Source organism: Callithrix jacchus, chromosome 3, assembly GCF_049354715.1.
Source record: "Callithrix jacchus isolate 240 chromosome 3, calJac240_pri, whole genome shotgun sequence".
NCBI lineage: Eukaryota > Metazoa > Chordata > Mammalia > Primates > Cebidae > Callithrix > Callithrix jacchus.
In genome coordinates this window covers 139,545,059-139,606,006 of record NC_133504.1, presented here as the reverse complement: position 1 = coordinate 139,606,006, position 60,948 = coordinate 139,545,059, and the positions used below count along the sequence as shown (strand labels likewise).

General features: G+C 41.5%; 3 long non-coding RNA genes across 5 annotated transcripts; 2 read left to right on the top strand and 1 right to left on the bottom strand.

Moving 5' to 3' along the window:
• Positions 1-5,350: 5,350 nt before the first annotated feature.
• On the bottom strand, positions 5,351-17,114 carry LOC144581958 (uncharacterized). Of its 2 annotated transcripts, XR_013533469.1 has the most exons (3): positions 16,803-17,114; positions 15,538-15,644; positions 5,351-6,107 (listed from the first exon to the last, which is right to left on the bottom strand). It is a non-coding gene; the product is annotated as an uncharacterized LOC144581958 (long non-coding RNA). The 2 variants fall into 2 exon arrangements; XR_013533468.1 differs by having other exon boundaries at positions 15,538-17,114.
• A 312-nt stretch (positions 17,115-17,426) lies between these two features.
• LOC118152093 (uncharacterized) lies at positions 17,427-34,223 on the top strand. 2 transcript variants are annotated; one of them, XR_004740442.3, is made up of 4 exons: positions 17,427-19,944; positions 23,448-26,878; positions 29,627-29,670; positions 30,719-34,223. It is a non-coding gene; the product is annotated as an uncharacterized LOC118152093 (long non-coding RNA). The 2 variants fall into 2 exon arrangements; XR_008480210.2 differs by lacking the exon at positions 29,627-29,670.
• A 20,496-nt stretch (positions 34,224-54,719) lies between these two features.
• LOC144581880 (uncharacterized) lies at positions 54,720-56,465 on the top strand. Its single transcript, XR_013533297.1, has 3 exons — positions 54,720-55,011; positions 55,246-55,308; positions 55,841-56,465. It is a non-coding gene; the product is annotated as an uncharacterized LOC144581880 (long non-coding RNA).
• The last annotated feature ends 4,483 nt before the right edge of the window (positions 56,466-60,948 follow it).

The following is a 60,948-nucleotide window of genomic DNA, read 5'->3' as shown; positions in this document are numbered from 1 at the left end:
CAGGATCACACAATTCAGTTGGGCAGATTTTTTCTGATTCTGACCATCACATTCAGCAGGGCAAGGGTTTGTTCCCAAAGCTTCAAGGTCTGGAGCCGGACCTCCACTGGTACATGAAACACACTGCGTTTGGGCATCCTAGAAGACATAGGGTGGTCCTATCAGTGGGTCAGCTTATTTACCAGGGCCTGCTTGCTCCCTGTGGGGTGAGAACTACTAGGGCTTTTATGGAGGCATGATGTCTTCATTCATTCAGCAAATATTACTGAGTGTGTACCTTGTGCCAGATACCACACTAGATATCAGAGATACAGAGACAGATAGGGCCCAGTCCCTACTTTTTAGATGCTTATAATCCAGGTGGAGACCGACAAATCAAGACACAGAGCAGTAAGAGTGATGAGAATGGAAATGCATTCCTCTTCTTCTTGACCCAGACTTGGAGGGTTAGAAAAGCCTTGTTGGAAGGTGGATGATCCAGCTGAGACCCAGAGAATGTATAAGAGTTATAAGGTGAATGCAAGAGGATGGCAAACTGTACAAGTCCCAAGGTGTGGGACAGCATGCAGATCTGAAACTACAGATATTTCAAGAGTGGCTGCTCGGAGAGTGCAGATGGTATGCTGAGAAATGAGACAGGAGAGGTGAACTTCCCTGATTACATTGCCCCTTACTTATTCTTCTCTGCATTCCTTCCCCAAACCAGGTATGGCAGGTACATTTGTTTGTACGTGTGTGTGTGTGCATTTAAAAATAACAACTCCAGTAAACGTTTCAATTTAAATATTTAGTTTGCTTGGTTGAAAACTATTTACTCCAGGTACTTGCTCTAGGTCAGGTTGGGGAAAACATCACATGTGAGGTTAGTTATCACAGAGGCTGTGACTTGGTCTCTGTCAAGCTTCCAAATGTTCAGAAGTTTTAGTTTTTAAGAAAGCAAGCTACCAGGGACTCTCAGTATAGAAACAGAAGAGATTGTGCCAGAGGGATGCTAGGAGAAACCCTCATAGTTCGGCTCATATGAATGTAAGAACTCTGAATGAATAGCTGTGTAACCTATGGGACCTACAGAGGCAGAAATTGTGGTCCTGTGAGTAAGATGGTGATTGCTATGTGACAACATGGCTTGTTAAATCAAGCTGGCAGATGTAATTAACAATAATCACAGTATAAAGTCTTGGCATGGCAGTTTACATAGTCATAGAATGTTGCAATAGTTAGAATATTGGTTAGATACTACAACAACTAAAGTAATAGTGGATTTAATAAAATAAGAGGATTATTTCTTCTCCCATAGAGGTCTGAGCTGGTAGGTTGTCCGAGGGTGGTAGGTGGTAGGCAGCTCTGCTTTATGAGTTTGTACAGAACCCAGATACCTTCCATCTTCTTCGTCTACCATCTGGAGTCAAAGATGACTCACTACCACCATGTCCAACTTCCAATTTGATGGAAAGTGGAAAGGGGAAAGTTGAACCAACGGTACCCTTACAAAGGCATGGCCTGAAAACTGATGATGATCACTTCTCTTTGCATCACACTGGCAGATAATTGACTACTTGGCCACATCTAGCTGCAGTAAAGCCTGGGAACTGCAGTCTAGTTCGGCAAGATGTGTTTAGCTAGAGTTTGGGGCGTTATTGCCAGGGGAAGGAAGGGGAGAATGGATAATGGTGAATAGTCAGTCAACTGTCATAGATGTTTACCTCTATCATTTGATCCTCTCTATAACCTTGTGAGAGGCAGGCACAAATTATTCACCATCCTCAGTTTTGCAGATAAGAAAATTGAGGTGGAAAGATTAAGGGACTCTGTCACTGTGATACAATGAAGCCACATGGCATAGTGGGACAGCTGCAAAAAGCGTGGTCAGGAGGTGCCCTGGTTGAGCACAGTATTAACCACTGAGTTTTCTAAAACTTATTCCTCGGCCTAGGAACAGAAGTTCCCAGTGCTTCTAGCTTCTTTCAAGAAAAGCCTTCTGGTAATCATTGGTTAGAGGTCTGAGGAGCACAGATCCAAGGACATTTTGAACATGTCCCCATAACCATCTCTTTGCCTCTTCCAGTCCAAGTACAGACAATGAGCAGAGAGGAGGACAATGTGGATTAATGGAAAGAACATTGGATTGGGGTCAGGAGACTGGGTTCTGGTCTTGTTCTGTGACCAATGGAGTGATCTTTTGCTCACATCAATCACAGGCCTGTGAAGTGATGTCCACCGAGCTTGACACTGCATGTCTTCTAATTTACTCTCAGAACAACATTGTGACGTAGATGTTACTCTGTGTATTTTACAGAAGACAAAACTGAGGCCGAAAGAGCTGAGTGGCCCAAAGTTATATAGCTTGTGAGAGGTAAGGCCGGAATTCTAACCCAAGCACTTCTACAAAGTCATACTGTTCTATATGCCAAGTAACTGCTGGGTGAGCTGGAACTAAATGGGATGTGTCACCGGTCACACGGATGGTCCGTAACGCAGCTATCTGGGGCCCAGGTATTTAAGTAATGTACTTCGTGACTCTTTTTTTTGTGTGTGTGAAGGAAAACTCTATATCAGAGATTGGACACCATAATCTGTCCTTACCTATACATTCTGCTTGATCGGCCTTCTCTGGGTTTTGCTTTCTCCTTTTTAAATTTTCTTCTCTTTTCAAAGTTACTGAAGGAATGCATGCTCATAAAATTCAAACAACATAGAAGAGTCAGCAATAAATTAGGATCCTTCCCTAGCCCCTTTAACTCCTTTCCAGGCCCTTTCCAGAGGAGACCATTTCCAGCAGTCTGGTGAGTACCTTCAGATGTCTCTTGTCTATGCATTTATTTTTGTCTAGATTTTTTAAAAGTAAAACTGGGAATGTGTATGCTGTTTTGCAACTCATTCTTTCCACTTCACGATACCTTGGATGTATCTTTCTATACCAGCATATTAAAACTGATCTCATTCTTGCTGGTGGATGATGTGTGTTGCGCTAGATATACATCTGACTTCAGGTCCTGCTCACAGTTTGTTATTTTATGATGTGCTGTTAATGGTGTGGACTTTGGACCCATTCAACCTCTGCCCTGAATCCTGGATCCATCACTTACTAGCTGCATGATCCCGGGAAACTGACTTAATGGCTCTGTGCCTCAGTTTTTTCACCTGTAAAATAGGGTTAATATTGGTAATCTGCCTCCTAGGACGCTAGGAGGACTAAATGAATTAACCCATGTAACACATTTACAACAGAGCCTGCAACAATGCTATATGAGTGCTAGATGAGGTTTAACTAGTCTTTTCACACCTGGACACTATTTCATGATATATCTAGTCTATTACTCGACATAAAAGTTCTTTATTTTTTTTTTTTTTGCTAAAACAAACACTGTTGTGATAATATACATTTACATATACCTTTGTGCACATGTGGGAGTGTTTCTATAGAATTAAATTATGGAAGTAGCATTAACGGGTATGAAGGTGTGGGGATTTTCAGTGGTAGTATCAGTTGGTGGACTCTGCTTGACCATGCTTTTCTTGGTTCACTCACATCAGCTCATCCAGTAGCAGCTGTTGGGTATCCCGCCATGTCCTATATCTGTCACATGACCAGTGCTTGGCAGAGCTATATGGCAGTAAGCATTCTGCTTTGTCTTCCCAGGGCCTGGCCCCTCATCAGCGTTCATTAGACTGGGTGGCTTGGCTTCCCGGTGATCCTGATTGAGATTCTGAATTGCTACTTTATGTAAAGCATGGTGCCCAGAGGACAGATGCCCTGGGCCAAGCATCTTGATCAGACCCACATGCCCAGTGTAAGGCTGAGGATGAGATTGAGGGACTTCTCTTCCCGGGTCCGTGAGAGGCCGGGTTTCAAAGGCAGGAATTTCCCGGCTCCACGGCTCCATCAGGAACCAGAGGGATTTCAAATGTAAAGTTCTTTGGGTTTCCTCGTGCGTGCGGGCTAGGTAGGGAAAGCCAGGTGAAGCTCCTTTGCCCCAAAAAACCCTTTGAAAGCTCTGGGAGGAGGGGGCTCTGTAACTCAGAGTTGTGAACCAAGTAGCCAATCCAGTATCAGAGTCAAAGATCAATCACTCCAGAGAACGTTTGAAAGAACTCCTCTCATTGGATGAGAACATGAACGGGGAGGGAATAACTCAAGGGTTTTAAAACTCCAGCTGCTCCTTACCTATACGGATTCCTTCTCTGGGTCCCCTCCCACAACAGCATGGGAGCTCTCTCTCTCTCTCCTCTCTCTCTCTCCTCTCCCTCTCTCTCTCTCTCCTCTCTCTCTCTCCTCCCTCCCTCCCTCCCTCCCTCCCTCCCTCCCTCCCTCTCTCTCTCTCTCTCTCTCTCTCTCACATAAATCACTTTTCAGCAAAACTCTTTGGGTCCAACTGATATTTATTCCAATGGCAAACTCACTACCCCTCCTGGGCCCCTTTCCCCATTCTTCGGGGTTATTGAGACTAAGAACCTCTTCCGAACTGGGGGTTGGATAAGCTTCCCCGTTACAAGATGGCACAGGTGGTCAAGAGACTCAACATGGTTTCACCCTTGAATCAGTCTAGGTTCACTATGGGCTCCATGACATGGCACTTTTTAACTTGGTGATCATGTCTTTGCTAAGTGATATGGGGTAGGCGTGGATGTGATGAGTCACACCATGCAGGGATCCAGCGCACCTCGGAAAAGCAGGAAGTGAAATAAAGCAGCACCTTGTATTGCTGCTGTGACATTTCTCTCTATCTTATTAACACAGGAGGGGCTAAGCTATAAATGTGCTAATCTCACTTGGGGAATTTGGGGTTGGTTATTTATCCAAGCCGTGAACATTTATTGAGCAGTTATTTTGTGTCAGACACGGTTATTGATGCTGGAGGGTATGAAACTATGGACTAAGATGTAATTTTAACCTTTGAAAACTCCACAGAATCCTTAAGAACCCTTGAAGAGACTTAATTTTTCAAGGACAATGGGAGTGAAGATATAATACCACAGGTGGCGCCTGAGCTCCACCCTGGATGAATCTGGGGGATAGGTATGCATGGGATTATTGGGGTCCCTTCACACAGAAATGCTCACTGGAGAGGCTTTCCTGTACAAATATTAGACATTTTAAATTAAATGTTAATTTCTTTTTCTGTGCTTAGAAAAGGTGCAGGATATATTATTTAGAAAAATGTAAAGGAAAATTAAAGATCACCTGTAACTCTCTCATCCCAAGCCAACCATTGTGGAATGTAAGTGTATTTACTTCTTTATCGTATTTATATGTAGGCACGTTTTAAAAGCAAAATTAGGAATCACACTTCACATTCTGCTTTGTGACTTGCTTTGTCACTCAAATTGCATTAGGAGCATTCCACAAATCTTTGAATATATTTGAATATTCCTTTATTACATGATATGTAATGGATGATGGTGTTCTGTTATATACTATAATTGAGTTAGTCAATTAATGATTTACAAGGGCACACTGGCTAATTGCTGTTGTCATTTCTCCTACACCTCCTGGTTTTGGCTTTTATTATTTTGTATAGATGCAGAAGAAATGTTGAGTTCTGAGTGTTTATCCCCACCCTTTGTGAACATTATTCTCAGGCAAACAAAACAACACGGGCCAGGAGTGGTGGCACACACCTGTAGTCCCAGCTACTCAGGAGGCTGAGGCAAGAGAATCGCTTGAGCCCTGGAGGCAAAGGTTGCAGTGAGCTGAGATCGTGCCACTGCCCTCCAGCCTGGGCGACAAGAGCAAGACTTCATCTCAAAAAAACCCCCCAAAACAAAAAACACCCCCCCGAAAACCCAGAAACCCCCCACGACATGATTCTCCTTTCTATGCTCATTTTAGAATCCCGCACTTGATCACCATGCAAAACTTCCTCTGGATAACTTCATTTGGGTCTTCTGTCGGGTGGAGCTGGAAGACTGTGTTCCAAACTCCACTCCTTTTCCGTGTGCGTTGTCCACTCACTGAGAGCCCCTTCTCTTTCTTTTTTAGGCTGCAGCTGACTCCAGAAACATTTTTCCTCTTTAAGTCTCAGCTCCACAGATTGCCTCTTCTTCTCATCATTTCTCATTTCTCACCATGAAAATCTCTCCTTTCTCTCTTTATGGCTTCTTGAAACCTGAAAATAGAGGTAATTTAATTTGGTAATTATGATGACAACAAAACAACTTTTGTGAAATGCAGAGTTTAAAATGCCAGAGTTTCCTACTGTTGAGATCTCTCTGCCTTCATTCTGTGGATACTGCTGCAGGAGCTTATCTGCGTCTGCCCCAGATCAGGAGGCCAAGCATTGGGCGATGAGAAACAGCTTCTGCACAGAGGCGGTGACTTCTAGCTCTTGGGGGATGAGGGGTGGTCAGCCAGAGTTACCATGTTCAGGTTCAGCCCCTTCAGAACTTCCCAACCTGCAGGTAGAATCTTTGCTTTCCCACCTTCTGGACCCTGCATGGGGAGGGTCTCAGGCTGCAGCCACGTGGTAGCCTTAGACAGCTGGAATCACAGAATGGGAATTTCGGGGTGGTGTTTCTTCTCTGTCAGTGACTAGGTGAGTCACCTTCTGCGGGCTGCTCATGGCAGCCTCTTCCTCCATCCTTGAAGCAGGGTCTTCTGAAGACTTCACTTGCTCCGTTACAAAGGGCTTTGAGTTCTGCAAGAGGCAGCCGTGAGTGTATTAGCATCCTGCTTTCTGTATGAACATCCTGCTTTCTGGCACACGTCTAGGCCACCGCTTAAACAACCAGCGCCAATTCACAGTGAAAAAAGATCTGCTCAAAGATGGTTTTAGAAGCAGGATGCGGGAGGCGTATAATATCGAGCCTGTCTCCCGACGGTGCCATCTGTTCTCATTAAGGCAGCCACAGCGCCGAAAGAGGGGCCTCCAGGTGCACACAAGGAAGCCTGCTCGCCTGTTATCCTCTTGCAGACTTTGCCTTTTGTTTTGTTTAGTTTTGTTTTTGTCTGGCAGGCTCAAAAAGACACTGTCCTACTTTCCGCAGAAACAATCACTCTCACATTTTAAGAAATTAAGTCTCTGGGAAAAAAAATTTCATTTGAGAGGGCTTGTAATGGCTCCTTGACCACATGCTGGGCCTGCCAATTTATAACAGAGAAATATTATAGAAGTTGGGAACCAAAGTTGGTGTGCACAGTCATTGCTTAAAGAGGGATGGATGCTTCCTGGGGACAATGATCTTCCCCCGGGCCCCCCAGCATTTATTCAATCTGGAGAGAATTTGTCTGCCAGGCATCCACTCCTACATCCCGGGAAGAGCTGGGCACATTCATCGTCTTGTGTATTCGGAAAGTGATGATAATTCCTCTGAGAGCCAGCCTGGCTTGGAAAAGTGTGATCAAACTTCTGCTGGCAATCAGACTGCCTTTGGGGGAGGGAGTCTCCATTTTGCAGGTATGTCTCTGCTGCCAGTCTGCCGGGAAGCCTACCCAGTCAACAATATGCTACCATGAAAATCTCCTTTTGGAGTCATCTTATATCACATTACAGGGAAAGGCAGAGGAAATAACAAAAGCATTTGGCCTCCAATTTAAAAGGATCTTTTCTTAGATTTTTATAGACTTTGTTTTACAAGATTGGTCTGAGGCCTACAGCATGTCTTCAGGCCCCTTACATACTTGCAATATCCTCCTCTCTTGGGGTTTCCTTCCTGCCTGCCCTCAGCATCCCTTACTGAGCTCCTATTCTGTCTCCCCTCACATGCATGGATTGTATGTTACGCCCTGTCAGTCAATTTCTACTAAAATGTGAGCTGATGTTAGGGTATTCTTGTGGGAAGATATTTGCATTTTAATAGGTGCCATTGAATATATAAAAGTTTCATCCTAAAGTTGCAAAGCCTCACTGGGGAAAAACAGACAATTTTGGATACAGTGAGGGATGAGGGGCTGAGAAGGGGAATGTATTTTGAGGTCAGAGACATTCTCAAATCTGTGTGCAACCGTGGAACTTGCCTTTCTTTTCTCTCTCTTTTTTTCTTTGTCCCCAGATCTTAGAGTAAATGGCACCTCACACACTCTTGTGGGTCAGAAAGAAAGTCTTTCATAGGCAGATAGGAAATAAGACAGCAGTTTTTCCAAGAGTACTGAAATGCAACAAGTCAACTGGTCTGTTGAGTTAAAGAAAATGGTCAGTTTGGTTGTTCTTGTTCGTCTAGTTCAGCTGGTCAGTTGGGTAGAAGCGATGGAGGACTGTACTACCGTACAGTGGAAGTGTTGGTTCACAGCAGCGATCCCTAAACTTTTTGGCACCAGGGACTGGTTTCGTGGAAGACAATTTTCCACAGAAGGGGCTGGGGATGGTTTTGGGATGAAACCGTTCCACCTTAGATCATCAGGCATTAGGGATTAGATTCTCATAAGGAGCACACAACCTAAATCTCTCGCATGTGCAATTCACAATAGCAGCTGCTGATCCGACAGGAGGCGGAGCTCAGGCGGTAATGCCGCTCACTTCCTGCTGTGTGCCCTGTTTCTAACCCATACTGGTCTGTGGACCAGGGGTTGGGGACCCCTGACTGACAGCACTAAGTTACCAGTTTCCATGTTGTTGGGATTAGTGGAAATTTTTCAAGCTCTGTGTGATGGAGCAGCACAGGGTAGAAGGAGTACCCCTGGGGAAAGCCTGGCTGCACCTGCCCCCTTGATAAGGGTGACAGTGGATGCTAATTTATTTTTAAACGCAAAATGAAATTTGGCTTTGAAATTTGAGGAGGAGATGCACTAACGTAGCCTCTGAGAAGGAGTTAAAGACCAATAAAAGGTGGTTTTTTCTGTTTCCAAATCTGGAAGCAAATCAGGGCTGCAGCGGGAGCACAGAGCCACAGGGACCTTGCTGCAGCACTGTCAGATTTAGCAAGAAGAAATGCAGGGTGCCCAGGGAAGTTCAACTCCTGATGAAAACGGAAAACCTTTTTAGTATGTCTCATGTGATTTTTGGATCATATTTATAGAAAAAATTATTTATCTGAATTCAAACTGGGTGTCCTATAATTTGTCGGGCAATCCGGTACCATACTGCCTCTTTGTAATTCCTTGTATATGTTGTTAAATAATAATTTTTTAAAAGGTAAACTTATAACTCTTGTAAGAATATAATATGAACATGTGTCAAAGATTTTTTTAGTTCACCGATTAATGAGCGAATCAGTAAGATGTCACAACTGGTTAGAAGAGTTCAGAACACACACACACACACACACACACACACACACACCCCTACCCCAATCAGGAAATGCTGAACTGAATTTGTTAATAGTTGCAAAACTAGCCATATTCCCAGGGCAATAATCAATTGCATGTCACTGGGCAAAATTAATTTGCGTTTCTAAGGACGAGAATCATGTGTATTACTCTCAGTTTTCTATGACTTGCAGTAGTTGCAAAATAGGCCAAAGACAATGAACGCTGCAGAATAAACAGGAAGGATTTGTTAGTACATCCAGGATTCATGTTTGCCTATTTCAAAGGCTTTCACAATGGAAACACTTGACAGAGTCATGCTCTTTCCTGTCTCCTGGACTTTGCACTCGATGGTTCCTCCACTTTTTTAGTTGTCTTGTACTTATCCTTGATACTGAAAGAGACCAGAATATGCCACCCTGGAATATGCCTTTTGGCCTGAGGATTGGTGAGCTGATGGCAAATAAGAAGAAACACATGCAGGAAACCTCCCTGCCCTTTCCCTATTTGCCCAAAATCAGGACATAAATTTATGAAGACAAAAGACATCCCACCTCCTCTTGTTCCCTGGGCAAACAGAGGTTAACCACCTAAGACAACTTTGGATCCTTACATGTCGGAGAAAGCAGCAGAGGAACATACACTAACAAGCTTCACTAACTAGCCTTTGTCTGCCAATTATTTGCCTTTCCACAAGTTGCTACCCCTAAAGACTCAAAATTCTTTTTCTTTGTGTCAGAAATCTAAAAATGTACTGTCACTTGTTGAAGATGCTATATAAATTGGTATTCAAAGCCACCTCTTGGAAAGTTTCTTATTCTCTGGGTTTCTCCCATGTATGTATGAAATATACATTCATCAAACAAACATCTGTTTTTCTCTTGTCACCTTTTTTTTTTTGCTTATTTGTTACAAAGGATTGTTCTAAGAACTTATAAGCATTAAGGAAAAAAAATTATCTTCAAACATCATTACCTCTGGAAAGCTCTTCCTGACCCACAAACTAGGTTGGGTTCATGTGCTATAAGCTCTCACAGGACCATGTTTCTTTCATTAGGGCATTTTTGTGAGTTTATAATTCATCCTCCTTACTGAGGTCTCTAAGTCCTTGCATGATCACACCCCTGTACCCATCAGCTTCCCTTTCAATAACTGCGTTCTCCTCTCTCCCTTCTGTTTCTTGACCATAACATGTTCTTCCCAGCCTTAAGGACTTTGCACCTGCTATTCCTTGTGCCTGGAATATTTTTTCTCTTGGCTCTTGCAAGGCATGTTTCTTTTCATCTGTCAGGTCTCAGTGTGAATGTCAGAGAAGGCTCTCCTGATGATCTTACCTAAAGACGCTCCCTTCTCCACCCTCACTTTCTATTCTAGTGGTTCCTCAGCCTTACCACAGATCAGAATCACCTGGCAGGCTTGTTAAAACACAGGTTGCTGGGGCCCATGGCCAGAGTTTTTGATTTACCAGGTTCAGAAGCGGCATGAAGGTCTGTGTTTTAACAAGTTCTCAGGTGACGCTGATGCTGCCAGGATGGGCATCACTCTTGGAGAAACACAGCTCTGAGTGTTTTCTTTCAACACCTGACATTGTTTGTTTTCCCTTTTTGCTGATTTGCTTTCTGTCTCCCATGTAACTGAAAGTTCCACACGAGCAGAGAGAGTGATGCTCCTATTCTCTGATTCATCTACAGTACTAAGGACAGTACCTTATATAAAATAAGTTTAATGAATATTTGATTAATGAATGAGCCATTTTCTAATTTTTTGTTCTGTATTGTCACAAAGAGTTTGCTTATCAAATTACTGTTGAACTCAGGTGCTTGAAGCAAGTTATACAGTTTGGCTTTCATCACTAAGATATGTTTGTGGAAGGGGAGTTGTCTTAATAAACCACATCAATATCTGACCAGTAACTTGAATAAAGACCAGTCCCTACTGCGGCCTGCATTTTCCATTAGCACACCCTCTAACTTAGGGCCAATGCCATTAACTAACAGTTGGTTAGATGACACTGGGGCTTTAGGTGCTATCGGCAGGTCCCAGGCAGACATGAGTTTTGCCAAGACTTGCAGTTACGATGAGTATTCAGAAGACCTAGATGGCTGGTGGGGTGGGGGAAGGGCTTGTGCTTTGGCTTCATGTGTGCCTCTTGGATGAAGAGCTTGGGTAAAGGAAGAGAAAGAGAGGAAGCAGGGAGGATCCCTCCTCCGTGCTAGGTTATAGACAGTGCTCTCACATCTGTGGTCTTGGCAGGTCCTAACTCCAGGGCCTCCCGATGCCTGTATTCTGTTCCAAAAACTCCAGTCCAAGCTCTAGGGCACACCCTCAGGCTCTCCTACCCATTCACCCTCTAGATTCTGTTTCTTCCCCACTTCTACTCTCTTCTGTGCCATTCCTCTAGGTTTCTACCTTGTGTTGGAAACAGATGCTCGGTGCCACAAAGAAAAATTAGCACTGAGACAAAGGATCTTTCAGCAAGGCAATTTTTACTTCCTGTAGGAAGGGTACCTTTGCCAGCCATCTTGCCATGAGCGTGAAACAAATAAAAGTAGAGCATATTTATCCCTTAGGCATTTGGGGTTATCCTTACTGCTATGTCTGATCTCTGTTGGTTGGAGCCAGACCTCACAATCTAAACTAAAACCCAATTGGCTAATAATGTAAAACTTTTCTAAACAGGTAAAAGCAATGAAGAAATCCAAACAAGGAAGGGTCATAGGCTGCGAGCTGGGACATGCCTGTGAGCACATTTAGCCAAGATATCTTGGTTAAAGTATATGAACATAGAATGTACTATGTACCTATAAGCATGTCTAACAGCTACATAGGATAGGGCTTAACAAAGAATTATTAGCAAAAAGCAAGAAGGCTTTGATGAAAGTCTTTAAAACAAACGATTATTTCTAACACTTATGAAACTTTGAAGAGGACGTTTTTTACTTTCCATGCCTTGCCAGGTGACAGGCTTAAGTGGTAAACTAATTTGTCCTAATGACAGACACACACACACACACACACACACACACACACACACACACAGTGATATAAGGCTGAGTGCTGTGGCTCATGCCTATAATCCCAGCACTTTGTGAGGCCAAAGTGGGTGGATTGCTTGAGCTCAGGAGGGTGGATTGCTTCACCAGTCAGGGCAACATGGTAAAACCCCATCTCTTCAAAAAGTACAAAAATTTGAGGCAACTGGATTGCTTGAGTCCAGGAGGTTGAGGCTGTAATGAGCCATGTTTGTGGCCTTGCATTCCAGCCTGGGTAACAAAGTGAGACCCTGTCTCAAAAAAAAAATCTATATATCTGTGTATATATATATATATATCTCCTTGGGGTGTGTGTGTGTGTGTGTGTGTGTGTGTGTGTGTATAGTGAGAGACAATATGGCATAGTGCCTAAAAGCACATACTCTGAAGCCAATCCTAGGTTTGAATCCTTTTTTCTGCTAAATACTGTGTGTCCTTGAGAAAGTTGCTTACCCATTCTGTTCTTCACATTATGGGGTTAACAATAGCACTAAATCATAGGGTTGTTGTAGCTACAAAAGAGATACTAACTGTGAAGAGTTTAGTTCCTGGTGCCTTGTAGCTACCAGGATAACAGTCCTAGTAGACAGCCCCGTATGGAAACAGCTTTCCACTTTAACAAGGGATTTTGGTAGACACATGCGCTGAGTACAACACTCTTGGCAGATCAGATATTTGGGGACATTCAGATGACAGCATGTGAGCAGATGCCTATTCTGTCTGGGTGTTATGGGACAGAGCACTAGCTATCTTGGCCACTGTCTCTAGTATTAAAAAAGCAAGTCCTGCTCAGACCCTGGCAATTGAGGCTAAGACAACAATAGCAATGTTGTATTCAGGAGCGTTGCTTTAAATAATCCTTCTCCCTAATAGCTTTGCCCCTGGCGTGTGACAGGTGTTTACATTATTAAGTAAAAGCATTTAAACAGCGACCTCCTTGGTATAAGGGTGAAGGAGATTAAAATCCAAGCAGTGCTCCAGCTATTTAAATCAATGAGACTTGTCAGATCTGTAATACATGAGCTACTTACAGGGCGCAGGCACCTATTGTTTCTGAGCTTCTACTAATACCTCAATATGCTCCTTCCCTCAAAGTCTGGCCAGGCCCTGGGATGCTCATTAAAGGCAGGTCTGACCACGGCCTCTTTCCCTGTGGAAGCAGCATTAATTAATAGTTGGCTAGATGCATGCCAAATAGTTATGCTATTAGGGAGGATCAGAGCTTGAGTTGATTCCTGCTTAGAGAAATGACCTTTCACAGAATTCCAGTGGTTAAGTTCCTTAGTTAAGCAGAAGCAGGTACCATAAACATTGCCTTCCTCTTCCACTAGTGGACGCTAAACCAGGTTGCTTGGCTTTGCCCACAGCCATCCTTTCTTGAGTTCCCTTTTCCTAGTCTTTAGCCATGACATTGACAACTTGAGGTCCACCAGCAGTATTGAGGAACCAAGTTTCTGAAACTTAAGTCTCTCTCTTTTTTAAAGCTTCGTGCTCTCATCATGAACAAGAAACATCTCTCTTCCTTAATAAGCAAACTTAGATCCTTCCTTTTTGTCAACGGAAGGGAAGTCTCCATGTAAGAAGAGCAACTGGACCATAAAGATGAAAAATGTGGCACATATACACCATGGAATACTATGCAGCCATAAGAAGGATGAGTTCATGTCCTTTGCAGGGACATGGATGAACCTGGAAACCATCGTTCTCAGCAAACTGACACAAGAACAGAAAACTGAACACTGCAAGTTCTCACTCATAGGCGGATGTTGGACAATGAGAACACATGGACACAGGGAGGGGAACCACACACTGAGGTCTGCTGGGGGGCTAGGGGAGGGACATTGGGGGGTGGGGAGGGATAACATTGGGAGAAATGCCTGATGTAGGTGACGAGGGGATGGATACAGCAAACCACCATGGCATGTGTGTACCTATGCAACAATCCTGCAGGATCTGCACATGTACCCCAGAACTTAAAGTACAATAAAAAAAGAAAAAAAAAATTCAACTCGTATTCCTCAAGATTTATCTTCCCTTTGGAATCTCTAATTTCTGCAGGTCCCACAAAGCTGGCTTCAGGGGGTACTGATTCATTATTAATTCTCCAGTTCTAAGTTGGGGGACACTTGAACCTTCTTTTAATTCCTTAGATTCACAGCTGAGCCAGGCTGGCCACAAAAGGAACTACGTGCAGGTAGAGTTACAAGGCAAAGTTTACGTTTCTTCAATTTATGGCCCCATATGTCGGCTTGTCTGACTCATGGAATGTTGCCAGGTGGAGGGTTCCTGATGCCAGGAGACCGCTTAAGCCTCATCTGTGGAAGTGCTGGTTCAGCAGTGGGTGAGGCACTTTCTTCCTGGGTGGTCTCAAGATCTCTTTCCCTGGTGATTGACTTAGGAAAGTTCTTCATGTCACAGGAAAGCCCTACTTCTACCCATAGCAGTGGGGTGAGGCCACAGCTTCTAGTCTCTACAGGACTTCTTTGTCAAAATGCAACGTCAAAGGGTTCACAAGGAAAAGAGATCCATGTAAATAATTCCTGGCTGCTCACAGTGTCAGGACCAGCAGCACAGGTGTCACCTGGGAGCCTATTAGAAATGCAGAATCTCAGGCCCCCAGTCCTGCTGAAACAGAATCTACATTTCAACCAGCTGCCCAGATAGTTTGTGTGCATGCTGCAGCTTGAGAAGTAGTGATAGAGCAGAGAGACAGCCTTTTGTAGACATTGTCTCTCTCCACAAGAAGAAACTGCATTACAGCTGGTTCAAGGAAAAGTCCTGTGATATCCCTGTCCTTTGGAGCTGAGGAATTAACCTGGGCTCTGTGGGGTTTTTCTGGAGGATGGCAGCATTGTTGGAGATGCTTGAATTTCTGAAAATGTTTGAAGGGAGAAGGAATGTAACAAACCCTCTGCTCAGAGCAAAGTGATGAGACCACATCGGGGGTTGGAGGCCACTGCATAAGTTACTTTGCTTACTTCTGTAATTGTGGTCAGTCCTCTGCCATCCTCCTACAGCAGTGTGCAGGCCTCTAGGAGGCCTGGAGTAAGATCAGCACCCAGGCAGAGACCTCTTAGAAGAAAAAAACCCCATCAAACTGCAGGGGACTCTCAGACAATGCAACAGTCATTCAGGCCAATCAATTCTGTCAAAAGTTCATTCAATAAAAATAGTACCAAGTGGGTATTTGACTGCTTTGTCAGTTTAGTCTCCACAGCAACTCTGAAGCCACAGGTAAATACAGTCTCAGGTGTGGAAGAAAATTACGTTATTTATTCACAGAGGCGGTAGATATCCTTCTGTGACCCAAGGCAAGTTACTTACCTTCCCCAACCAGTAGCTTCTCCATTTTAGAATGGGTTATCAGAAGGTACTGATCTTCTGGGTGTGTTGTAAATACTAAGCTTAATATTCACTCTCATCTGAAGGCTCTAGAAGAAAAAAAGAATGTTCATCCTAGCTGGGGCATGGTAGCTAATGCCTGTAATCCCAGCACTTTGGGAGGCCCAGGCAAGGGGATTGCTTGAGCCCAGGAGTTTGAGACCAGCCTAGGCAACATAGTGAGACCCAGTCCCGGCAAAAAATAAAAACAAAATTAGCTGAGTGTGGTGGTGCATGGTTGTAGTTAGGAGTGTGTAGGTGCATGGTTGTAGCTACTTAGGAGGATGAAGTGGGAGGATCACTTGAGCCCAGGAGGTCAAGGCTGCAGTGAGCCATGATGGTGCCATTACACTCCAGCCTGGGTGACAGAGCAAGGCTGTGTTTCAAAAAAAACCAAAACAGCACTCTGTAATGCTATTACTCACATTTAAAGTCTTCTCTATAGTCTCTGTAGTAGATAAGAATGATATTTCAGGAGTGTAAGGAATCTTGATGTCACCTTGTCACCTTATGGAAAGGGGATGAGAAAGAAGATGAAAAAGGCTTGTTTTCATTTTGCCAGAGTCATGGATTCCAATTCCAGGTCTGTTCTTGTGTCACCATAGTCCCAAACAACTGTAACTTCCATAGCCCAGGAGGAATTCTGGATGAAATATCAGCCAGGAGAAGGACTGTGACTGCTGTAGATCGCTGGGGACATAAAGTTAGTTAATGGGGAAGACAGATGAATGAGTGTATGGTGGCAACATAGCAGAAGGTCTGAGGCATAAATAGTGTTGGAAAATAATAAGATGGTTGGTTTTTGAGGATCAACATTGCAGGGAAAGAGAAATGTGCAGCAAATGACCAAGTCGTGTTTTTGAAATGTGGCGGTGGCGGCGGGTATGCACACGCACTCTGCCCCTCTCCCCTTCAAAGCCACCCTCCACATCCTGTGACCTGGTGGGATGCCCGTGTGCATGAGATCCCATCACAGAGAGGATTTTCAAGAGTCACTAACAAGCTTGTAAGGAGCAGGCACTTTCTAAGGAATCTTCACTTTTGCAGCGGCATTCCTGGGGCTTAAATAGCACACTGTTTTCCACTGACAAATGATTTCGGGTAGGGAGATCTTGTGAACTTGTACGAATGGCAGACACATTTGAATTTTTTAAAAAAAATTCTGAAAGCTAACCGCTGAAAGCAAATGTGAAAAAAAATTTACCTACCTCTGTTTTATCTCTGGGTGAAGATAAAAATACGGGGTGTCTTAATTTGGCAGTGATCTGGGCACCTTCCCCTGGCCTGTTTTCCTTTTGTGAAGAGCTCCCACTTTCGGGACTGCCTTTCCTTTGATCTTATATTCTCTCTGTGTTCAGGTATCCCTTTGTGCCTACCTGAATCGCGTGAAACAAATCATCTTAATTACTTCAGGTCTCGCTTCCTCCTCCAGTTCTCATTTTCTGAAATTCCTGCGATGGTTACCAAATTAATCAGTGTGGGGCTCCAGCCCGTGGAAACAGCACGGAGGCGCCAGCAGCAGCCAGAGGAATTTCAAAGTTAGTTAAAAGGCACAGGAGGAGTGGGGGAATTGAATGAGAACCCCCCACCCCCATCCCGTTTTTCAGCCTGGAGAGTAAATGCTGACTGTACTCCAATTCCATGTGCTTTGCAGGGCGCAGCCCTCACACCTTTTCTCGCAGAGGAGAGAATAATTAATGCCATGACTCCTTGGCGTGGTAGCCAGAGCCCTGCTGTCATCAGCAGAGCCCAAAACGCGGTAGGAGCACACACCGTATTTCAAAGCCCAGGCAGCAGAGAAGGAGGAAGGAAGTGGTGGCGTGCTTTGACCTGTGGGAGCTCCCAGGCGCTGCCCGTAGGAGGCCGAAGCGAGGCGGAGGGAGGGTCGTGGGGAAGCGGGCCGCTGCCGGGACTCGTCACCAGGTTGGATCTGGCCCGTTTGAGTGGCTCCAGTTCCAGGAAGGCCGGGTGGCGTGGGGCTGTCTTTTTTTGGGGGGGGACTGAGTCTCCTTCTGTTGCCAGGCTGGAGTGGGCGAGATCTCGGCTCACTGCAACCTCCGTCTCCCCGATTCAAGCGATTCTCTTGCCTCGGTCTCCCGCGTAGCTGGGACTACGGGAGCATGCCACCACACCCGGCTAAGTTTTTGTATTTTAGTAGAGACGGGGTTTCACTGTTAGCCAGGATGGTCTCGATCACCTGACCTCGTGATCCGCCCGCCTCGGCCTCTCAAAGTGCTGGGATTGCAGGCATGAGCCACCGCGCCCGGCCCGGGACTGTGCAAGCGGCGGCTTGGAAGAAGCACCTCGGGCGGAGAGGCGCGGGGGCAGGCCGGGCATTCGGGCGGCCTGAGGGGAGGCCAGTAGGGACCCGAAGCTGACACCGCGCTAAAGAAACCGTCAGCCGCGCAGCCGCATCAGCACCGGCCGGACCGCGGCGTCTGTTAGTCCGCGGCGTCCCCTCCTAAGGGGAGCTCCGAAAGACCCATTCCGGAGGCCTTTGCCCGGGCCCGTCATGCCCGGGCGAGTGAGCTGCTGAGACGTGCAGGGCTCCTTCTGTCTGGGAGGCCGATTGCCGGGACGTCCCCGGCTGCTCTGCGCGCCGCGACGCTGGGAGGTCCAGTTAGAAGCGCCCTGGGCGGGATCCGTCCACCCGGCCGCGGCGCGGAGTGGGAGAGGTTTCGGCCTCTGCCAAGGGAAGGTGCTGAATGCACCGCCGGTGAACATCACGCAGCACGTCCTACAGTCCCTCAGTTGCTGCGGGGGCCTGTTGGGTCCCATTGAAATTTCAAAATCAAAATTATCACCATCTTCGTTGGGTGATGGTTTGTAGAATGTTTGAGGAAGTCTTGTTTGAAATGGACAGACTCAGTCATCTGATACACTCTTGGAGAACATGGGGATAAAATAGGTTGGGTCTAACTAGAAGGTGTCACTCCTCCACCCCTCTCCCAAGAGGGCTTCCAGGGACACCCAAGTGACCAGGTTGTGGGTTCTCCTGTGATAGCCATCTGAGAATGTAGTTCTCTGTTTTTTACTTGGTTCTAGTCAGAAAACGTGGTCTGTGTTAGACGCCCTAGGGGACAAAGTGAATTAGACCCGGCCCTGACTCCAGGCTGCCCCCTCTTCTCTGTTATTCCTCCCATTGCAGCTTACAGGTGTCTCGGTCAGAATCTTAGGAAGTGGGGTCTGCCTATGAGAATAAAAAAAAACTCCCCAGGTGTTTCTAACGTATAGCTGTTTTTTGTTGGGAATCACTACATTAAATTACCTCAAAGATTCTTGCCATTTCAGATATTTTTTGGTTTCCTGTTTTTCTAAAATTTTAATTTTTTTGTAGAGGTGAGGCCTCCCTATGTTGCCCAGGCTAGTCTCAAACTCTTGGGCTCAAGCTATCCTCCCACCTCCCAAAGTGGGGAGCCTTGCTAGCCTCCCAAAGTGTTAGGATTACAGGCCTGAGCCACGGTGCCTAGCTTCCCCTAATTCTTGAGCTCTTCTAGATCCACTAGATTCTCTTTCACCAACCTGAAGTAGGATCATTTTAGTTAGGGTCAGATTATTGTCTTCAATCCCAAGTGACGCTGTTCTTTTGTGACCACTAAACCCCACAAAGATTTTTTTTTTCTGATTTCAAGACTTCCCCTCCTAACTCATTCTGCAAATTTTATTGAACTTCTACTATATGCCAGAGGCCCGATTCTAGGCACTGGGGAGAAATACAATGGTGCAGACAAGGAGCCTTTTCTCATGGAGCTTACATTCTAGAGTCGGATCCAGATCAGTATGAATTTCCTACTTATTTTGTTTGAATCTCTTTCCTAAACTGTCAACTGTATTCTTCTGGTTACTCATTCCTACTTCATCCTAGGGCAGAAACATAAATTAAGTCCATTTTTATACTTGGTGTTATGCACTGGATGTTTTTGTCCCTCTCAAATTTATATGTTGAAATGTAATCCCTAATGTGGTGGATTGGAGGTGAGGCCTTTGGGAGGTAAGTAGGTGATGAGGAAAGAACCCTCATGAATGGAACTAGTGCCTTATACAAAGAGGCAGGAGACCTAGCTCCTCTGCTTGCCACCTTGGGAGGATACAACACAAAATTGGCAGTTTGCGACCTGGAAGAGAGTCTTTGCCAGCACCTCACCATGCTGGCGCCCTGATCTCTGACTTTCAGCCTCCAGAATGGTGGGAAATTTCTGTTGTTTGTAAGCCACCCAGTCTACATTACTTTGTTATAGCAGCTGGCTAAGACACTTGTTTATCTTACCTCTGTAGGAAAATGATAAATCAGATAATGGCAACCACTGTGAATTGCAGTATCTCAAGGATATTATGGGATCTCCATGGCAGGTGAGAGAAATATCTTTTCATAACTAAAAATGTTGAGCATGCTAACCATTTGGATGCATATGTTTTACTCTGTGTATTTAAAAGGTAAGGCTCATTTTCTACTTGTAGTTGACATCTGTTATTATCATTTACTGTTCTGTTACAGGCTGGGAGGAGACATTCCCTATTCTTCTGTTTTTCTATGGATGGACTTTTTCAGAATAACACTCCTAGCTCCTTGGTTCCCTGTATCCCCCTTTTCCTTTCCCTCAAAGGAAGAAGAGTGAGCTAGCTGATGAGTGAGTTTGGGTACAGTGGCTGAGCATGTGATTCTCAGCCCCTTTCTATTTTCTCTTAGTCACCTACCAGTGTGCAGACAGCTTTCTATGCTCCTCAATGCCGTACATGACAGGAGCAGGCCCCCCATGGGAGGCTGCATATCTGTGATCAGGCAGGTCCATCTAATTTGGGAATTAGCAAGCTCATTTGGTTAGCAGACCTAAAGCCATCAGTAAGGCTGACATTTTAATGCTTCTCTACTTGGCTCCTGGATCTTTCTCTCAACTGGTTCCAAACTAGAATGGGACATTGAGCCTCCTCAAACCCCAACAGTATCCTTATCTCAATTCCCTCTAGAGAACTGAGATAAGTCATAGTCAACTCATAGTCAGTCAGATCTAATGAATCACAATGATGTTTTTCTCATTGAGGAACTCTTAATTTTATCTGCAGGACCTAAAGGAGGGTGTAGGTATTAGAACCATTGCAGCCATCCCATTATGACACAAAGCCAAGAGATGTAGAAAAATGGTCCTGATGACATTGGTTGAACTCAGGATTCAGCCACATCTGAAAGTTATTCTACCCCTGGACTTTTCATCTTCTGTGAAACAATAAGTTCCCTTTGGGCTTAAGCTTGTTTGGGTCAGTTTCCTACTGCTTGCAATGGTAAATGGGTCATTCTTTATATTATTTTCACATTGTTAGTTTTAATAGATTTTAGACCACACAGATCACCTCAATAACTCACTTTAGATCCCAGGAGCTAGAGATGATTTTAGAAAGTATTAATTCATCTCAGGAGGATACTTAGGTTTTGATGTTGAGATGTTAATTATTGCAGGCACCTTTTATTACCTATTTACTTTGTCTATTTATTTGTTAATTTTTGGCAAACAAATCTGATGGGATACTTAAGTAAGTGTTTAATCAAACTTTAAAAATGCAGTCAGTTTATTTTTTCCTTTTGATTAACTGCAGAAGAGCAACTCTTGTTCTTTAACGTCATGATGATCATTAAAAATATCCTCAAGGAAACAACAAACTCTTGAGGAAAGTTATTTTAGCTCCGCCCCAACATAAAAGACTGGAAATTTTTTACTGGGAATTCTGGTAGAGGTGAATAACCAGGCTGGTAATGAGATGTGGATGGGCAATGAGAAGAGAGAAGGGCCTTCTGGGAATGGGGAAGAAAATCAGTGGAGGCAAGAGTGAGGCACGTTCATAGCTGCTTAGGTGGAATTGGCTAGTTTTCCCCAAAAAAAAAAAAAAAAAAAAAAAATGTGAGTTCTCCCTTTTGTTTTCTACAGAATTGCTTCTGGGAGGGCTGCTCATTTAGTGATTATATTTTTCAACACTCTGCATCTAGATATGGTCATGTGACTTGTTCTCACCAATGAAATGTGAGTGAAAGTAATGTATGTTACTTCTATGCCAAGCGTTTTAAAAATTAGCGCACTTTCCTGGTACCTTTCCCACTTTCATCCCTATATCCTCCTCCTAGTGGTTAGTAGGGGGATAATCTCAAGGAAGCTTGGGTTCCTGAATCACCGATTGAGAGAAAACTTGCTTTGATTTTTTTTTTTTTTTTAAGAGACAGAATCTTGCTCTGTCATCCAGGGTTGGAATGCAGTGGAGTGACTATAGCTTACTGCAACCTCGTACTCCTGGGCTCAAGTGATCCTTCTGACTAGGCTTCCCAACGGTGCTAGGATTACAGTGAGCCATCATGCCCAGACTGGACTATTTCATGAAAGGGAAATAAACTTCTATTGTGTTTGGCCACTGTATTAGGCTGTTTTTGCATTGCCCTAAAGAAATACCCGAGACTGGGTAATTTTTAAGAAAAGAGATTGAATTGGCTCATGGTTCTGTAGGCTGTACAGGAAGCATAACACTGGCATCTGCTTCTGCGGAGGCCTCAGGAAGATTTTACTTATGGCAAAAGGTGAAGCAGGAGTAGGCACTTCACATAGAGAAAGCAGGAGCAAGCCAGAAAGAAAGAGAGATTGGCAGGGGGAGATGCCACACACTTTGACACAACCAGATCTCTTGAGAACTCACTCACTATTGAGTGGACAGCACTAAGCCGTGACGGTTCCACCCCCATGGCCGGACCTCCCACCAGGCCCGACCGCTAGCACTGGGGATTACAATTCAACATGAGATTTGGGCAAGGACAGATATCCAAACAATATCAGTCAGTGTGCATTTACAGATATATTTGATATAAAAAGATCTCAGTGATTCTCTTAAGTGTGGTTTCCAGACCAGGAACATCAGCCTCACTGGAGACTTATTAGACATGTAAATTCTCAGGCCCCACTCTTGACGTACTGAATCGGAATCTCAGATTCAGAGATCTGTGTTTCCGACAAGCCCTCCAGGTGGTCCTAATGCACACTCAGGTTTGAGGACCGCTGCCTTTTGCCTTCCCTACCAGCTTCCTCGCTGCTCTAACTGATCAGTAGACATGGGTTGTTTCTCTCCTCAGCTTTGCCTTTTCTTGGTTAAACTCTCAAAGTGTCTTAAGTTTCTGAGCTTCATTAGCAATGGTGCTGATGATTACGGATAATGTTGAAAAATCTTGTGCATGTGGGAAGACATTTGGTGAATTCGAAATTCTGAATTTTGAGAAACAAAAACATCTTGAAAGCTTCAGATAGCTTAAAAACAACTTTTGTTCAGTTCTAAATATAAGCACTTTATATCCCACCTAGAACAGAGGTCACAACCCAGATGCCACCCAGGTAATCTAATCCAATGAATTGGGCCGAGTGGAGGGCAGCGACCAGTATGAAGCAACAGCTGCTTATGAAGAATGTGGGCCCAGAGACTTCAGGTCTAAACATTATTAAAGAGAACTGCAAATCTGCATTTTCATTTTAGATCTTCTGCTTTGTAAATGTTAACTCACATTAAAAAAAATCCAATAAACAAAACCAAAAATTTTGTGTGGGTCGAACATGCCTGAGTGTTTAATTTGGCCCCTGGGCTGTCAGTTTTACAACCTTTGTCTGGAAGTACCAGGGAAGCAGTCAGGCTGCCTAATGTCTCCTCTTACTCATTAGGAAGCAAAATAACTTTTATACAAATGATGAGCTTTAAAAGAGATACGAATAAGAGCTGTACAAAGTAGTTGCCAAGGTAACATCTTGCTGATCAGAAAGGGGCGACAATTGGGTTTTATGTAGACGCAGTGGGAGAATGAAACATAATCTTTCTCTGTCTTCTTTCTGTTTAAGATCAGTGTGGAAATGGATGTGGACGCAGTGCTGCTGCCTGAGATTAGCAGGAAGCAATTCTTTTCCCATTTGGAGAGACCCCAGTGAGACCTGATCAACTAGCAACATGCGGAAGTCACACCATTAAATCTTCCAATTTGCTAGCAGCAAATCAATGAACTCTGATAGCTGCTGCCCTAAGCTAGCATCCAGGGAACTGTGGACAAGCTATCTGATACCTGAATTTTAGTGAAGGAACGTTAATTTTTTTTCTTAAGGCAGGGAAGGAGTGGGGTTGTGTGGGAAGATTATATTAAGCAGTGAGAGAAGACAGTTGGAGTTTTGTAAAAAGAGAGCTGGTCGTTTCAAATTGTATCTTTACTTAAAATTATTGAAGAGTTGTTGGTAATTAGTGTTTTGTTGTTATGTGTTTATAGCAACCAATTAATAAGAAAGGCTTTTGTTTTTATTTCATTAATTGGAGCTGAGCTTTATTTTTTATTATAAATACAAGGCATTATTCTAGGGCCTGGCAAACATAGGCAGCCCCCCTTTTTTCTGAGCAAGATTATATCTTGGTATGTTTTCACCACCATGAGATGAAAATTTGAGAATACCAAGAGACAGATACTTGCCTGAGGAGTTTTATTTTCCCTTTAATCCTTATCATATCCAGATATTAGCTATATTGCCTCGACCTGCTGTCTGAAGGTGGGTTTCTTCGATTGTTTGAAGAGTTCTGGGCACTGGAGGTGCTTACTTTGTGATGAGAGCAAATAACAGGATGTTGCCCATGACACGGTCAAGCCTCTTCTTCAGCTAACCACCTGTCCTGGACATCTTTTCATAGAGATATACCTCATCCCTTTTAATAACTGCAGAATCTTGGACATTTAGAGATCTCCAATACTGGTTGTCATTTATGGTGTATTTTTTTATTATGATAATGTTGCAATAAATATCCTAGCAACCTATTTTTGCTTACATGTAGCATATTTTTGAAGGATAAATTCCTTCATGTGAAATTGAAGGGTCAAAGTATAAATGGATTAAAATTTCAATATTAGTTAATTGTCCTACAGTGGAATTACAACAATTTATACTTCCACCAAGAATTCATGAAAGTCTGCCTTACTATGTAACATTTCTAATCTTTCTCAATCTGATATGGAGAAACATGTTTTATTGTTCTAATTTTTTTTTCATTAAAAGAGAGACTTTGAATACCCCTTATCTCTTTATATGTTTCAAAAACACTTGTAGGCCAGGTGTGGTGGCTCACTCTTGTAATTCTAGCACTTTGGGAAGCGAGACGATTGCTGGAAACTAGAAGTTTGAGACCAACCTAGGTAATATAGGGAGACTCTAACTCTACAAAAAAATAAAAAAATTAAGCGGGCATGGTGGTGTGTGCCTGTGGTGCTAGCTGCTCAGGAGGCTGATGATGGAAGGACTGCTTGAGCCTGGGAAATGGAGGTTGTAGTGAGCTGTGATGTCACCCTTGCACTCCAGCTTGGGCAACAGAGTGAGACCCCATCTCAAAACAAAACAAAACTTTTTTTTTTTTCAGTGAATGTCTCTTTATAGATTTCACTTTCTAAAAATTGTTGGCATTTTATTTGATTGACTGTAAAGCTCATTATATGTTAAGCAATTTAGACTTTTTTTTTTTTGAGATGGAGTCTCTGTCACTTACGCTGGAGTGCAGTGGAGTGATCTTGGCTCACTGCAACCTCCACCTCCCAGGTTCAAGCAATTCTCGCACCTCAGCCTCCCTAGTAGCTGGGATTAAAGGCACCTCACGTCATGCCCAGCTAATTTTTGTATTTTTGTAGAGGCGGGTTTCACCATGTTGCCCAGGCTGGTCTTGAATTCCTGACCTCAGGTGATCCACCTTTCTCAGCCTCCCAAAGTGCTGGGATTACAGATGTGAGCCACTGCTCCTGACCAAATTTAGACTTTTAAAACCAAATTTTGAAGGTTGGTTTAAAAAAAAAAGTAAATGACTGGATCATGTTCTAAGTACTCATGGTCTCAGCCTAACCCGGTTGCAAAAGGCCTAGCCAAAGGCTCTCTGCTCAGTGAAAGTTCCATGAATCTCAGGATTGGAGGATAGTCTGGGAACACCTAACCTGCACATGCAAATCTGTGAAGAAAGACGAAGTGTTAGGCTTATGTGGAGCTAAATAGTTGCATGTTTAATGCAATGGCACGGGTACAGGTAATGGTGATTGGAGTTGGAGGGGTGATTGTGTGGTGGGTGAGGAAGTCAGGGCTGAGTCTTAGGTGGAATCAATGAGTGTTGTGTATTTAGGCATCTGAGGGATAGAACGCTTATGACAGGGTTTATTTTCATTCTCTTTCAAGGACAGCCATGCTGCCTTGCTGCTTCTTGCTGGTGTACACAGAACACTTGGAGTCCTACGAATCCCTTTTGATGCTGGTGCCTTTCAAGGCCAGGGCTTTGCTTCTGCTCAGAGGATGCTTGCCCAGGCCCTACCAGACTCTCTTGGGGTGAGAGGCAAATTTTCTTTCCAATGCTCTGTGTGGGCCCCACAAGGCATTTTCTTTCATTTTGGATTCTGTCCTAGCTCCCCATGAAAGCTAATGGCTATTGGAATTAACCCAAATTTTCTCCTTTGGTATTTATAAAAAGAAACACTGAAAAACCTTGAAATTAACTAACAATTTTTTTAAAAAAAACATGGATAGGTTAATTCTTTCCTGGAGATGATTCTTTCTTCTCAAATAGGCCGCTTTACAGACTGGAAATCACCCCAGTCTTCAAAGCCTAATATTTTTCACATATGATTCCAGCAAATGGCTGTTTGCATGATACCTTGGTGGGGACTCACTTAAGAGCTAGATTTGTTAGTGTATTTACTGACATTTTCACATGATGTTTTGAGCTGCCTGAATAATTGTAATATTTATCAGAGAAAGATCAAAGTGATGAAAGGTACCTACAATTATTCATATCTCAACATTACAAGCCTTAATTTCCTGCCTGAAGTGTGGTGAATTACTCATTTTTAAAGTCATCTATAGCCACTGAGAGTTTATGGTGAAGTATATAGATGTTTTGTAGATTCCAAAAAAAATCAATGACTATGAATATCACAGACTGTCAAAAGAGCTGATGTGATTATAAAATAATGAGATCAACTAAATACAGCAGCTCTCAGACATCCAAATTGTAAGAGGAAAATGAAGACGAGAGAGGGGGAAGTGAATTGCTTAATATCTTGTGGGTACCAAATAATAGTCTGTATCTGCCTCTGCCACGCCAAAGATTTTGCACTGTTACCTACACACCCATCCATTCCCCTTTTTGCAGGCTTTGTCAGGCCAGGAGATGGTTTTGCAGCAGCAGCAGATTATAAACCAGGCTTTGGGAGACAGGCTCTCTGGTTTGTTCTGGCTATCCACACTCTGAAAGACAACTGTGACAGGTATTGGCATGCTTGGTGGCTGTTTCTAGGATAGCCAACCTATGGCAGACTGGGAAGCCTTTATAATGTGAATAAACGGAAAAAAAGTTTACTTGATCAGAAAAGATTCTTTCTCTGGTGGAAACTGCAATTATTAAAAAAACTCTTTAAGTGCCCATTAAAGTAAGGACACATTTTAACAGGTTAAGTACTCTTCTAACTGGGATGAATAGTGCATTGACAGGAAAATCAACACACAAACTCTTATATCCTCCTTCCCTTATATCTGGTCACATGAACTCATGTGAATTTTTTATGCCTCTAAGTGCTGATATTATGGAAAAACCTTTTAAGACTGGATAAATATCATTTTCCAAGGTTTAGATCAAATATCACATCTTTCTCTGATTTTCTTGATCCTTCCTGCCAAAAAGAAATAGCACCATATATCATTAGTAAATCCACTTGTAATTAACATAAAAATTCTCATTCTACAGAGAATTTGAGTATCCTACCAATATACCTGCAAAAGAATGACAGAGGATTTGGAGTCAAGGGAAAACAAGGGCAATAAAATAAATGATTGCCACCTACTCTCACACAGTTTCTAGAAGAGGACTGCACATTTGGTTCTAAGTTTCTGGAAGATAAAGCAAAAATAGAAACATAACTAATTATAAAATTTTGGTGTATCCATAAAATGAAAACAAATGAACTGTTCTGAGAAAACTCTTTCTGAGTCTGAGCTCTAAGAGGAGGTTCTCTGTGAAGTCTTTAGAATGTGAGCAGGCTGTGATGTAGGGGAGGAAATCCTCGACATTCCTATCTTGGGTTTAGACCTAAGTTCATTCAGTAGTTTTTAAATGTTACTCCATGTAGACAGATGATGAGATGCCAAAGTACAGCTGAGTGAAAGTGGTTTCTTTGAAAACTAAAGGCTGTAAAAACAAGGCTGTGGGTCATGTTGTTATAGTTCTTCACAGATTTTTTAAACTGAATTTTGCATCTGTATACATGAAGAATAAATTGTAGAATATCTTAAGAAATGGATGGGCTGCTTATCTTTTAGAACCTCCACAAATTATTTATTGTAAGTATGTTTGATAAGGATTGTACAGCTGAGAGTTCAAGGTTGCATTTTTTTCCCCAGCAAGAACCCAAAGTGCAGATAACATGTAGCCAATTCAGGGAAAATCTGTATGGTTTGTCAATCAATCTGTCAGAATGTCCCTGAATTGTAGCACTTATCACTTGATATTATAGACATCTGTGTCCCTGGCATAACTGCATCCTCTTCAAGGGCAGGAATTGCTTCTTTTCCATTTTTGCACTCTAGCATCTAGCATTAGGTTTGAGACCTAGCATCTATATAAGAGACTTTGTTGAATGGAATCAATTGAAAGCTTTCCCATTATCATCCAGCTCTACTTGGCAAAGATAAGAGCCCTGAGGAATCAAGGGCAGGAAACAGGCTAGCTAAGCTTTGAAGGAAATGAAAAGGAAAAGAGGCAGAAAAGATTGGAACATGGAGGACAGTCTGAGAAAGCAAGCTCAGGGTTGAGGGGGCGTGTTCCAGTGAAGAGGTGACGAGTGGGACCTCACATATGGAGCAGATAACATTGGTGCATCTGTTGATTAAAATGAACAGAATGGAAGGGGTCTAATAGAGAGATGTGGAAATGAGTAGAAACATCCCTTTCCTGTGGGGCCAGCTATTGCCTATGGTTAGTCCTTTTCCCATCCTTATTTCCTCTCCTCTGAATTGCAAGCTACTGTAAACATGAGAAGAGTATTCCTAGCTCCCATGGTTGCTGGGCTTCGGTTAGCATTTGCCAGTGGGAGCGAGCACTTATGGGAGACTGGAAAGTGGTAGAAAGGGAAGGCCATTTATCTGGGTGTGACAGTGGAAGCAGTGGATAGTACCATGGGGCATTGTGGCTCCAAGAGAATTGGTGGTGGCTCCAGCATCATCAGCGGGAGTTTGGTCTCCTGGGTTCCTACTCAGCAGGTATGGTCAGTAGCTTCTGAGATGGTCTCCTCTGATCCTTGCCTCTTGGTATTCATGGCCTTGTGTAATCCCCTTTTCTTGAGTAACTTGCTGCCAACCAACAGAATACGGCAATGTCGAGGAATACCACCTCTCTGACTAGGTTGCAAATGATTGTGACTTATATCTTGCTGGCAGACTGTCGCTATTTGCCTTTTGGTTTGTGTGCTCCGAGGAAGCAAACTCCCATGTTCGTGAGACCCACATGGCAAGGAATTGAGGGCAGACTCTGTCCAATAGCCATTGAGGAACTGAGGTCCAACAGCCTACAAGGAGCTGAATCCTGCCAACAACTACATGAGCTTGAAAGTGTTTCCTTCCCTATTTGAGCCTTCAGATGAGTGTAGCCTTACTGACACCTTGATTGAAGTTTATGAGGGATCCTGAAGCAGAGGAAGGACCCAGCTGGCTCACACCTGGATTTCTGATGCATAGAAACTGAGATAGCATGTTTTATTTTAAGCCAGTTTTGAGATTATTTGTTTCAATAGCAATAGATAACAAATATGATAGCATAGCTCTGTTCCAACAGCAGTAGCAAATGTGTACTTGCCGGCTCTGGAGTACTCCAGATTTATCTTCTTTTTAATATATGTATTTCATTGCGTTTTAGGTTTTGGGGTACATGTAAAGAACATGCAATATTGTTGCATAGGTACATACATGGCAATGTGGTTTGCTGCCTTCCTCTCCATCACACATTTACCTTTTTACTCCTACAGCTATGGGACAACAGCAGTAGCATCCTACGGTTGCTGATATCTAGGTAATGCCATCTTCCACTTAGCCTACGTTTCCAAAACCTTTGTCACCATTTTCCTATATTAAACTCCCTCCATAATATCAGAAGCATGACTAATATATGCACACAACTGTTTTTTTCTGATAGGGAGATAAAGGAAGCATTGCTGTATTCTAAATGCAGTTCTGTCTTTTTAGATGTTTAAGAAAACAAAATGCACCTGTTTTCAAGCCAATAAGTGTTTGCCTCTCTGTAGGTCTTGGTTTTTGGGAGAAGGTCAACTTCAAAAGACAGAGTCATCTGCACCTTCTTTCTTTAGAGTGCTTGGCTGTCTATTCCTGCCCACCCACAGGCAGCAAAGGCAATGCATGAGGGATTCCGAAGGACACACAGTAGCTGCTTCTGATTTCATGTGGGAGTCCAAGAAAATATAAATGCTGCATGCTCCCTGCAACTAGAATAAAATATTATGGTGCGTGTATAAGGGCAAACTCCTAACTCAGCAGGTGAAAAACCATATCGACTTCATTCCCCCTGAGACTGAAATTAGAAAGAAACCTACATATCAGGCCACAGCAGCCCTTGATGATGCTCAAAGGAGAGGTGGCAAACTCACAGCTACACAGCTAAAAACGAAGTCAGAGGCAGCAAAAGCTGTAGCTTGAGAACAAAGTGAAAGAAAAAGACTAGTCAAAGAGGCCATATCTACCCACCCACAGAAAACCCAGAGAAGAAAATGAGTTACATTTCTCCCACTGGAAGGCTTGGGGGAGGAGATATTCAGGAAAGCCACAGGGGCAGAAAATTAGATAGTTTATCTGAAAAAGGAAAAATGAGCTAAAGTGTGCTTTTGATAGATGGCTGGAAGTGAGCACAAAGGCAAAACACCAACGTACACTTGGCATCTGAAGAATGCCTTTTATCCAAAGATCTTAGAGCAGTTTGAGTCTATTAATTGACTCGTGAGACAGTTGAATTATTATTTGTTCATTTTTATGTGGCATTTTATTCTAAAATTTGCTGAACATTTTATGACTTAAGTACACTGGTTATTCCCCACCCAACTCTTCAGATGCAGTATGGCCATTACTGTGTGACACATGTGGACACTGACCCTCAGAGATGTCAGGAGTCAGAGAGAATCAGGGGAGGCTGGAAGATCAGCAACGACTGTACAAACACCGAGTAAGAAACGCGGGACTCTATGGAGACAACCCAGTCTTTTCTATGGCTATTTCTTCATGGATTCTGTGGTAGGTAGAATAACTGTCCTCCAAAGACATTCACATCCTAAATTGTGGAAACCGTGGGTATGTTATCTAATACGGTGGAAAGGATTTTGCAGATATATAAGAATTTTGAGAGGGGAAAATTCTCCTGGGCTATTTGGGTGGGCCCAATGTGGTCAAAAAGATCTTTTTTTGTAAGGGAGAGAGAGAAATATGAGAGTTAGAGAATGAGATGTGATGATGGGCAAGGATTGCAAAGACATGGGACCATGAGCCAAGGAATGTGGGAAGGGCAATGGAACATCTTCTTCATCTAAAGTTGGAAAGGGTAAGATTGCATCTTCTTCTCTAGAGTCACCTGACAGCCCGTCTTAGACTTTTGACTGTGACTGCAGGATCAGAACTTTGTGCTGTTTTAATCCACTAAGTTTGTGGTAATTTGTTATAGCAGCCACAGGAAACTAATACAGCATCTTCGAGGAGTAAGGGGCTGCCCTGCAAATCTAAAATTTCAATTTTTTGAGTTATTTGGGTAACACAATTTTAGAGGATATTTTTCAAGAACTATTTGGATATGCATTAATAACAGTTATGGGTTTAGTGGTTTGAAGGAAAAATACAATGGCAGTAGCAACAGTAATAGTAATGGGTAATAGTTATTAAGGCTTATGTGTGCCAAGTGCTGGGTTGGGGTGCGGATGTACCTTCCCTCTCATTTTCTAAAACAATTCTATGAGACAATTATCTTCATTTTACAGAGGAGGAAATTGAGCCTGAGAGAGCCATGTGATTAGTGGTGGAGCTGGCATTTGCACACAAATATAGATGACTCTTGACTACGACTTGAAATGGTTTTTCTACATATTTAATTCATTGATGGGAAAGAACAAGTCATGTGTGAAAGCAGGGACATGAGCCAATGATGAAAGTTGAGACAGGCCTCCTGTGGCCCTAGGGGTGTATATTGACTCCGTCCCCACCATGACAGAGATGAGGGATGCTGTCTCCTTTCCATCTTTCTCTTCTATCCATGCCAGCCAGCCGCTTTATAAAGTACCCACCTTCAGTGCACAGCACTTTCCCCCACTCTTTCTGGCCAAGTGTGACACTTCCCTTAAAAGAAAGCACACAATTTCATACTGCACGATGAGTGTCTTTCCTGCCAGAAACAACAAGGATGGAGAGGCTGTGGGGCTACTTTAGCTGCCATAAGTGAGAAGGATTTTGGGTGAGTGGGATCAGGAGCATGTAAGATAAGAAGACCAAAATCTTAATGAGATGCTGCCCCAACCAGCATAACCAAATATGGTATCAGAACTGAAATCATTCAAAATATGACGAGTGCCATTGTAAAATGTAATGCTCTCTACTTCATAGGGTGGTTATGTGAATGGAGTTAATAAATGCAGAGTGCTTTGAATGGTGCTATAGAAGTGTAGCTGTTACTCTACTGCAGCCACTCTGGAACTACTCCTGCTGCTACCAGCGCCGCTGTTACTATCGCCACTGCCATGATTACTACCACTATCACAATTACTCTCACTATTGCCGTTGACTACCTCTGCTACCATTGCTGCTGCTGTTGCTACTACTGTACTGTTATTATGACAATTATTAACACTACTACCATTACTGTCAATCTGCAAGCAGAGAAAGTGCTTCCATTACAATAAATATGCCAACAGACTTCTGTACCTTCATCAAGGGTGGCTAGAGCACATCCTCAGGTCATCCTGGAATTGCCTGGCAATAGTTCCCGGTCTGATTCTTTTCTTTGGGCTGTTGGCATCCTTTTGCTACTGCTCAGGTTTGGACAAAGTGGCTGTCATTGCCCCGAGCACTCTGAGGTAGCAACTGTGCCTGCTTCACTAATCCTTGTCAATGACAAATGCTCCTCAAATCTATTCCCCAATGGCCATTTGAAGTGGACAAACAACTCCACAGCCATGAAATATCATGCTTTAAATAGAAGGCACTATGTCAAATGCCACCAGCAACTCAGCCTTGGAGCTGCTGATCTCACACCGATTCAGATGCCTTGGAGATAATCCTAAGAACTAACCTTTAACAGGTACTTATTGTGCCGTATCAAGTGCTGTCCCAGGTACTTAACACAGATTTAATTATTTGACTCTCCAAGAAGTCTTCAAAGTAGTTATTGCTATCAATCACGTTTTACAAATGAGAAAACTGAGACACAGAGAAGTTAAGATATTTCCGTAAGATTATACAGCAAATAGGAAAGCTAGCATTTGAAGTCCTTCAGTCTAACCCCAGAGATGCAGCTGCTGACCAGTATAAACCAACACACTGGCTTCACAATACACAGCTACACAGCATTTTAGTCAAAGAAGATCAAGGCCTAGTAAAGACAGCTGCCCATAGTAGGTGCTCAATAAATGCTAGACCAGTGAATGAATGAATAAACAATGAATGGAAGAATGAGAGTAACATGCTGTTTGCGTGAGTGAAGAAAGGAGAAGGCAGTATGAGCATTCTAAACCAAGCAATCAACTCGGTTAATGTCAGGAACAGAATGAAAAGGAAGTCAAGAAGGAATTGATAAGGAATTACGTGTAGAGACCTGGTTTGCTGGAGGATCTAGGGAATTGTCTCTTAGGATTTTCCAGGGCCTGGGGAAGGCAGTTTATGAAGGTGGGAAAACTCTAGAACACTTGGCCTTTCTTTAGACCAGGGGTCCCCAACCCCTGGGCCATGGACTGGTATTCATCAGTGGCTTGTTAGGAACTGGGCAACACAGCAGGGAGTGAGTGGCGGGTAAGCCAGTGAAGCTTCGTCTGTATTTACAGCCACTCCCCATCACTTACATTACTGCCTGAGCTCCGCCTCCTGTCAGATTAGCAGTGGCATTAGATTCTAATAGGAGTGTGAACCTTCTTGTGATCTGCACATGTGATGGATCTAGGTTGTGTGCTTCTTATGAGAATCTAATGCCTGATGATCTGAGGTGGAGCTGAGGTGGTGATGCTAGTACTGGGGAGTGGCTGCAAATACAGATAAACATTAGCAGAGAGGGTTGACTGCACAGAGACCATAATAAATCAATTGCTTGCAGACTCATATCAAAACCTTATCAGTGAGTGGTAAATGGCAGTTAAGCTGCATCTGGTGGCAGGCTTTACAGTGGCAAGTGTGTTGAAAAAAAATGCACAATAAATGTAATGTACTTGAATCATCTCAAATCCACTATCCCCCTTTACCCCTTTCCTGTGGAAAAATTGTCTTCCATGAAATTGATTCCAGGTGCCAAAAAGTTGGGGACTGCTGCCTGAGACCTTCTGGTGTACCTCATAATTTGGTTCCAGTCTCTACAACTAGTCAACACCTTTCTCTGATGCAGACTAATTTGTTTGCTTCTTTTAGTTATTAGAAATTGTGCATCATAGAATTTTCATGCTAGAAATACCTTTAAAAGTCAAGCCCCCACATTTCATTGATTAGAATACTGAGGCCCAAAGGGGTTAAGGGATTTGACAAGGCCACAACAGTGACTTGCCAGACCCCAACACACACCTTTCATCATGATTAATTCATTTGTTCACCTCGATCTGGTGACAGTCTCTTGTGTTGACTCGAATGTCTTGGTATTTCAGTTAAAAAGCCTGGCTTAAGTTTTTGATCACAGCCATTCTAACAGGCATGTTGTGAAAAAAGACAAGAGATGAATGTTGATGAGGTTGTGGAGGAAAGGGAGCCCCTGTACCCTGTTGGTGGGGATGTAAAAGGTGCAGCTGCTATAGGAAACAGTATGGAGTTTGCAAAAAAATTAAAAATAGAACTGCTGTATGATCTAGCAATTCCTCTGCTGGGTCCATACCGGAAGGAAACGGCATCAGTATGTTGAAGAGGTACCCCCACTCCAGTGTTTGTTGCAGCACGATTCACAATAGCCAAGATATACGATCACTCTAAGTGTCCATCAGTGGACGAATGAATAAGGAAATGTGATATCTGTACAAACTGGAATACGATTAAGCCTTAAAAAGAAGAAAATTCTGTCATTTGCAACAATGTGAATGAAGCTGGAGAACATGATGTTACATGTAACAAGCCAGTCACAGAAAGACAAACACTGCATGATCTCACTCCTGTGTGATATCTAAAAAAAAATCGACCTCACAGAAGCAGAGAATAGAATGGTTGTTGCCAGGGGCTGTGGGGGTGGGCAGAAATAGGAAGATGTTAGTCAAAGGGTGCAAAGATTCAGCAGTAAAAAGGGTGAAAAATTTCTGGAGACTCACGTACAGCATGGTGACTGCAGTTAATAATAATGCACTGTGTGTATTGAAAACTGCTAAGGGAGTAGATCTTAGACATTCTCACTACAAAAAAAAACAATACATGTGTGAGGTGATGGATATGTTAATTAGTTTGATTGCGATGCAATGTAAACATATATCAAAACATAGTGTTGTATGCCTTGAATACATACAATTTTTATTTGTCAATTATACTTTAATGAAGTAGGGAAAGAAAAAAAGGAGAGAGAGAAAGAGAGAAATCTAAAATTAAAAAAAAAAAAAACAGGAAAAAAGCTTGGCTTGGGCCAGGTCCATAGGCATACTTTGTCTTCCATAACTCTGGATATGACAATGATCCAATTAGCTAATTAATCTGCACTGTATTTCTTTGCTACGAGGTCATACAACTTTCATCTTTAAGATGGACAGACTAAGGTCACTTGCATTTTCCTTCATTTAATATTTAAAACCTCTTTACAGGAGAAATCATCCCCAAAGAATTGTTTGTATTCATATTAATATCACTTAATTAAAAACATTTTTCATTGTAACAAATAGAACAAATAGAACCTACCTTAGCTATAATGTATTTCTACTTGCAGCAGAAGTTTGCCTCTTTACACAGTCAACAAATGTGAGCCTTATAAGACTGTAATAAATTATTTAGAGGATATTTACTTTTAATTATTATTTTCTGAATACATTCTAAAATTCAATACAAAAGGAACTAAGATGACTTAATTACATACAAATGTTTCATACTGGACTCATTATGGCTTTCTGGGAGTTACTTTATTAAAAATCTCCTTTACTTTTAATAAGGGAGAAAGAAAGAGACCATTATGTCATTTAGTTTCTCATTCTGTCCTGGCTAGCATATAACTTCTTCATAATTGTGCTTTCCATAGATCCTCCTGAATAAAAAAGATCAAATCTCCTCTTCAAATCTTCACTGTAATTATCACTCTTATCTGATATAAAACAGTGATTAAAGTAACCCATCTCTAGAACTAATTTGATATATAACAATAAAAACTTCCTGTTAAATTCCAATGTCATCTGGGTGGTTCAGATATATACACAACCTGTTATTAATTTTTCCTACTTGGATAATACAACACTACTTATTTTTAGGGTTTCTCTAACTCAAAAGGAAAAAAAATGCTGTTTTTATTTTACTCTCACTAAACGCTTTTATTTATAAGTGACCATTTGGTAGAAATCACATAGATTGTGCAGTATTTTAATCCAAGTGAGCAATCTGGTTCTAATACCTTTTGCTTGTGGATGAGGATGCCCATTTTTGCTACTTCAATGGCCTACAATTCAGCCTGATCTTAAGACTTAAGCTATTCATCTTTCATCCTGCATTTATCTCTTCCATTATGCCATTGTTTTATTCTTGTGGGATTTGTATGAATTAGCACAGAAAATGGAACTCAAATGTTCAGATTAAAGCCTCTTTCTTTGTAGAGCCCAAGGCAGAGAAAAATTTAGCTCCAGGAATCTCTTCCTTTTATTTGTGACCTTATTGAGGAGCTGCTATCTTTTCATTTTATAGATGGAGATATTAAGGCAGAGCCAACTTGGGAGACTTGCTTCGGGTTATACAGTCAGCCTCGGTTGCAGTCAAGAGGAACAAAACATAAAAATAAAAGTTTGTTAAATAAATAAACTCATTGCCCCAAACAGTATTAGCTGAAATTGCTAATATAAAAGAATTTAAGGAGAGTTTAAGTAAAATCATGGTTGATGGTATCTTAATAGGAACTTAAGGACATTTAGGAGTTGCTTCTGAGCTTGTGAGGCCTTGATTATGAAGGCAGTTACAACTATTTCCTACAAAATGCCTCTTGGTACTATTGTCAGACAGTTGGTCTAACTGACTACGGCAATTCTTAATTTATTATGTTTCCCGAAACCCCTTTTGGTGTTTTATCTAGTGGAGCATTCATCTGAGACAAACAGCTTATGTACTCTTTCTAGCCAAGCAGAAACCAGAATGAATGAGAAAATGGCATAAGAAAATCTGTTGTCCTGATTTCCCCCATGAAACTGGCTTGGAGAGTCACTGTTCCCCTGACAGGAGCCTTCTGCAGGCTCCACCAATACTTGTCAACTGCCCGGCTTGTTGTGGGGGTGATGGCAGCTGCTACTTCTGCTTCTTCAAAATAAAAACTGCAAATAAGTATATTTAGAAAGTGTGTCCATCCTATTTAATCTTCCCAGCTGTTTTCCTGGTGGAATTAGAGATTAGCAGTGTAAGTGAAATCTTTTCTGAACTTCTTTGAAATTCGGTCTTGCCTAGTCAATGGCTTCATTCATTTATTTCCACTTACCTACATTCTTATTTATATGTTTTTCTTATTTTATGAACATTTACTATATGCCAAGTACTGTGCAAAAGGCTTTACAGACAATATCTCATTTAATCTCAAAATAGTCTTACAAAGTGGGTGTTACCACCCATATATGTCAATACCAGGTTTAAGTGACTCACCAAGGTCACCCAGCAGGGTGTTATACTCTAGTCTGGCTGATTCCATGACCTGTGTGCCAGGATACTTCATGGCACCAGCTAAGGACTTTATTAAATAGTCTATAGTCTTGCAGAATCAAACCTATTCTCTGGTTCTTAAAGATGGACAACTCGAAGGCAGGTCCTTGAAGAGCCATGGGCACTGACAGTTTTTGCTTACTAGAAATTGGTGGTAATGACTCAGGTTTTCTGTGAGTTCAATTCTTACGAGCCCATCTTGGCTTCAGTAAGTATTGAGCTGGCCCTCAACCTTGTGGTTTGTGTGTGTGCAGGTGTGTGTGAGTGTGCGCATGTGTGTGTGTGCACATCTGTGTTCTCTGGCTTGGAGAGCCAGCAATTACTGATGATCAGGATTTCTTTTATCACTTTAAGGAAGACTTCTTAGTTTTCATTTATTTGGGGGTCAAATTGTGTACAGTACTTCTCCCAGAGATTTCTTCATAATTCAACAAAGACAAAGGAAATGTTTTAGAAGAAAACAAAGGGAAAAATAATCAACACCACCAAACACCCATATACATGAGGAAAATGTGCAACATAGCTGGAGATGCATTATCAGAGCACAGACTGATTATTTGAAGCAAGGTGGTCTATTAGTTTCTGTTAGCCTTGTTGGGACTTATTTCTGAGCTTCTAATTCTAAATATGAACCTCATGATCATCCCCTTTGACCCTGGTTAGGCCTTCTCTCATCTCTACAGTCACTCTGATTCCTGGGCAAGTCTCCCATAATGTACAAGGCATTTCTCACTGTGGTTCCATGACTTCTCTCTGGAATATGGGCTATCTGATCTATTTGCAGTCTGAGTGACACTTAGCTTCTTCACTCACTGGCATAAGGCGTGGCTGAGCTTGCTTTCTCTTGAGGTTCTGGAGTCCCAACAGTTGAAGGATCATCCTGGGAGACTTTTTATCCCAGTCCAGCTTCCTGCCATGGTTGGCAAAAGCCTGCTTTTCTTCTAGTTTCAAGCCTTTGCATCACATGTTAGATTTCTTGCTACAGTCATAAAAGGTATTTCTTGTGCTTATTTGTAGGACTGAAGTTTTAAAATAATTCTGTCCTGTACCAATCATTCCACATCCCTAGTCACTCTATGGGACTTACTCCAGTAGAAAAATATCTCACACATTCAGTGGCAGTAGTAAACATACAAGAGAAAGAATGTTCATTTTCTGTATGCCTTTCTTCTATTTTATAAGATATAAGAACCTTGAATGACAATGGGCTTTTGGGGAAACATACTTTATTCCCTGATCTGGGCTTGTCACAGTCACGAACATCTCATACATATGGATATTAGGTACGATACTTCAGGTTGCAAGGAACAGAGATCAACTCTGACTCTAAAGCAGGTACAGTGGAGGCTGGGAGATCATGTCTAGAAAATGAACGTGAACCAGAGAGTCAAGAAACACAAGAATCTGGCCACACCACTGCTATTGTCATGCCGATGCCATGAAAGTATTTAACAAGCCCTTTGTCTTTACTTCACCTTCTGCAAATTCAGATGAGTGAGTTCATCTGATAGGCAGGCCTCAATATGTGTCAGCCTTGCCTATCAGGGCATGAGGACAGGAAAGACTCTTTGGCTTTCTCTGTGGGAGCCTGTGGAAAGCCTGTATGCCCAGGGGGTTTGTGTTCCTCAAAACCAGGCTGGATGTGGTGGCTCACATCTATAATCCCAGGACTTTGGGAAGCTGAGGCGGAACTCCTGGCTCACTTGAGCCTAGGAGCTCGAGACCGGCCTGCACAACATAGTGAGACCCTGTCTTCAAAAAAAAAAAAAAAAAAAAAAAATTAGCCAAGTGTATTAGTGCTTGCCTGTGGTCCCAGATACTCAGGAGAGTGGAAAGATTGCTCGAGCCTGGGATGCCACGGTGAGTTGTGCTTGTGCCACTTCACTTCAGCCTGGGTGACAGAGCTAGAGCCTATCTCAAAACAAATAAACAGACAAACAAGAAAGGGGGCAGGTTAACTTCTAGACTGCCATAAAAATATCCAATGGCTAGTTCAATGACTTTTCCTCAGTATTAAAAAAATTCTCAATTAGTATTCTTAACACTATTCTCAATCTAGTCCACCGTTTTGTTCTTTTCAAAATATATACCTTTTAGGTTAGCAATTGCCTTAATACTGTTAACCGAGACCATGGAGTTGCTGCTAAAGTGTATAGTCAGAATTGAATTCAGAAGATTGATGTTCTCTTCAGGCTGCGGACCATCTGATTACTGGATCTCCTCTGGGCAATGAAGCTGCCTCCTTTTTCTCCTCTCTCGACCGTCAAGCTTGCACCACAGTAATAATATTTAATAAGAGCAGCAGTAAAACTATGTCATTGCTTCTCTGATGGTCAGAGTGGAACGCAGCTCCAAATAAAACAGGAATGATTGTCATACAGATAATACAGTTGTTTTAGTTCTTTCACCTTGAGAAAGGATGAGGTAGCTTGAACGCTGATTGATGCTTGTCTCTCATAGCCTACTCAAATAATTCATTAGGTGTTTGGGTGAAACTGTGAGTTGCACTTGATCATGTATTAAACATTTTGCAAGCTATTTGCTGCTGTATTTTCTGACTGGATCTTGAAAAACACCCTTGCTATTTCAAGATAAAAGAAATAAAGCTTTTGTGGTGTTGGCTGCTCTACCTAAGTCAGGAGACTCTTTTTCTGAGAATATTTAAGCCTTTTGTCACATTTATCTGTCTTTTTTTCACACTATCCCAGAATAACTGAAGATATGTAATACAGGAAAACCTCATTAAAAAAACTTCTACATACAGAAATCCGAATTTACAAAACAGAAAACTTGTGGAGAGATTATTTATATTAAAAAAGATTTTTTTCTTTTGCTTCACGAAAGTGTTCACGTTGGGCTTTCTTTAAATAGCAAAGTCCCTTAGTGGATTAAAATATGACTGAATTTCTGTTTCAGAAATACATCTATTTAAACGAGCCATGTTTTACGTCATCCAATTTTATAACTGTACAACTGAGAATAATTCAGAAAAAAGTCACATAAACATTGTGTGGATCTGGAAATATAATTCAGGGCTAACAATCACTCCTATACTGTCCTAGAAAGAGAGTAGCTTCCATGGAAATAAACTGAGACCCTTCGGTCCTAGAACCTGGAAGATTCCTCCATGAAGTCATATCATAGTCATAAGATCATTCAACTATTAATGATGACATTTCCAACTACGTGTGGATAAGCTTTTATGTTGATGGGTCAAATTTTCTGCTTTGGGAAAAGGAATTTTAGTGTATTCTACTACTAAAAATAAAATATATGTAAAGAAAAGTCTGTTATTAGATTCCCTAGTTTGTAATTTAGGGGAAGATATTTCACTTCAACCTTTCTGGACCTTAGTTTCTTCACTTATGAAATGAAGGTTTTGAACTAGGTCATATCTGAGACCTTTCATAGCTCCCAAATTTTTCTTTCTTTCTTTCTTTCTTTCTTTCTTTCTTTCTTTCTTTCTTTCTTTCTTTCTTTCTTTCTTTTCTTTTTCTCTTTCTTTCTTTCCTTCTTTCTTTAAATAAGAGTAACATAAATTCTGCAGTTCTGAGAGTCTATGCCCTTTCCTTTGCTTAATTCAAACCCTATATTAAATCACAGACTGATCTCGTCTATGCTTTATCTTTTCATTTTATAAATGCACTTGGTGTTTGTAAAGGTTATGTCCAGACTTGAAGCCTGAAGAACAGTGCAAAATAATGTTAGGTATGCCTGGATACTGTTCCCCTTCTTTTTTTAAAAAAAATTAATGAGGAACAAAATCTTAGATTGTTGCACAGCAGACGTGCAATAAAGAATAAAAATGTGGAAGGGATTCAAGATGGCTGAATAGGAACAACTCTGGAGTGCAGTTCCCAGCAAGAACAATGCAGATGGTGAGTGATCACTGCATTTTCAAACGAGTTTTTACTTCCCACAAACCAGGAGATTCCCGGGCTGAAAAGCACCATGAGTTTCCAACATGGCTATTTGAGCTGGTGCTGTGGGTCTCCGCACAAAAACTCACACAAATCTGTGCAGCCATTTCAACTGGCACCTGGAATGCCTGGGATACAGAGCCACCCATTCAACTGAAAAAAAAAAAAAGGGAGCTGAAACAGGGAGCCAGGTGAACTGGCTCAGTGGGTCCCACCCCCACAGGGACGAGCAATCTGAAATGCTCTGGATTGAGAGTATCTCAACAGGCACTGGACCTGGGGTGGTTCAGCTTGGTGGAGGGAAGGGTGACAGCCATTACTGAGGTAGTCCATCACTGAGGTAGTCCACCATTACTGAGACAGTTCTAACTGTACCTCTGTAAACAAAACTGCAAGGAAGTTCACACAACAGCTGGGCAGAGCCCACAGCAGCTCAGCAATGCCTCTGCTGGCAGACTGTGACTAAACTACCTCCTTGTTGGGCAGGGCATCTCTGAAAAAAGGCAGCAGCACATCAGGAACTTATAGGTAAATCCCTACCTTCCCAGGACAGAGCTCCTGGGAAAAAAGGTGGTTATGAGTTCCACTGCAGCAGACTTAAACATACCTGCCCAGCATCTCTGAACAGTAAAATGGAGCTCACAGCTCAGCACTTGAGCTCCTATAAGGGACAGACTGTCTCCTCAAGCAGCTCCCCGACCCACGTACATCCAAAGAGACACCTCATAAAGGAGAGCTCAGGCTGACATCTGGCGGGTACCCTTCTAGGATGAGGATAACAGAAGAAGAAATCAGCAGCAATCCTTACTGTTCTGCAGTGCTGCAGGTGATCCCCAGGCAAGCAGGGTCTGGAGTGGACCTCCAGCAGCCCTACAGCAGAGGGCCCTTAGTGTTAGAAGGAAAACTAAAAAAAAAAAAAAAAGAAATAATGTAAACATCAACAAAAAGCATGTCCACTTAGAGGCCCCATCCAAAAGTCACCAACTACAAAGACCACAAGTAGATAAATCCACAAAGATGGGAAGAAACTAGCACAAAAAGGAGGAAAACACCAAAAACCAGAATGCCTCTCCTCCTCCAAGGGATTACAACTCTTCACCAGCAAGGGAACAAAGCTGGATGGAGAATGAGTCTGATGAGCTGACAGAAACAGGCTTCAGAAGGTGGGTAATAAGAAACTTCTCTGAGCTAAAAGAACATGTTCTAACCCAATGCAAAGAAACTAAGAACCTTGAAAAAAGGTTAGACGAAATGGTAACAAGAATAAACAGTTTAGAGAAGAATATGAATGAATTCTCAGAGTGGAGCTGAGAAACACACCACGAGAACTTGGGAAAGCATACACAAATTTCAATAGTCAAATTGACCAAGCAGAAAAAAGGATATCAGAGATTGAAGATCAACTCAATGAAATAAAATGAGAAAGCAAGATTAAAGAAAAAAGAGTGAAAAGAAATGAACAAAGTCTCCAAGAATTATGAGATTATGTGAAAAGACCTAATCTGCTTTTGATAGGTGTACCTGAATGTGATGGAGAGAATGAATCCGAGCTGGAAAACACTCTTCAGGATATTATCCAGGAGAACTTCCCCATCCTGGCAAGGCAGGCCAACATTCAAGTCCAGGAAATAAGAGAACATCACAAAGATATTCCCCAAGGCACATAATTATCTGATTCACCAGGGTTGAAATGAAGAAAAAAATGCTAAGTGCAGCCAGAGAGAAAGGTCAGGTTACCCATAAAGGGAAGCCCATCAGACTCACAGCAGATCTTTTGACAGAAACCCTACAAGCCAGAAGAGAGTGGGGGCCAATATTCAGCATCCTTAAAGAACTTCCAACCTAGAATTTCATATGTGGCCAAACTAAGCTTCATAAGCAAAGGAGAAATAAAATCCTTTACGAACAAGCAATTGCTGAGAGAGTTCATCACTACCAGGCCTGCCTTACAAGAGCTCCTGAAGGAAGCACTAAACATAGAAAGAAACAACCAGTACCAACCACTCCAAAAACATACCAAATGGTAAAGACCATCAACACACTGAAGAAACTGCATCAACTAATGGGCAAAACAACCAGCTAGCATCAAAATGGCAGGATCAAATTCACACATAACAATATTAACCTTAAATGTAAATGGTCTAAATGTCTCAATCAAAAGACACAGACTGGCAAATTGGATAAAAAGCCAAAACCTATGAGTGTGCTGTATGGAGGAAGATTTACCAAGCAAATGGAAAGCAAAAAAAAAAAAAAAAAAAAAAAAGCAGGAGTTGCATTGCAATCCTCTCTGTGATAAAATGGACTTTAAACCAACATATAATGTTGGTTTGTCACAAAAGAGACAAAGAAGGGCATTACATGATGGTAAAAGAATCAACGCAACAAGAAGAGCAAATGAGCCTAAATATATATGCACCCAATACAAGAGCACCCAGATACGTAAAATAAGTTCTTAATGACCTACAAACAGACTTAGACTCCCACACAGTAATAGTGGGAGACATTAATATTAGACAGATGAACGAGAAAAAAAATTAACAGTTATAACCAGGAGTTGAACTCAGATCTGGACCAAGCAAACCTAATAGACATCTACAGAATGTACAATCCATAGAATATACATTCTTCTCAGCACCACATCGACCTACTCTAAAATTGACCACAAATTGGAAGTAAATCACTCCTCAGCAAATGCAAAAGAACGAGAATCATAACAAACTGTCTCTCAGACCACAGTGCAACAAAATTAGAACTCAGGATTAAGAAACTTACTCAGAACCCCACAACTTCATGGAAACTGAACAACTAGCTCTTGAATGTTGACTGGATAAAAAATGAAATGAAGGCAGAAGTAAAGATGTTCTTCAAAACCAATGAGAATGAATACACAATGTATCAGAATCTCTGGGACACATTTAAAGCAGTGTCTAGAGGGAAATTTATAGCAATGAATGCTCACATGAGAAGCAAGCAAAGATCTAAAATTGACACCCAATCATCAAAATTGAAAGAGTTAGAGGAGCAAGATCAAAAAAGACTCAAAAGCTAGCAGAAGACAAGAAATAACTAAGATCAGAGCAGAACTGAAAGAGAGACAAAAAAAAAAAAAAACCTCTTCAAAAAATCAATAAATTTAGGAGCGGGTTTTTTGAAAATATCAACAAAATACAGAGACCACTAGCCAGATTAATAAAAAAGAAAAGAGAGAATAATCAAATGGATGCAATAAAAATAATAAAGGGGATATCACCACCGATTCCACAGAAATACAAACCATCAGAGATTACTAAATAACTCTGTGCACATAAACCAGTAAAACTAGAAGAAATGGATAAATCCATGGACACTTGCACCCTCCCAAGTTTAAACCAGGAAGAAGTCGAAACCCTGAATAGACCAATAACAAGGGATGAAGTCGAGGCAGCAATTAACAGCTTACCAACCAAAAAATGTCCAGGTTCAGATGGTTTCACAGCTGAATTCTACCAGATACACAAAGAGGAGCTGGTACCACTCCTTCTGAAACTATTCCAAACAGTCCAAAAAGAGGGAATCCTTCCAAGATCATTTTATGAGACCAACATTATCCTGATACCAAAACCTGACAGAGACTCAACAAAAAAAGAAAACTTCAGGCCAATATCCATGATGAAACAAGATGCAAAAATCTTCACTAAAATACTGGCAAACCAATTGCAACAGCACATCAAAAAGCTTATCCATCACAATCAAGTAGGCTTTATCCCGGGGATGCAAGACTGGTTCAACATACACAAGTCTGTAAACATAATCCACCACATAAACAGATGCAAAGACAAAAATCACATGATTATCTCAATAGATTCAGAGAAGGCCTTCGACAAAATCCAACAGCCCTTTATGCTAAAAACTCTCAGTAGTAAACTAGGTATCGATGGAACATATCTCAAAATAATAAAAGCTGTTTATGACAAACCAATATCATACTAAATGGGCAAAACCTGGAAACATTCCCTTTGAAATCTGGCACTAGACAAGAATGCCCTCTCTCACCACTCCTATTCAAAATAATATTGGAAGTTCTAACCGGAGCAATCAGGCAAGAAAATGCAATAAAAGGTATTCAGTTAGGAAAGGAGGAAGTCAAATTGTCTCTGTTTGCAGACAACATGATTGTATATTTAGAAGACCTATGGTCTCAGCCCCAAATCTCCTTAAACTGATAAGCAGCTTCAACAAAATCAATGTGCAGAAATCACAAGCATTCCTATACACCAATAACAGACTAAAAGAGAGCCAAATAGAGTGAGCTCCCATTCACAATTGGTCCAAAGAGAATAAAATACCTAGGAATATAACTAACAAAGCATGTAAAAGACCTCTTAAAGGAGAACTATGAACCACTTCTCAAGGAAATAAGAGAGGACACAAACAGATGGAAAAACATTCCATGCTCACAATATTGGTTGGGAAGAATCAATATTGTGAAAATGGTCATACCGCCCAAAGTAATTTATAGATTCAATGCTATCCCCATCAAGCTACCTATGACCCTCTTCACAGAACCGGAAAAATCCACCTTAAAGTTCATATGGAACCAAAAGAGAGCCCGCATAGCCAAGACAATTGTAAGCAAAAAGAACATAGTTGTAAGCATCATGCTACCTGACTTCAAACTATATGACAAGGCTACAGTAATCAAAACAGCAGGTAATGGTACCAAAACAGAGATATAGACCAAGGGAATAGTACAGAGGCCTCAAAGGCAATGCCACACACCTACAACCATATGATCTTTGAAAAACCTGAGAAAAACAAGCAATGGGGAAAGGATTCCCTGTTTAATAAATGGTGTTGGGATAACTGGCTAGACATGTGCAGAAAACGGAAACTGGACCCCTTCCTGACATCTTACCCTGAAATTAATTCCAGATGGATTAAAGACTTAAACATAAGACCTAACACCATGAAAACCCTAGAAGAAAACCTAGGCAAAACCATTCAGGACATAGGCATAGGCAAGGACTTCATAACTAAAACACCAAAAGCATGGGCAACAAAAGCTAAAATAGACAAATGGGATCTAATTAAATTCCAGAGCTTCTGCACAGCAAAAGAAACAATCATTAGAGTGAACTGGCAATGAACAGAGTGGAAAAATTTTTTGTGAATTACCCATCTGACAAAGGGCTAATATTCAGAATCTATAAAGAACTAAAACAGATTTATAAGGAAAAAAAAAAAACAACAAACCCATCAAAAGTGAGCGAAGGACACAAACAGATACTTTTCAAAAGAAGACAGACATGAGACCAACAAACATATGAAAAAATGCTCATCATCACTGGTCATTAGAGAATGCAAATCAAAACCACATTGAGATACCATCTCATGCCAGTTAGAACGGCAATCATTAAAATATCTGGAGACAACAGATGCTGAAGAGGATGTGGAGAAATAGGAACACTTTTACACTGTTGGTGGGAGTGTAAACCAGTTCAACCATTGTGGAAGACAGTGTGGTGATTCCTCAAGGATCTAGAAACAGAAATTCCATTTGACCCAGCAATCCCATTACTGGGTATATATCCAAAGGATTATAAATCGTTCTATTATAAGGACACATGCATATGAATGTTCATTGCAATACTGTTTACATTAGCAAAGACTTGGAACCAACCCAAATGCCCATCGATGACAGACTGGACAGGGAAAATGTGGCACATATACATCATGGAATACTACACAGTCATAAAAAACGATGAGTTTGTGTCCATTGTAGAAACATGGATAAATATGGAAACCATCATTCTCAGCAAACTGACACAAGAACAGAAAATCAAACACCACATGTTCTCACTCATAGGCAGGTGTTGAACAATGAGAACACATGGATCCAGGGAGGGGAGCATGACACACTGGGGTCTGTTGGGGTAGACTCGGGGAGGAACAGTGGGGGATAGGGAGGTTGGGGAGGGATAACATGGGGAGAAATGTCAGATATAGGTAACGCGGATGGAGGCAGCAAACCACCTTGCCATATATGTACCTATGCAACAATCCTACATGATCTGCACATGTACCCCAGAAGCTAAAGTACAATAATACATATATATATATTTCTAAAACGATCTTACATAGTCAAGATCAAGATCTTTTTAGAAAAGATCTTGACTAGATAGATATAGATATAGATAAAGAATAAAAATGCAAGGGAGGAAAACTCACAAAACGAATGAACAAAAATTCCCCTGTGGTGAAGGTCTTAAAGCAGGTGTGGTGGTTTATCATTTTGAGCTCTGGGTCTGGTGGGTAAAAGCAACATCCTCTGGTTAAGTGGGACAATGAAACATAGATGGGGAAGCAATATCTGTGCTAAAGACTGAATGTTTATATCCCTCATAGTTCATATGTTAAAATCTAATCTCCAGTGTTGTGGTATTTGGAGGTAGGGCCTTTGGAAGTGATTAGGTCATGAGGATGGAGCACTCAGGAATGAGATTCGTGCTTTACATAAGAGACCCCAGAGAGTTCCCTTGTTCTTTCTGCCATGTGAGGACACAGAGAGAAGATGACTATCAGTTTACTAACCAGGTAGCAGGCCCTCGCCAGACATCAAATCTGTTGGTGCTTTGACCTTGACTCTCCCAGTCACCAGAACTGTAAGCAATAAATTTATGTTGTTAATAAGCCAACCAATTGATGGTATTCTGTTATTGTAGCCAAACTGAGAATGGCCTTTAGAGAATTATTGTTCATAAAGTCATGTGATGATCGCTCTGAATCCTGAAAATGTCTTTTAACCAAGTAGAGATGAATATAGGATTTTCCACATAGCCTTGTGCAGTGACTTCTGATGCTCACTCCCCAGACTCAAGCCAGACCTCACAGGTGAAGGATGTAGTCCTTCAGTAGACTGCCCTCACTGCAGTCACCAGCCATAGGCTTGGGAGTTACCAGGTCAAGCTTATCATTTCTGACCAACTGGCTATAAGTGTGGGGCTTCCTATTACCCCTTGAGTTTCAATAATTCACTGGATTAACCCATAGAACTCAGATTTCAGTTTTATTAGAGCAAAAGTCTGTAAGTCAGAATTAGCCAAAAGAGTAGATGCGTAGTGTGAGGTCAGGGAGTGCCCCCAAAACAAAGAACGTCCCAAACCTAAATCTGTGGAGTCAGGGTACATCACTCTCTTAGCACATGAATGCGTAACAAAACACATAGAATACTGCCAATCAGGGAGCTCACCGAAACATCTATGTCCAGAGTTTTGGTTGGGGCTTCATCACATAGGCATGAGTGATTGAATTATTGGTCAAAATACTGAACACCATATCCAGCCGTCTTCCTTTAAGGTCAGGCTGATATCACATGGCTCAAAGCCTCAATTCTCTAATCACATGGTTGGTCTTTCTGGCATGACCAGCCCCCATCCCGAATAATCTCATTAGCTTAAGCTATTATAGGGGCCAGAAGTCACCTCTTTAGCCTAAACCTTCAGGGCCCACCATGAATAACAAAGACACTCCTGTCACTCTGGAAATTCTAAAGATTTAGAGGCTTCCTTCTAGGAACCAGGAAAAAGAATCAACAAAATTCTTTATTATATAACATATTGCTTTTGGCTTTTGTCTGTTCTGTTGCCTTTTTAAGGAATACAACTAGCAATTTGTTAAATCTCTCTCTTTCTCTGACAGAGACTTCAAGACTAAATTGAAATCGTTAATTGGTTAATAGTGTGGGTTTGGAGATTACGCTGCTTGGGTTAATCTTGGTTTCACAGCTTACTAGCTCGGTGGTCCTGGACAAGTTACTTAACCTTTCTAGCCGCATTTTCTTCTTCAGTAAAATGATAGCTTATCATGATGAAATAAGCTAATGTCTGTATTGTGCTTAGCACAGTGCTGGGCACACAGAAGCAGCCAGGGTTTGCTACTAACGATTGCATTAGGATTTTAGAAAAGATCTTGACTATTTCTAAATGTTTGCTTTCTAAAGGTGGCATGCCCTAAATATATTTAATCCAGTGTGTGTGTGTTTTTTAAAAAATCAGATTGTTAGTTTTTAGGCGCTGCTTCTTTGTTAAAGGAAATCTTTCACAAAATCCAAATCTAGAAAGCCAATGAAATCTATATTAAGCTGAACTTCTCTAGTCAAAGAAGGTCAGGCACATCTAGCCACCTTTTTATCTCTTGAGTATTAAGATCTGTTTGAGGAAGTTAGTTTGAAAACTGGGCTAGACCACAACCAATCACCTCACCTTCAACCTCTCCTCCACCATCTCCCTTAGCAGGGTTAACAGAGCAAATTTGTGCGTGTCAAAGTCAGGACATAATTTTTTTTATTTCAGTTTCTCTGTGAGAAAATTGGGGAAGATAATGCCAGCTTTGTGATAAAAGTGAATTAGATAATGTCTATAAATTATTTTGAGTCTTTAGAGATCGGCTTTAGGGACAAAGGCCTTTGCTATCTTTAATTTTTAGCTTACTTTAAAAATAAGATATTCTAAACACACTACTTAACAATGGGTCAAACACTCATTTTGTGTAATCTTAGGATAAGGTGGAAGGAATGACTTAATCATCATGGAAGAAATGTGCTCCTATTAATTGGGAAGAAAGGTTTTAAAATTAGAGTTATTTGGAAAGCCTGTCAGGAGACCAGGAAGAGAGGAAAGGATGCATGTCAACATCTACAGAAAGTTGTCTGTGAAGCTGGGTTATAACCTGATGCTTCTGGTCTTTCCTGTAACTAAATGTCCTTTGCTGAGGCCTGAGACAGGCTCTTCCAATGAGTTTTCTGTTCCTGTATGACTAGTTTCACAGTTAGGTCATGTGGTCATTCTGTCCTGCAGAGCAATCACAGGAGGTAAGAAGGCATGGTTGTTAATAGCATGGGCTACGCTATTTGATTTGAATTTGGTCTTGTTCTATCACATTCTGTAATTTAGTTGGAAAATGGAAATATCTATTTCAAAGGTTTGTTGCAAAGACTACATGAGATCATATGTGCACAGTGCTTAGTATGGTGTCTGATACATAGTAAATGTTCTTCGGCAGCTATTATTAATGTTCTAGAGACAGCATCTTGCTGGCATTATCTTCCCCATTTTGCTCATAACTCAAATAGAAAATTATGATCTGCCTTTGATATGCACATGCACAGATTTGCTCTGTTCACCCTGCTATGATTGCTGATGGAGGGGAGGTTGAAGGTGAGGTGATTGGCTGTGGTCTAGACCAGTTTTTAAACTAACTTCCTCAAACACATCTTAATAGGTGGCTAGATGTGCCTGACCCTCTTTGACTGCGATCCAGGCTGGAGTGCAGTTGTGCGATCATAACTCACTTCAGCATCCAACTCTTGGGCTAGGGATCCTCGTACCACCACCTCCCAAGTAGCTGGAACTATGGGCATGCACCACTATACCTGGCTTATATATGTATACATACATATGTATATAATATGAATAGACATTTCTCAAAATAAGATATACAAATGGCCAAAAACATATATGAAAAAATGTTCTATATCACTAATCGTCAGGGAAATGCAAATTAAAACCACAATGGATACCTTACCCCAGTTTACTTCCCCTCAAAAACATAGATATTTTTGTAGAGACAGGGTCTCACTTTATTTCCTAGGCTAGTCTTGAATTCTTGACTGCAAGAAATCCTCCCACCTCGGCCTCCCAATGTGCTGGGATTGTAGGTGTGAGCCACTGTGCCTGGCCCCATCAGCAGTTATTTGAAACATCATTGGTACTATTATCATTATTAATTATGTTTGCTATCATGGATGCTAAATATCTGCCTATCTAGATCTATTACCCTGATCTAAAATTCTAAGTTCTAACATCAAGTTCAAAAAGAACTTGAGAGGAAATGCCTTTCCATAGCCAGGAAACTTAAAGCTGAAGGGATTTTGATTTGCTCAAAGGTATTCTGCGAGTCCTTGCTATCTGTCTTCATGATCTGGACCCTATAGCTACGAGCTTCCATGTGGGGAACAGAGCTTCAAAACGAAGTGACCACTTACGATATTAGTTCCTACTGCAATCTCCTCCTTGGGTAATATTAGGTATTATCTTGACTCATTTCATTGACACCTTTTTTGATTAGTCTCTTATTGATTGTCCCAAGTTGTTAACATCAGATGATACAATAAAAACACAAAGAAAACTGGTTACAAAGGAAGACTACAAAAATGTTTTTAAATGTTTTTAATTTTTTAATTTTAAGAGCTTTAGGGGTACAGGTGTTTTTTAATTACATGGTTGAATTGTATAGTGGTGAAGTCTTGGATTTTAATGTACCTATCACCTGAGTATTATACATGGTACCCGAAAGGTAGTTTTCATTCCTCACCTCCTTCCCGACTTCCTCCCTTATGAGTTTCCAAAGTCCATTATATCACTGTGTACTCATAGTGCCTTTGCATACTCACAGCTTAGCTTCCACTTGTAAGTGAGCACATGCGGTATTTGGTTTTCCATTTGAGTGCATCACTTCGTATAATGGTCTCCAGTTTCATACAAGTTGCTGCAAAAGACATAGCACAAAAAAGAACATCCTTTTTTTTATGGCTGAGTAGTATCGCATGATGTATATGTATACCACATTTTCTCTATCTAATTCTTGGGTTCTTAGTTTGATTCCATATCTTTGCAATTGTGGGTTGTGCTATGATAAACACACATGTGCAGGTATCTTTTTGACATAATGGCTATTTTCCCCCTTGGGTAGATACTCAGTTGTGGGATTACTGAATCAAATGGTAGTTCCTTTAGTTCTTTAAAAAATCTCTGTACTGCTTTCCATGGAGGTTGTACTAATTTACCTTCCCACCAGCAGTGTATAAGCATCCCCTTTTCATCACATCCATCTATGCCAACACCTATCATTTTTTGACTTTTTAATAATGGCCATTCTGTCTGGGGTAAGAGTAGTATCTCATTGTGGTTTTAATTTGTATTTCCCTAATGATTAGTGATATTGAACATTTTTTCCTATCTTTTTGGCCATTTGTATATCTTCTTTTAAGAAATGTCTATTCATATCATTTGCCCACTTTTTAATTTAATCGTTTATTTTTTTTCTTGCCGATTTATTTGAGTTCCTTGGAGATTTTGGATACCAGCCTTTGTTTGATGTAAATATATCCCCCCATTTCATAGATTGTCTGTTAATTCTGATGATTATTTCTTTTTCTGTTCAGAATTTTTTAGTGCAATTAAATCCCATATATTTAATTTAACATTTTGCTGCATTTGCTTTTGGGAGCCTAGTTATAATTTTTTTGACTAAACCAATGTCCAGAAGAGTTTTTCCTAGGTTTTCATCTAGAATGTTGATGGCTTCAAGTCTTAGATTTAAGTCTTTAATCCATCTTGAGTTCATTTTTGTATATGGCGAGAGGTAGGAATCCAGTTTCATCCTCCTATGTGTGGCTTGCCAAATTTTAACTTACCGTTTATTAAGTAGGATGTCTTTCCTCCAGTTTATATTTGTGTATGCTTTGCCCAAGGTCAGGTGGTTATAAGAATTTGGCTTTATCTCAGGGTTCTCTGTTTTGTATCATTGGTCTATATATCCACTTTTACACCAGTACCCTGCTGTTTTGGTTACTATTGCCTTGTAGTATAATTTGAAGTCAGACAATGTGATGCCTCCAGATTTATTTTTTAAGCTTAGAATTGTTTTGGCTATTTGGGCTCTTTTTTGGTTTCATATCAATTTTAGGATTGTTTTTCCTAAGTCTGTGAAAAATGATATTGGTATTTTGATAGGAATTGCATTGAATCTATAGATTGCTTTGGACAGTATGATAATTTTCACAAAATTGATTCTTTCAATCTCTGAGCAATAATGCATTTCCATTTGTTTGTATCATCTATGATGGCTTTCAGTAGTGTTTTGTAATTCTCCTTATAAACAGCTTTGACCTTCTTGCATAAGTATATTCTTAGATATTTTATTTTATAATTTTTTTTGGTAGCAATTGTAAAAGGAACTTAGTCCTTGATTTGATTCTTGGCTTGCTCGTTGTTGGTGTATAGCAGTGCTACTGATTTGTGTACATTGATTGTGTAATCTGAGACTTTACTGAATTAATTTCTCAAATCTAGGAATCTTTTGGAGGAGTCATTAGGGCTTTCTATGTAAATGATCATGTATCAGTGAGCAGCGATGGTTACACTTCCTCTTTTCCAGTTTGGATGCCATTTATTTCTGTCTTTTACCTGATTGCTCCAGGTAGACCTTCCAGTACTATGTTGAATAGAAGTGGTGAAAACTGGTATCTTTGTCTTGTTCCAGTTCTTAGGGGGAATGCTTTCAACTTTTCCCCATTCAGTATGATATTGGTTATGGGTTTGTCATATATGGCTTTTCTTAATTTGGGGTATGTTTTTTCTATGCCTAGCTTATTGAGGCTTTTTATCATAAAGGGATGCTGGATTTTATTATTTTTTTCTGCATCTATTGAGATAATTATATAGTTTTTGTTTTTAATTCTGTTTATGTGATGAATCACATGCATTGAATTGCATATATTGAACCATCCCTGGGATGAAACCCACTTGATCACTTGGTGAATATTTTTATAAGTTGTTAGATTCACTTTGCTAGCATTTTGCTGAGGATTTTGCATGCATGTCCATAGGGAATATTGGTCTGTAGTTTCCTTTTTTTGTTATGTTCTTTTCTGGCTTTGACATGGCTTCATAGAATGAGTTAAGGAGGGTTCCTTCCTTCTGAATAGTTTGTAATAGTTTAAACTATCAAGAAGTAGTAGGATTAATATCAATTCTTCTTTGAATGTCTGGTAGATGTGCTCGCTTCAGCAGCACATATACTAAAATTGAATGCCCAGTACAATTTGGCTGTGAATCCATTTGGTCCTGGGACTTTTTTTGTTGGCAGATTTTTAAAATTATTTATTCAATCTCAGTGTTTGTCATTGGTCTTTTCAGGATTTTTATTTCTCCCTGATTGAAGCTAGGGGGTTTATATGTTTTCTGTAATTCATCAAGCTAGGGGGGTTGTATGTTTCCAGAAATTCATCCATTCCTCTAGTTTTTCTGCTTTATTTGTGTAGAATTGTTCATAGTAGCTTTGAATGATCTTTTGTATTTCCATGATGTCAGTTGTAATGCCTCTATTTTCATTTCTAATTGAGCTTATTTACTTCTTGGTTAATCTAGCTAGTGATCTATCAATTCTGTTTACTTTTTCAAAGAATCCCCCCCCTTTTTTTTTTTTTGTCAGAGTCTGGCTCTGTTGCCCAAGCTGGAGTGCAGTGGTGAGATCACAGATCTCAACTCATTGCAACCTCTGACTCCCAGGATCGTCATTCTCGTGCCTCAGCTTCCTGAGTAGCTGGGATTATAGGAGTGTGCCACCATGCCCAGGTAATGATTGAATTTTTAGTAGAGATGGGGTTTCATCATGTTGGGCGGGCTGGTTTTGAACTCCTAACCGCAAGTGATTCACCCACCTCAGCCTTCTAAATTGCTGGGATTGTAGGCTTGAGCCACCATGCCTGGCCCAAATTTTTGTTTCATTGCTTTTTGTATTTTTGTTTTTTTTGGGTTTCCATTTCATTTTTTCTGTTCTGATTTTCAATATTTCTTTTCTTCTGCTAGCTTTGGGTTTGGTTTGTTCTTGGAAAACTGCAAAGTTTTTAAAGGATGCAAGATTTCATGAAGGTGAGTAAAGTGATACTGGGGAACTGCTGAATCAGTCATTAAGAAATAGTTATTGGGGATCTACTTGGGTATCCAAATTGGGTACCATTTACTAGGTACTAAGTATTAGAGATTAACCTTGACTCTTCCAGCCTTCATGGAACTGACATACCAAACTTCCATAAAACCACTGGCAAATAGATCTGGTGAATTTGAACCAGCTAACAATCAGAAAAGATAATTAACAATATGATGTGATAGATGCTTTCAGTGGTTTTAAAACATGTCCACAAATTATTTGACATTCCTCCCACAAAAGGTAGAGCCTAATCTTTCTCTTCCTGCAAATGGGCTGGCTTTAGAAGTTTCCAAGGAAGAGAGTATGGCAGAAGTGATGCTGTATGACTTCACAAGCTGGGTTATAGAAGTGAAATGGTTTCTGCCTTCTCTTTCGGGGACCCACCTGAAGCTGCCATGCTGGGAAGACCATGTGGTGAGATCAGAGAGAAATGGAGAAAGAAGCTTAAGGAGTGCTTGTTGTTTTGTTCCCCAGCTGTTGGAGTCTTCCCAACTGAAATGCCAGATGTATGGATTAACAAGCCAACAGGAAACAGAGCTCCCAGACTGACTCCATCAGCTGGGGATGAGTAGAGAACAGGTGATCTATTCCCACTGTGTCCTGCTCAAATTGCCCATTTGTGAGCAAAATAGGTGATATTCTGAGCCACTAAGTTTTGGGGAAAGTTGTTACATAGCCATAAAAACTGGAAAAATGCCTCAAGTGAGCATGATAGGAATATCAAAGGATTCATAGAGACCCATGAGAAAATTGAAGAAATCTTTGCATATTTTTTGCACAAGTAACAATCTTTATAATCATTCTGTTAATGTCACATGGGAAATGTTGGATGTCAAATGGAGTAGTCATTCAATTCAGTTAAGAAGAGAAAGAAGGACATGAAGGATCATTGTTGTATTTAGGTGTTAGAGGGAGGTGGTGAGCCTATCAGATGGTGCTACTGTCCAAAAACGTCTTCCAGATGGTTCCTAAAACAGAGACCCTGCAGTTGGAAGTGCTTAGAAAGGCCTTGCCTGATATGAGACTAACAACACAATTCATGGTTCATTAGAACCAACCTTTACTTTGAATATCAAGATGCATGAATATCACACAGAGAATAAAGGGTCAACCATTTAAGTTTGGGAACTGAACTACTTGGAGTTTTTGTTTTGCACTCTCAGTCCCTCAGGATGGACCCAGCATTTTCCTTCTGATTGTTTTCTTCACTAACACAGTTAAGAAGAAGAGAATTTTTGCAGAATGTGGAATTTGGCAGAGGGAGAATATATTAGATTGGCTGCAGTTCCTTGCCTCTGGGCATGATTTGCTTCTTAAAGGTTAGAGCCAAGGGGATTCTTTATCTTCCAACATTTTCATTTAGGGCAATCAAACACCACAATCTGCAGTCTTCAGCTTTAGTGAATCTCAGACTTCAGTACAGAGGATGGTGTTTTATTATCTCCTTGGGTTGCTTTTGGAATTTTGAAAAAAGTCACGCTAACACTTCTACAGATTGGATGACTAAAACAGGGTAGAACAAACCACTTGAGTCTAGTTTCACTTAGGAAAACAATTTTCATTGTTCAGGACACCTGTAGTAAGGATACTGGTACAAGTAGCCTTTGGATTTCTTAGAACTCTCTTCTGTAAGCAGCCAGTACTCCCATCTTATTGAAGACACAGAGAGGGCATGTGGCAAATAAAAAAATATTGTTCATCATAGACAAATAGCACCAGATTTTTGTTTTTAAAGCTCTTACTGGTCAGCATAAACCTGATTTACCCACTATGAGCTTTTTTCCCTTCACAAACAAATCTACATTTGAAATCCTTTAGGGATGAATGTAGGAAGATCTGTCTGCTATGCCTGAATGTAGACTCAAAGTCGCAGTCCCAGCCTTGGCTGTCTAGTTAAGACACGACCATGCTTGAGCCACTAAACCCATTGAATCTCAGTGTCCATACCTGAAAACTGGGAGTAAATCATAACTACCTGCCACGGAGGTCAGAGGCGTACATGCTGTGGCTTGTGGATGGCCTCAGACAGGACCTGGCATAAAGCAGCTGCTCTACGAGTACTAATTGGCAACCTATGGACTCCTCCAAGCTTTACCTTTCTTATCAGCATGACAGGAGTGCTGTGAGGAGCAAGATGTGTGTGACAGGGCAACTGCAATGCAAGAGACAAATAGAAGGTGTGTGGCTATTCACTTCCATCTGGGGATTAAGAGGGATGCTGTGAACCCAAAATATCTGAGATAGGTCTCAGTCAATTTAGAATGTTTATTTTGCCAAGGTTAAGGACTCGCCTGTGACACAGCCTCAGGAGGTCCTGACGACACGAGCCCAAGGTGGTCAGGGTACAGCTTGCTTTTATACAGTATAGGGAGAGTTGAGACATCAATGAATATGTGTAAGATGTACATTGGTTCTGTCTGGTAAGGTGGGACATCTTGAAGTGGGGGCTTCCATTAGAAGTAGATAAGAGACAAAAGGTTGAATTCTTTTGAGTTCTGGATCAGCCTTCTACTAAATACACAATTTACTCTGGTTCAGTGAATCTGCATTTTTACATGAGCAATAGGGCAGAGGAAAAAATCAGATATACATTTGTCTCAGGTGAGTCTCAGAGGGATGACTTCGAGTTCTATCTGTCCTTTGTCTGCAAGGAATTTCCTTGTGGGCAGATTGTGAGGGAGGTATGTAGTTTTTTTTTTTTCCTTTGTAGTCATCTTATTTAGCAATAAAATGGGAGGGAGCCTTGCCTGATGCAGTTCCCAGCCTGACTTTTCCCTTGACTCAGTGATTTTGGGGCCCTGAGATTTATTTTCTTTTCACAATGTTAGTGGAGGTCATGATGAGCATGCCCTGAATAAGCAGTCTTCAAGATGATTTGCACAACAGCAGGACCTGGAAGCTGGAAAAGTCATCTGGCAATTAAGGGTTAAGGACTAATGTTCCCACCACAAATGTGGGCCCTGACCTTTATCTGTAAAGCAGAAGGGAACATCACTTTGTCAGAAGTGGGTGTATCATTCTTAGGCCTTTGGCAGGTTGGTATTTGTGATATTAGGATAGAATAAGAAATACGTGTTTGGTCTTCACCCCTGGTTTCTGGCATGGAGATTCTGAAACCTTTGGAATTTCCTGAGAGATTGGGGGTGAGAGGAACATCCATTCATAATAAGCTCCTTTCAATCACACTCAAGTTTATGCTAATGCAGTGACTCTGGGAGGAGTCACAGACCAGGGCAACCAACCATATGGTTAGAGGGTTAGAACATACAGCCCCACCCCCAAGCAGGAGAGGGGAGATGAATGTGGGAAGAACTGTCAGCTATGGTTATAGGTGAACTTGGCTTAATCATCTATAACCAAAGATTAAATCATGCCTACATAATGACGTCTCCATAATGACGTCTCCTAAATGGGGTTTGGAGAGCTTCTGGAATGGTGAACATGTGGAGGTGCTGGGAGGGTTTTGCATCTAGAGAGGGCATGGAAACTCTATGTCCCTGCCCCGTACCTTACCCTACTCATCTCTTCCACTTGCTGCTTCTGAGTTGCATTCTTTATAATAAACCAGTAAGAGTAGGCAATGTAAACTGTTTTCCTCAGTTCTGTCAGCTTTCTAGCAAATTACCAAGCCTGAGGCGGGGGTCATGGGAACCCCTGATTTATAGCAGATTGGCCAGAAGTCTGGGATGCCTGGGCTGGGGACTGGTATCTGAAGTAGGGGCAGTTTTGTGGGACTGAATCCTTAACCTGTGAGGTCTACACTAACCCTGGGTAGTGACAGAATTAAATTGTAGGACACCCAGTTGGCGTGTGCAGAGAACTAGAGAATTGCCTGGTGGAAAACCAACACATGTGATGTCAGAAATATTGCATAAGCATAAAGAAAGAGTTATCTTTGATTAGACCTCACCTCACCTGAGCACTGGCTGGAGCTTTTGGGCTGTCATCCAATTTACCTGGATCAGTTCAGTATCAAGCCTATTCAGTGCGCAACATGACAGCCCAGTGGTTGGGGGTAGCAGTGAGGTTAAGATGCTGATCAGGTGGACGCGCCAGGAGACAGCATGGAAATATGCCTGTCACAAACTAGGTGCAAGTGGCAGGTGCTGTGTGCAACTGAAATGGCTTCTTCACTGGCAATTTGGTTCTTGCAAACAGAGCCCCTCCTGCCTAGTTCACACTTAAGTGATTAGTTGATGTGGGTGATTAATGTGGTGCAGTGGGGAGGAACAGCTAAGCAGAAGGAAGTTAAAGGTCAGCCAGTTGGAGGAAAAAATAATTAAGTTATTAATATTAGGTGTGTGCTTAATCTTGGAAGCAATTTACTTGTTGCATCTAATGGAATAGATGTGAAACTTAGTCTTAGCCTTGGGTTCTCTCTGGCTCTCTCTCCGACCTTGTTTCTATCTCTCACCTTCTGTCTCTGATTTCCTCAGTCTGTGATTCCCCTCCCTCTTTGCTTATGTCTCATTTCTCCCCTGCCTTTCTCTTTCTTCTGTTTCTCAGTCTCCTTTTGTGTTTTCTTCTCCATCTCTGTGTATCTCTCTCTTTCTCAGAGGTAGGAGATTTTCTTTCCCACTCCTCTTTATTAGATTAAAAAAAAAATAAGTGAACAAACGCTAATCTCCCTCAATTACCTAAATAAGAACTATTGGGAATATGGACATCACCACCTTCTCATGCTGGCACAGTATTTCACAATGTCTGAAACACTCTTGTACACATTCGCCTTCATCAGTCTTCTGGAAACTAACCTTCAAAAAATGTAGGGCAGGAATTATTATGCTCAGGTTTGTTTATTTATTTATTTATTATTTTGAGATGAAGTCTTGCTCTGTCACCCAGGCTGGAGTGCAGTGGCGTGATCTCAGCTCACTGCAACCTCCGCCTTCTGGGTTCAAGTGATTCTCCTGCCTCAGCCTCCCTAGTAGCTGAGATTACAGGCATGCATCACCACACCCAGCTAATCTTCGTATTTTTCGTAGAGATGGGGTTTCACCATGTTGGCCAGGCTGGACTTGAATTTCTGACCTCAAATGATCTGCCTACCTTGGCATCTCAAAGTGCTGGGATTACAGGCATGAGCCACTGTGCCTGGCTTATTCTCATGTTTTACGTAGGTTGACTCTCAGAGGTTAGAAACTTGGCCAAGGTCTACTGTGGGCTTGTGGCAGAGTCTGGGTCACTCTTCAGAGTCTGAAGCACATGCTTCAGCAAGGGGTGTGCTCCATCAAGCACAGAGATGAATTCCAATCAGGACCAAGATTTTCCAACCTAGGCCCCTCTGGTCTTGTCTGAAAGAGAGGATCTGGGACCAAGTTTAGGGTCAGGACTAAGGATGGTCTGTACTCCACCTTCCAGCCAGTTTAGATCAAGTTAACTGAAAAGAACACCAAAGAAAAAAGAGGGATGGGGTAGGAGAAAGAAGGAAAAAAATCCCAAAATGCCAAAATGAAACTTGCATCTTAAGGGGCTAAGAGAAGTGTGTTTAATTTCACAGAAGCTGGAATCAAATTTCAAATCCAAGTTCAGACAACTAATTCTGGGTCTTGGGAAAGTTGCTTAACCTCTCCCATCCTCCA